This window comes from Danio rerio, chromosome 4 (genome assembly GCF_052040795.2).
Source record: "Danio rerio strain M-AB ecotype USA chromosome 4, GRCz13ab, whole genome shotgun sequence".
NCBI classification, from domain to species: domain Eukaryota; kingdom Metazoa; phylum Chordata; class Actinopteri; order Cypriniformes; family Danionidae; genus Danio; species Danio rerio.
Window position 1 is genome coordinate 50,990,568 of NC_141024.2, and position 71,927 is coordinate 51,062,494.

At 40.1% G+C, this 71,927-nt stretch overlaps 4 protein-coding genes and 1 long non-coding RNA gene across 15 annotated transcripts in view; 3 read left to right on the forward strand and 2 right to left on the reverse strand.

The window, feature by feature from the left end:
- The first annotated feature begins 341 nt into the window (after window positions 1–341).
- LOC137491202 (uncharacterized) lies at window positions 342–33,670 on the forward strand. 2 transcript variants are annotated; one of them, XR_015942554.1, is made up of 4 exons: window positions 342–384; window positions 846–995; window positions 17,542–20,017; window positions 25,756–33,670. XR_015942554.1 is itself a non-coding variant. In XM_087248654.2 (3 exons), exons 2-3 carry the CDS (start codon window positions 911–913, stop codon window positions 19,152–19,154), a joined length of 1,698 nt encoding a protein of 565 aa, XP_087104780.1. In that variant the 5' UTR covers window positions 342–384; window positions 846–910; the 3' UTR covers window positions 19,155–33,670. The 2 variants fall into 2 exon arrangements, 1 of the variants encoding a protein (XP_087104780.1); XM_087248654.2 differs by having other exon boundaries at window positions 17,542–33,670.
- si:ch211-209n20.1 lies at window positions 20,160–58,657 on the reverse strand. Of its 3 annotated transcripts, XM_087248617.2 has the most exons (11): window positions 58,460–58,657; window positions 57,932–58,126; window positions 57,713–57,840; window positions 55,529–55,638; window positions 52,084–52,274; window positions 50,643–50,885; window positions 50,261–50,541; window positions 48,355–48,567; window positions 47,411–47,513; window positions 44,685–45,769; window positions 20,160–36,552 (listed from the first exon to the last, which is right to left on the reverse strand). In XM_087248617.2, exons 2-10 carry the CDS (start codon window positions 58,104–58,106, stop codon window positions 45,276–45,278), a joined length of 1,938 nt encoding a protein of 645 aa, XP_087104743.1. In that variant the 5' UTR covers window positions 58,107–58,126; window positions 58,460–58,657; the 3' UTR covers window positions 20,160–36,552; window positions 44,685–45,275. The 3 variants fall into 3 exon arrangements, with proteins under 3 accessions (XP_087104743.1, XP_088506427.1, XP_087104745.1); XM_088650301.1 differs by lacking the exon at window positions 48,355–48,567; XM_087248619.2 differs by lacking the exons at window positions 20,160–36,552; window positions 44,685–45,769; window positions 47,411–47,513; window positions 48,355–48,567 and having other exon boundaries at window positions 50,252–50,541.
- LOC137490952 (retrovirus-related Pol polyprotein from transposon opus-like) lies at window positions 36,581–44,636 on the reverse strand. Of its 4 annotated transcripts, none has more exons than XR_015942526.1 (2): window positions 37,481–44,636; window positions 36,581–37,404 (listed from the first exon to the last, which is right to left on the reverse strand). XR_015942526.1 is itself a non-coding variant. In XM_088650065.1 (2 exons), the coding sequence occupies exon 2, from the start codon at window positions 41,896–41,898 to the stop codon at window positions 37,834–37,836; it is 4,065 nt and encodes a 1,354-aa protein (XP_088506191.1). In that variant the 5' UTR covers window positions 41,899–44,296; window positions 44,373–44,636; the 3' UTR covers window positions 36,581–37,833. The 4 variants fall into 4 exon arrangements, 2 of the variants coding, with proteins under 2 accessions (XP_088506191.1, XP_088506190.1); XR_015942525.1 differs by having other exon boundaries at window positions 36,581–37,244; window positions 37,339–44,636; XM_088650065.1 differs by having other exon boundaries at window positions 36,581–44,296; window positions 44,373–44,636.
- A 4,775-nt stretch (window positions 58,658–63,432) lies between the features above and the next one.
- On the forward strand, window positions 63,433–68,439 carry LOC147844900 (uncharacterized). Its single transcript, XR_015483852.2, has 3 exons — window positions 63,433–66,825; window positions 66,932–67,764; window positions 67,911–68,439. It is a non-coding gene; the product is annotated as an uncharacterized LOC147844900 (long non-coding RNA).
- Window positions 68,440–69,374: 935 nt separating this feature from the next.
- Window positions 69,375–71,927, forward strand: part of LOC108183675 (NACHT, LRR and PYD domains-containing protein 3) — a 65,516-nt gene continuing 62,963 nt past the window's right edge. For 2 of the 5 annotated variants that reach the window (XM_088650124.1, XM_087248457.2), the window contains exons 1-5: window positions 69,375–69,422; window positions 70,089–70,139; window positions 70,313–70,420; window positions 71,641–71,748; window positions 71,885–71,927. The exon at window positions 71,885–71,927 is cut by the window's right edge and continues 12 nt beyond it. In XM_088650124.1, the coding sequence (XP_088506250.1) occupies window positions 70,096–70,139; window positions 70,313–70,420; window positions 71,641–71,748; window positions 71,885–71,927 (303 nt within the window). In that variant the 5' untranslated portion in view covers window positions 69,375–69,422; window positions 70,089–70,095. Of the gene's footprint in view, window positions 69,423–70,042; window positions 70,140–70,312; window positions 70,421–71,640; window positions 71,749–71,884 lie in introns of those variants that run through there. The other 3 variants (XM_088650127.1, XM_088650126.1, XM_088650125.1) reach the window with 2 other exon arrangements.

Below are 71,927 nucleotides of genomic sequence, written 5' to 3' on the forward strand. Positions count from 1 at the left end.
ACTGCTCCTTGCTCCTTGTTGCAGTTGTAACAATTTTAATTTATTTTATATATGGTTGTTCCGTTTTGTGATGTAAACTTTTTGCAACAATAAATACGAAAAAAAAAAAAACACTTATACTTAGTAGATTAAACAAGTTTTTCAAAATTGTGTAAAAATGTTTGGATTAAAAGTTTTGATCAACTTCAAATACTGAATGTCTGTGTATTTGAAAGAGAGAGAGCAGATATGTTGTGTGAGATGTGAAAAGGAGTGTGAAATTTATCATGTCCTGACTGCAACAGTAAGTGGCAAAAAAGCTGAACAAAAAAGACTTTTATTTTGGCGTGTTGTGTGACATCATAAGGCTGCGCCGCTTCCGCGCTGCGGTTCAACTGGAGGAAGGTTTGTTTCACAACTTTACACAAATATAAACAGATTGATTAAAGTTTCAGGTTTTCCTTTCGATATTATATACCTGCGGTTGACTATTATTTTAATCCTTTATACAACAAAGTACTACTTTAATAACAGTAATCGAGGGCTATTGTTTGAACAACAGAAATGTGTTTTAATGAAGGTTTTATTTATTTACTAGCATAATGTCATTCCAATATAGGTATACAATATTATATATATATATATATATATATATATATATATATATATATATATATATATATATATATATATATAAAAGAAATGGAGGACTAGTTTTTATCAGGTCATTTGTTTGTGGCTATTGTTTCTTGCTCAGACTTACCTGATTTATTTTTGTCAATCACTCTCATATAAAGAAACTGTTGAAGCAAGTGTTAAAGAGAAGTTATTTTGTTTCTGTTCATTGTTTTGTTCATTTTAAACAGAATAAAGTGTCCAAACACAGAGAAAAACTCCTGCTGAAGCGACTGATCTCCACACTGTTATAAAGATGGCGTTTATTAAAGAGGAAAGTGAAGATGTGAAGATTGAAGAAACATTCACAGTCAAACAGGAAGATCCGCAGGAACAAACAAGTTAGTTTTCATTCAGATATATTTTAATAATAAGAATACTAAATTAAATCCATCTTGCAGCCCTGAGTGTGCTGCCTAGTTCTCCTAAATGCACATAAGCACTCATTGAAAGACAAGAATGAGTTTCTTTTGTTACTTGTTCTCATGTCTTTAGTCATTATTCTATGTATTATTAGTCTCCCATTTTCTCTACCTTCTTAAGGTTATTGCTTTCCTTGTTCTCCTACTGTGTGTAAAGCGCCCTTGAGCACTGGCGCTATAAAAACAATACATATAAAAATAGTTTAACTGAGCTGCCGACATTTGACCTACAGTGTTCTCATAGAAGATATCTGCTATTACAGTGATAGTGTTGGCTTGGTACTTTCCATTTGCATATGTCAGGTTGATCACAATTCCCTTTTTTTCCATCGACTTCTTTATGGGTTTAAACTTGTTTCTAGTAGTTGTTACTAGTTCTCACAGATAGTATCAGAATGAGAATTAAATCTTTATTATAATAACTAATTACCAGGGCTATTGTGTTTAAACAGGATTTCCGTGGAGTCTTAAAATGTTTTAAATTCCAAAATCTAAAATTTGGCCCTAAAAAGACTTAAATTTGCTGAAATGTTATGTTGTAGGTCTTAAATCTTTTTTAAACAAGTCTTCATTTTCCTATGTTCATGTTTTGTTACCCAATTTGGTCAAAACCCATACAATCACCAACAATCCATCTCAATAAAACTTTCTCATAATGGTAAAGACTGCTGAGGATATCCACCTGGACAGATTGTTTTGATTGGATTTAGTTTATTATAGTTTTTAAAACTTTTTTAAAAAATTGTTAATTATTTTTTTTTTATTTTAAAGAAAGTTTATTTTGGAAAAAAGTGTGTGGATCCAAGTTGAACTCTCTTGTTTTTACACAATATTTAAGATCTTTTGCTAAGAAATATCTAAAATATTTTAATATTGTTATCATTGATCTATTATTGTATTATTAATTATTTTATATATAAAAAATTTTTTTTTTGATAGGACAAATAACAACCTTTTCTTCTGGGCCATTTGAAAAATTCCTTAGGTAAAAATTTCATTCATAATGGTCTTAAAATGTCATAAAAAGTCTTAAATTTAACTTGGTGACACCTGTAGAAACCCTGATTTAAAGTATGTCAGAAAACGTGAATGACTCTAATTTTAAATATGCTAAATGAAATGGACTCTAAAATAATTAATTATTATAAAACATTGTACAGTATTCGAAACTATATGATGTTGTGGGACGATGTGAGACAAAACAAATTATAGTGGAATAACGTTTAGCATTGCACTGACTACAACTGGCCAACAAACTAGTCTAAAAATGACTTCTGCTGCTTAAGAAATGGATTACAGCATGCTGATGATATGCAAACTTTTGAGTGTGAAGTTCGTCAGTATTGACCATATTCTTCACGTACCAGCAGGCGCCACCATTGGAATCTTTTTGCTTTTTAAAGAATACATTTTTAGATCCTTAAAACAGTGTAATGCTGCTTGTCTTTGATCTTGTGGGGGAAACCGGAGCACCTAGAGAAAACCCACGCAAGCTCGGGGAGAACATGCAAACTCCACACAGAAATGCCAACTGATCCAGCCGAGGCTCGAACCAGCAACCTTCTTGCTGTGAGGCGACAGCACCACCTACTTTGCCGCCTCGTCGCCCGACAACACTGATTTATTTGCATATTTTTTATGCGATATTCCAGTTTTGCAAATAAATTTAATTGGCATTTTTGGATGGAAACATAGCTGTAAGGTTTGGAGCTTACGCTGCTATTCTGAACCAATAATCAGAAACAGAAAGCAGTTGAAGGATGGCGTGTTTGAATCCATTATTTATCTGACTCCATTGTAATTAATCTGACTCCATTAAAGTTGTTATTATCATTGATAAAGAGAAAGAATCTCAAAGCTTAAAGCAGGTAAAGTTGTTTATTAATTTACATGTTTGAATATACAGACAGTAGAATGAAACAAACTAGCATACAGTATAAAGAAATTAGCTGTAACATATGCACTGCTGAGCAACAAAGACAGTGAAACTACTGAGGCTACGCAGCCGTGTGCAGGAGATGCAGAGTAAAAGCCATTCTCCCAGATCAACACTTACCTTTACGTATTATACCCTGAGCAAAGCATTGTTAAAGATGAGTGAAAATCAACCCACATAACCAGCTGAACATGAGAGCACAGTTGAGGAGATAAAGTGGCTTAGAAGAACATTAACATACTCTCCTCAGGCCATGACTCAACAATAGTAAATATATTGTATATTAAAATACAAGCAATCAATGTCTCTGTTGATTTTAGCACTACAATGCTTAAGTCATAAACTGTCAAATGACACCAAACATGATAAAGCTATTTGAAGGAAGATCACAAGCAGAAGAATTGTGTATGGTGAAAAGCACATGGTTACTGCAAGCAAATGGCAGAGATGTGTACTGGAGCTGTGATCAACTCTGCCAAGCCAGGAGGACCTATCCCATGCTTGGAATGTCTCAGAAGTCCTTGATTAGCATAGAAGGAATATATATTTGAAGAATATATAATTTTTTTCTCATCCTGCTTACCCATTACCTACATTTCAGTCACACAAAGAACAAAGTCACGTACGAGAAAGGTTTGTTCTTCTTTAATTAATAACTAGCTTAAATTCACAGACCTTCGACAGAGACATCTACTTTAAGTAGATTAATTGGATTATTACACTTCTAAAAACTATGTTTTAGTACTTCTTACATTCTTATTATTCAACTATTTAAATTGATTTTTCCAAAGTCTTTAATTTTTAAACAACACACATATTGAACAACAAATTAACATGGTACATAGTTACAGACATACACCCCATAAAGAAAAAGGGTGAAAGATAAAAATTAATTAATTAATAAAAATAGATCAAATAAATTCGGAAACTAGTGATAAACTCTCACCAAGGATATAATAACCTCTGAGCGTTCAATGTAGGAGAGGAAAGGCTGCCAAACCTCTAAAACATTTTTGTAGAGTCTCGGATGATGTACTTAAGGTGCTCGAGTTTAGGATGTGATGACAATTCTAATATCCAATGTTTGTGGGATGGTGGGTTTGTTTTTTCCATCTTAGGAGAATCAGACGTCTGGCCAATAAAGAAGAAAAGGCAATGATCTCTATTACATATAGATGAAAATGATCTAAAAATATTGGCCCAAAATTTATGCAACCTAGGGCATCGCCAGAACATCAGATCTGCTGGCTCCAAACCACATCTGGGGCAAGATGAATCTGACCCTTGATACATTTTTGCCAGCTTGCTCCTAGATAGGTGAAGCCTAAGAAGCACCTTAAACTGAAGAAGACCATGTTTAATACATACAGGGGATGAGTGTACCAGTTCTATGGCATATTGCCAGGCTGTATCTGATATTTCTAGTCCCAGTCCGTCTTCCTATTTTAGCTTTATATAATTTAGGTAAGGGGAGGCAGTTCTTTAGACCACTTCATACAACATGGACATCATACCCCTTTGATATGGGTCCATATTTACCAATTCATCTATCCAACATGCTTATGGTTGGTTCAGTGAAGGAGAGAAGTGTTTTTTTTACGAAACTATGGACTTGAAAGTACCTAAAAAAATTGTCTCCAAAACAAGAGCTTCATCAAATACCTTGCACAACAGTGGTGTTAGCTTGGCAGTAAACTTCTTATAAAACTCGGCCGGAAGCCATCAGGGCCTGGTGCTTTTCCGGTTTTCAATTTTTTAATTGCATTTTCAATTTCAGAAGGTGTTATATTTCCTTCTAATGCCAACTGATCTGAATCACAAAGGTATGGCAATTCTAAATAATTGAAAAAGCTCTCAAACCGTCCAATTTCATTTACCTCAGAGCTGCAAAGGGTTTTATAAAAGTGTTTAAATTGATCATTAATTCCCTGTTAATCAGTAATAATACTGCCGTCTTCCTTACTAACTGCTGCTATAAAACCAGCTGCTGAGGATTGTTTCAGTTGGTAACACAATAACCTGGCAGCTCGTTCACCATGTTCATAATGAATCTAGCGTGATCTTATGTGGAGATCCTCTGCATTTTCACTTGTCAGGGAGTCATATTCAGTGGCGTAGCGCAAAATGCAGAGGCCCCCCTGCAGGGATCGCTGACGGGGCCCCCTGATGAAGGGGGGGGGGGTACGTCATACGTCAATTTGCATATCACTGGCGTCATCACGTTCTACCGTTTCTGTTTAACAGCCTATGGTTAATAAAGGGGCATTTATATTTGCACTACACTTTATATAAGCATGTTTATTTAACTAAATGTATTGCTGTTTGAATACAGTATGTCATTATAGATGTGTAGTGAATGTGCAGTAATCTCTCATATGTAATAAACTCAGACAAGTTCAGAAACTGTCACTATTATCTGTGATTGTGAACAAGAAAAGAATAAACGGTCCAATTAAATTGTTAAAATAAAGTAGAAGTACATCGGTTTGACTGTACAAGGGGAATACCTTCACACTGCCTGTGCTAAATCATTTGTCGTCGGTACGCAGAGGGGTGATCGGCTCTCGGGCTGCAGGTGGGAGAGGCTGCTGTACGAGGACTGACTGGGCCGCCTGTCAGTGCTGTGAGGCGGGGGGGCGGCATCACACGCAGCTCGTTGAGAAGAGTAGGGACGGTACACTGTAAAAAATTGCTGTTAAACGGTCAGATTCTACGGTAAAATAATGTTTTTTCACTAAAACAGTAATATTCTGTTAAAAACAGAGCTTTCTGGGTAACATTTTTGTCTTCGAGAAAGTAACCAACTGCAGAAAACTGTGAGCTAACAGATTCGATGTTTTGAAGTCTGTGTTTGAAATCACACTTTGTGTCCTTGTTCACTATTTCATACACTAGTTAACTAATATAGTTCACCTGACAGTTTTAATGAACACTAATGAGTGAATTCAGACACTGATGAACACCTGCTGTTAATAATTACAATTACTGAAGAAAATAAACAAGAAACACAAACAGTGACTTGAGTTACAACATTAAATAAAATCAAATCAAATAAAACACCTTCAGTCTCAGCAGAGGATCATTAAACAACTCCACAAACAACAGCAGACACACTTATTACTGACTGATTTGACTTCCATACTATTCTCATTGAGATCCAACAGAAATTAAGGTGTTTTCTGTGTCACCGTAATAGAGTGAGGGGCTGGTTTAGTTGGGCTCTTCACCCTAGAACTCATTTAAGAAGACTTTCCATCTGCTTGAATATAGAGTTTACAAAACGTTTGTACTATAGCAATAATGTTGGGAAGTCAATAAATAGAGAAATCTATTTATCTGAAATTAGTTCTGATAAATGTTTTGGTATAAATCTGGATGAAGGGCCTCATGCAATAGATTTTATGCTTAGTTGCAGATATTAATTTAATTAATGAGAAGTGGAAACAGAAAAGATACCTCCGTAATTACTTAACAGTTAAGAAATAAAATACAAAAACAGTTCAGTTATGACAACTACACACTCAGACCTAATGAATCTGACCTTGTATCTCAACAATGGTAACATCTCAAATGTTTCATGCTGCAATGCATGCTGGGAGTGGTACGGTACCAATATCCCAGCATGCATTGCGGTATAAATAAATGTTGTATAATGGTCACACAGTTTTCTTTATTTGTGTTTGATTCTGCTGTTGTTTATGTTTAGACTTTCAGTTGCCTGTTTGTGAGTTAAACTGTTAATTTTGTTAGTTGTCACCATTATTGAGGTTCATATGCTGATTATTGATGTCTCTTTGAGTGCGATTTACACCGTAGAGCAGTGTTATTGTCCAAGATATTCTTAAAAACTTCCAGAAATCATTGCCATATATAGACATATAATGTAAAACAATAGATTTAACATTGAATAGCAGCAGTAAATTTTATTATACTAAATGAGAACAGACTCTGCCATTTAATAGCAACATGAACATCACCAGGGGCCTGTTTCAGAAAGGAGGTTAAGTGAAAACTCAGAGTATTTTAACCCTGAAATGAGAGAAACTCTGGGTTTTCCGTTTCAAAATGGCAGGTTTGTTAAACTCGAGAAATCAGGGTAAGTCAAGCCTGTTTCTGAAAAAAAGGTAACTTTAACTCAGAGTCAGTTACTGTGGTAACTTACTCTGTGAATCTAACCTGGTCAGAAGCAGGTTTTATTCTCTAAACTCAGAGTTTCTGTCGGTCTCCTCCCCTTTTTTAAAGATGAAGCGGTATTTCTCGCCTTAGCCTTACGTTTCCACCCACCTATTTTAATGCTCATTTTGGATACGTGCATAAAAACTATTGATAGAAACGTCATGATGCACATAAATTTTTAAAATATGCATAAAAAACGCGCATAACTGAGTAGGATACACTTTTATTCGATAGAAAATTTGTGCATAAACTACGATGGAAACACTTTTACTGAACAAATTACAGCATGTACATTAAAAAAAGATCATGATCATATGATAATGAAAATGTGTGTAAATGAACAAACCAGCAAGCTGAGCACACTGTAACACGTCTTAAATTATTGTTTTAGTCATTCTAAAATGCCTTAACTGTTTCAGTATTAGTGTATATTATTAATTACCTCCGAACGTCTGGAGCGTGTCAAGAGTCTCCGCGTCTCATGGCTTCAGACGCCCCCACGTGTTCATTGTGTTTCAGCATTGTCTTCTGACATCGAGGCGCAAGTACATTAATTAGGCTAAATAAAGAATTAATTGACGCAGCTTCTTCTACCACAGTAAATTCTGCTTTTACTGTTGATATTTGGTGCCAGTTTAATCAGGAAGTGACGATTTTTTCTTTCTCTTTGACTCGTTGGATGGAATTTTATTCGCATCTTTTATGCAATTCCAGTTTTGCACATAAATTTATGTAATATATTTGGATGGAAACACAGCTATTGCCTACATTTTAGTCACACACAGAAGAACTGTACTAGAATGGCTTATGCTTTTTTAATAAATAATTAAATTGAATTCACCTTCGACATGCACTGTAACTAGATTAATGGGATTATTATTCTTTCTAAAAATTATTTTTAGCACTGCTTACCTTCTAAATGTTATATTAACCTCTATCACTTGATCAATAAAAAAGGCAGACACACAAGTGCACTGTTAAATCATTTAAAACTAATAAATGTATAAAAAAAGTTTAGAAAAAAATATATAAACGTCACAAATTACATTACTTATTTTATTATACTTAAATATTTAAATACTTAAAAAGTGAAATTAGGCATTAACTTGAGCAGCTGTTTTTCCACGCTAACTGTCTCTTCTTCACTGATGGTTGCTTCTTTTCAAATATATACGCTCATATTTGCTATAACTTTGCATGAGAACATCAAGTTCAGCTGGAGAAAGAAATGGTGATCTCTTTTATAAGATGTTGCCATAGTCACTCGTAATGTCTGCGCTCCATTGATAATGCCTTTTTAAAGTCACGGTGTGCGCGCTTAACTCTGAGTTGGTCTACTCAAAGTTGATTGACCCAACTCAGATCAGCTGTTCTGAAACCGAAAACTCAGAGTTTTTAATCTCTCGGTAAATCAACTCAGAGTTCAAGTTTAAACTCTGAGTTGTTTGAACCTCCTTACTGAAACAGGCCCCTGATCTTATTTAGGTTTTTGGCTGGCTTGCCACAACAAAGGAGCTTTTCAAACAAAGTTCTTAACAATTGCAGCAGCAAATATATATAAATGTTAAAAATGACAGGGCTAAGAGCCCAACTAAAGCAAACTCTGTTCTCCATGATGGTGACATAAAACTTTAACTTTTTCTCAATAAGAACTTTAGTAGATGTTATACAAAAATACATGTATTAAGTAATAAGTGTAGCTGGTGATGATGTTTGTAGAGTTGTTTAATCATCCGCTGATCATTTAAATGATTTAATCATTTGTTGTTCTTCAGGTTATTTCATTATAAAGCTGTGACTAAAGTTTTGTATGTTCTGTTCTTGTTTTTTCCCTTCAGTATTCTTCATTTGTTCATTGTTAATCCTCAACCATCATTTAATTAGTCCGTTAATTAATGAATTTACTTCAGCTTTGCTCCATGTTTCTTGAACACTCAGTAGTGTGGACACTTCAATAAAAACTGAAGTATATGCTCTGGGGTTTAAAGGGTTAAAGGTGTGAGAGGTAAAAACACAGTGTAAAAATGTCTTTTAACAGTAATATACTGTTAATTTACACTACGGAAATAGACTGTAAAAAAACAGTATATTGCTGGCAACCACAGCTGCCAGTAGATTACTGTTAAATCAAGGAAAAAACTGTATTTTACTGTAAAACCTGAAGCTAATTTCTTCTGTGTGTCACCGTTGTGGAGGAGAGTAGAGCCAGTGTATGAGTTAAAGATGAACAATGAACTGCTGATGTTATTCTGCATGTTTCTCTATTTAAAGATAGCGGCTGTTTAGTGGCTGATGCAGTCAGAATCTCTCTGGTGATTCCAGATTTACATGTATGTGTGCTGTTGTGAAAAATAAGACATTAGAGTTAAACCGAACTTTTCTAATTAACTAAAATAAGTTATCATTATAAGTATGCTTCTGAGCATATATAGCACATTACTTCATAAACTCATTCAGCAGTTGACCAAGTTGAGGCAGTTGCTTTCAGTGAGCAAAATGGGTTCACTTGAGTATTGTGTAAATCAATGTAGTCCATGTATTTTTACAGCAACATACTGTAAAATAACAGTACATTGCTGGCAACTGCAGCTGCCAGTATTTTACTGTTTTTTAACGGGACAATTTTTAACAGTGTACAGTATGGACAAATGACAAGTCTAAAAAAAATCTCCAATAACACAAAAAAAAAGTCGCTAGATTTGTCGCCAAGGGGGTCTGAAAAGTCGCTAAATCTAGTGACAAAGTCGCTAAGTTGGCAACATTGGCGGCAAGCAATCAGAATTAAGTAGTCCACCGCTTGAGAGGTGTTCAGAGAACACAGACGTGTGAACTTTGGTTCCGACCACAGTTGTTCCCAAGAGTTTGATTATTGCGTTCGCCAGTGGATTTTTAATTATTAAATCACGAAGACGCGGGGCCCCCTAATCACGCGGACCCCCCCCCCCACCCCCCTACGCCACTGGTCATATTCCGCTTGCAGAAGGAGTCTTTTCTAATGGAGCTCTTCAGAAGGTGATGTTGAGTGTAGCTGATCAATTGTATTATTTAATTCATAATCTCTGTAAGCCGTTTTGACATTCTTTTATTTGCGCTAGCTTGATATTAAATAATCTGTCCTTTTATAAATGCTTTCAGAGTATACCATACGATGCTCAAACTTATCTCTAGGGATTCAATTATCTCAAGGAAGAAATAAATTTTTGAATCAATAAATTTTACAAAATCATCGTCTGCCAAGAGTCTTGAGTTAAACCGCCATGTACGTTGGGGGATTACATTGCCTGGAAACATAGCTTTAGAGAGACTGGACAATGGTCCGAAATAACAATACTACCATACACTACTGCTGACATTATTGCCCCATTCACAATGAATCTGACCCTTGATACATTTTTGCCAGCTTGCTCCTAGATAGGTGAAGCCTAAGAAGCACCTTAAACTGAAGAAGACCATGTCTAATACATACAGGGAATGAGTGTACCAGTTCTATGGCATATTGTCAGGCTGTATCTGATATTTCTAGTCCCAGTCCGTCTTCCTATTTTAGCTTTATATAGTTTAGGTAAGGGGAGGCAGTTCTTTAGACCACTTCATACAACATGGACATCATACCCCTTTGATATGGGTCCATATTTACCAATTCATCTATCCAACATGCTTATGGTTGGTTCAGTGAAGGAGAGAAGTGTTTTTTTTACGAAACTATGGACTTGAAAGTACCTAAAAAAAATTGTCTCCAAAACAAGAGCTTCATCAAATACCTTGCACAACAGTGGTGTTAGCTTGGCAGTAAACGTCTTATAAAACTCGGCCGGAAGCCATCAGGGCCTAGTGCTTTTCCGGTTTTCAATTTTTTAATTGCATTTTCAATTTCAGAAGGTGTTATATTTCCTTCTAATGCCAACTGATCTGAATCACAAAGGTATGGCAATTCTAAATAATTGAAAAAGCTCTCAATACGTCCAATTTCATTTACCTCAGAGCTGCAAAGGGTTTTATAAAAGTGTTTAAATTGATCATTAATTCCCTGTTAATCAGTAATAATACTGCCGTCTTCCTTACTAACTGCTGCTATAAAACCAGCTGCTGAGGATTGTTTCAGTTGGTAACACAATAACCTGGCAGCTCGTTCACCATGTTCATAATGAATCTAGCGTGATCTTATGTGGAGATCCTCTGCATTTTCACTTGTCAGGGAGTCATATTCAGTGGCGTAGCGCAAAATGCAGAGGCCCCCCTGCAGGGATCGCTGACGGGGCCCCCTGATGAAGGGGGGGGGGGTACGTCATACGTCAATTTGTATATCACTGGCGTCATCACGTTCTACCGTTTCTGTTTAACAGCCTATGGTTAATAAAGGGGCATTTATATTTGCACTACACTTTATATAAGCATGTTTATTTAACTAAATGTATTGCTGTTTGAATACAGTATGTCATTATAGATGTGTAGTGAATGTGCAGTAATCTCTCATATGTAATAAACTCAGACAAGTTCAGAAACTGTCACTATTATCTGTGATTGTGAACAAGAAAAGAATAAACGGTCCAATTAAATTGTTAAAATAAAGTAGAAGTACATCGATTTGACTGTACAAGGGGAATACCTTCACACTGCCTGTGCTAAATCATTTGTCGTCGGTACGCAGAGGGGTGATCGGCTCTCGGGCTGCAGGTGGGAGAGGCTGCTGTACGAGGACTGACTGGGCCGCCTGTCAGTGCTGTGAGGCGGGGGGGGCGGCATCACACGCAGCTCGTTGAGAAGAGTAGGGACGGTACAGTATGGACAAATGACAAGTCTAAAAAAAATCTCCAATAACACAAAAAAAAGTCGCTAGATTTGTCGCCAAGGGGGTCTGAAAAGTCGCTAAATCTAGTGACAAAGTCGCTAAGTTGGCAACATTGGCGGCAAGCAATCAGAATTAAGTAGTCCACCGCTTGAGAGGTGTTCAGAGAACACAGACGTGTGAACTTTGGTTCCGACCACAGTTGTTCCCAAGAGTTTGATTATTGCGTTCGCCGGTGGATTTTTAATTATTAAATCACGAAGACGCGGGGCCCCCTAATCACGCGGACCCCCCCCACCCCCCTACGCCACTGGTCATATTCCGCTTGCAGAAGGAGTCTTTTCTAATGGAGCTCTTCAGAAGGTGATGTTGAGTGTAGCTGATCAATTGTATTATTTAATTCATAATCTCTGTAAGCCGTTTTGACATTCTTTTATTTGCGCTAGCTTGATATTAAATAATCTGTCCTTTTATAAATGCTTTCAGAGTATACCATACGATGCTCAAACTTATCTCTGGTGATTCAATTATCTCAAGGAAGAAATAAATTTGAGAATCAATAAATTTTACAAAATCGTCGTCTGCCAAGAGTCTTGAGTTAAACCGCCATGTACGTTGGGGGATTACATTGCCTGGAAACATAGCTTTAGAGAGACTGGACAATGGTCCGAAAAAACAATACTACCATACACTACTGCTGACATTATTGCCCCATTCACAAGGGGCTTCAGTGTCAACGCTTGACAGAGGGCGTGTCTGAAGTTGGGGCTGACGTGATCGTCATAGCAATAGCCAATGAATTTAGTTAGCAAGAGGCCACATACAGCGATCTGATTGGCTAATGCCTCCATTGCCGCTTGAAAAGTTGAGCAAGTCCCAACTTTTGCAGCGAAAAATGTCTCTGAAGCAGCGCCGACAAATCCACAATGCAGTTCAGCAACGCCTGACGTCACCCATTCAAAGTGAATGGGTAGCTCTGACGCTGATGCCCCTTGTGAATGGAGCGTAAGGGAAGTAACTGCTTGTCCAGGAGAAAATGGTTAATCCTGGAATAGGTTTGATGCACAGGTGAATAGAAGGAAAATTGCTTGGAATATGGATCTTTAATTCTCCAGGGGTCACTTACACCATTTGTCTGAAGGAAGGAGTTAAAACATTGTGCTGGCTGACTTAATGTATTACTCGAAGAGCTTAAGCAAAATTGGGTGCAAAACACAATTTAAATCGCTTCCTAAAATTAAATTGTGTGTGTCGAGACTAAGCAAAATTGAAAATAAAACACTGAAAAATTGTACATTGTCCCAATTAGGAGCATACACATCGGCCAGGACCACAGACATGTTACAAGTTTGGAATATTATGTATCTGCCATTTTTATCCAGCACATTTGACTCAATGACAAACTGTACATTCTTATGTATGAGTACAGCAACGACCCTACTTTTGCTATTGAAGTTTGAATAATATATTTGTGTATAGCCTCCTCTGTTAAGTTTAGAATAGTCATTTTTCAACAGATGTGTCTCCTGTAAATACACAATATCAGATTTGAACTGTTTTTAACTGATTTTAATTGTTTCGTTTTATTGGGTGATTTAGCCTCCGCACATTCCAACTGGTAAAGTTTGTCTTTACTCCACCCATTTTATGGGCTGTTGAAAACATTCATCAGAAGCATCCGAAGCACCCAAAAGGTATCTGTGGGTTTTGTATGTAGGGGGATGTGTGGGGGAGAGTGGGAAGAAAGAAAAAAAAAGGGAAAAAAAGGTGTGATCGCACATACACTTATAAACACGAAACAACACAAGATTGAAACCTTGCGTGTAAACTTGCACACACTTCCAGCTACTCACACTCTTAGCTAGCTGACCATGTGGGACCTCACGTATAAAACAAAACCATTTGAACATTGCTCTTGATATTTTATGACAAAACGACCCCATTACTGACAAAATATAATTACTAGAACTAGAAATAACAACAACCAACATGTGCTATAGCGGTTATTTAAAAGTTAACCGGAGAGCGACATTAACATCTGTATTGTCATTCACAGCCCAGTGTACTGTTGTCTTTATTTCAATGGCTTTCTTCAAAATATCCTCTTTTTCGGAAAAGTAGTGGCATTTAATCACGAAGGCGCATGGCGGTTCCTTGTCATCCACTGGTTTGCTGCTTAGAGTGTGGTGTGCCTGGTCTTGAAGTGGAGTCTTTTTGAGGTTTAGTGTATATTTTAGAAGTATCTTGCATGATTATATGCTGTCATGGCTATTAAAAAAAAAAAAAAAACCTTTCTATAATAAAGGCCATGAAGAAAAAATGGCCATGAATATCAAATCACTTTTATTGTCACATCATCAGCAGCACGTGTGCTATGATGAGTGAAAAGCTTAGGTGCTGGCTCCAGACAGTACAAAATACAGACAGTGCAAATATAACGACAGTGCGAAATACAGATAGTACAAAATAAAACAGCAGACTCCCAAAAAAATAAAAATAAATAATAGCCAGCAGTATAATTGTTGACAGCGAAATGTACAATGAATATGTGTACCCATAGTTGTAGGCAGTATTGTTTTAAGTATGGATTGGTTACAGTGCAGTGCATGCTACATATACATGGTGTGCAGTGAGGGGTATGGAAGAGTCTGTGTGAGGTGAATTAAGTTCTCATCAGCCTGATAGTCTGAGGGAAGAAGCTTTCCTTTAGTCGGCTGGTGCACGACCGGATGCTGCGGAACCATTTGCCTGAGGGTAGCAGAGAGAAAAGTCTATGGCTTGGGTGGCTGGAGTCGCTGATAATTCACTTGGCTTTCCTCATGCACTGCCTGGTGTAGATGTCGTGGTGGGAGGGAAGCTCACCTCCTACTACGCGTCCAACAGTTCACACAATCCTATGTATGCCTTTGCGATTGCTGCTGGTGCTATTTACATACCAGGTGGTGATACAGCCACACAGGATGCTCCCCACAGTGCAGGTGTAGAACGAGCGGAGGATGTGAGGGCTTATTCCAAACCTCCTGAGACGCTTGAGGAAGAAGAGGCGTTGTTGTGCATCAGCGGTCCTTTTGCACATCCTTGGTTTTGCTGATGATGAGTGAGAGGTGGTTTTCCTCACACCACTGCATCAGAGTGTGAACCTACTCTCTGTAGGCCGTCTCATTAATATCTTTGATTTGGCCCACCACTGTTGTGTCATCAGCAAATTTAACATAGATGTTGGAGCTGTGTTTGGCTGTACAGTCATATGTGTACAGGGAGTACAGGAGTGGACTGAGAACACAGCCCTGTGGATCACCAGTGTTGAGGATCAGTGTGGATAAGGTAATGTTGTTCATTCTGACCTCCTGGCGTCTGCTTGACAGGAAGTCCAGGATACATTTGCACAGAGAGCTGTGTAGACCCAGAGCTTGGAGCTTCACCACTAGTTTGGCAGGCACTGTAGTGTTGAATACTGAGCTGTAGTCCACAAACAGCATTCTCACATATGTGCTTTTGTTTTCCAGGTGAGACAGAGCAGTGTGCAAGGTGAAGGCAATTGCAACATCAGTGAAGCGATTATTCCTGTAAGCAAATTGCAGAGGGTCAGTGTGAGCAGGCAGTACAGAGCAGATGTGCTTTTTAAACAGCTTCTCAAAGCACTTGCTGAAGATGGGTGTCAGAGCAACTGGACGCCAGTCATTTAGGCATGTAATTTTAGATTAAGTCGGTTATGGGCACAATAGTAGCTGTCTTAAAGCATGTGGGAACCACAGACCGAGAGAGCGAGAGGTTAACGATGTCCGTGAAAACCCCCGCTAGCTGGTGTGCGCATGCTTTAAGTACACGTCCAGGGATGCCATCTGGGCCGTAGCTTTCCGGATGTTCCGGAAAGATCTCGTTACGTCTGCTACAGAAACAGAGTGTGCTGGCGGTTTTGGTATCGGCCGCGGGAGCGCACAGTGTGTAGGTGCTGTCCTGGGCTTTAAAGCAGGTGTAGAACAAGTTGAGCTCGTCCAGGAGAGATGCAGAAATGTTTACAGTGGCGGGTTTGTTACTTTTAAAGTTTATGATGTAATTAAGTCCCTGCCACATACTCCTCCCCTCTACCTTGTACCTCTGTATTGATGTTTTGCTGCTTTGATAGATTACCTGAGGTTGTAGTTTGCTTGTTTTTGTTCCTCAGCATTTCTGGATTTATAGGCAGAGGTTCACACTGATAGGGCTGTTCGAACTTTGCCATCAATCCATGGTTTTGGGTTGGGGTAGATACGAACAGTTTTTGTTGGGACCATGTCTTCTATACACTTTCTGATGAAGCATGTAACGGTGTCTTGAGTAAACTTTAATGTCGTCATCAGAAGCTGCCCGGAACATCTCCCAGTCCACATGATCAAAACATTCTTGAAGTATGGAACTTGATTGGTCCGTCCAGCTTTGAAATGTCTTGAGGGTGGGTGGTTCCCGTTTCAGTTTCTGTCTGTAAACAGGCAAGAGCAGAACAAAAGAGTCATCTGATTTGCTTAGCGGTGGGCGGGGGAGGGATTTGTTGGCTTCCCGGAACGGAGAATAGCAGTGGTCCAAAATTCGGTCACCATGCATGTTTGTGGGGATATGGTGATAGTATTTTGGAGTGATTTTCCTGAGATTGGCATTGTTAAAGTCCTCTGTAACAATAAATGCTGCCTCTGGGTGTGTGGTTTCCTGCTCGCTTATGCTCCCATTCAGTTCCCTAAGCGCCTGCTCTGTGTTGGCTTGAGGGTGGATGCAAACATCTGTAATTATAACAGCTGTGACCTCTCTTGGTGGCCAGTGTGGTTGGCACCGAAGCATAAGGTATTCCAGATCAAGAGAACAAAATGATCTAACTGGATGTATCTAACTGGACCCCCTCGTTCGAGTTGCAACATAAAAGAGCTTAGACAACAAAAAAATTATATATGCAACTTATTTAATATACACAACTAATAAAACAACAAATCAAGAAACAAACAAATGTCTAGGGGAAAATGAAGAAAATAACTAACTTTAACTACACATATAAATAATGCCAAACAAAACAATAAGGTTGCCAAAATAAAGAGATGGTCTTGATGCAAGGACGGCCAGTAGCCACACTATCCTACAGAAGCTAGCTCACTCTCGCATTTATATGCTTTGAACCAATTGGGGAGCTACCATGGCACCTTAACAGGATCTGCCACATCCAAACTGATACCAGAGTCGTCACACCATTTACACCTTTCAAATCTGTGTCTTATCAATGTGACCAAAATTACTTTTATGATCAATTATGTAAGAAACTCTGAAAACTAGACTGACAGCGTTTCAATTTACAATGACTTCTATGTTAGGCGACTATGACACAATTTACATTGTAAAAGCAGTAGATAAATAAAGATGAATTTAATCTGCTTAAATGTGTACATGTTAATGACTGAACAAAATATGATCCGATTTTATTTTACATTTAACATGCATCAAAATAAGTGTGTGTAGCCAATGTTTCCAGTGTCTTTTTACTTTTCAGCTTTTGATGAGAGATTTTTAGACTTGATGAAAACTAATCTTTTATTTATTTATTTCAGACCTAATTGAAGAGAATGAGAGGAAAGAGGAGGAACATTATGTCAAAATGGAGGAAAAAACTCATTTACAGACTGATGGTATTTTGAAAAGGAGAGACAAGAATTGTTTCACCTGCACTCAGTGTGGAAAGATTTTGGCAAGCAAAAGCAAACTTAAGATTCACATGATAATCCACACTGGAGAGAAACCATTCACGTGCACTCAGTGTGGGAAGAGTTTCCGCCAAGCATCATCACTTAATAAACACATGAGGATCCACACTGGAGAGAAACCATTCACATGCACTCAGTGTGGGAAGAGTTTTAACCGCTCATCAAACCTTGATCAACACATAAGGATCCACACTGGAGAGAAACCAATAACGTGCACTCTATGTGGGAAGAGTTTTCGCCAATCATCATCCCTTTCTAAACACATGAGGACTCACACTGGAGAGAAACCATTTACTTGCACTCAGTGTGGGAAGAGTTTCAGCCAATCATCAAACTTTAATCTACACATGAGGATCCACACTGGAGAGAAACCATTTACGTGCACTCAGTGTGGGAAGAGTTTCCGCCAAGCATCATCACTTAATAAACACATGAGGACCCACACTGGAGAGAAACCATTTACTTGCACTCAGTGTGGGAAGAGTTTCAGCCAATCATCAAACTTTAATCTACACATGAGGATCCACACTGGAGAGAAACCAATAACGTGCACTCAGTGTGGGAAGAGTTTTCACCAATCATCATCCCTTTATAAACACATGAGGATCCACACTGGAGAGAAACCATTCACATGCACTCAGTGTGGGAAGAGTTTCAGCCGATTATCACACCTTAATCGACACATGATGATCCACACTGGAGAGAAACCATTCACATGCACTCAGTGTGGGAAGAGTTTCAGCCGATTATCACACCTTATTCGACACATGATGATCCACACTGGAGAGAAACCATTCACATGCTCTCAGTGTAGAAAGAGTTTCAGCAACTTATCATCGCTTTACAGACACATGAGGATCCACACTGGAGAAAAACCATTCACATGCACTCAGTGTGGGAAAAGTTTTCGCCAATCATCAAATCTTAATCTACACATGATGATCCACACTGGAGAGAAACCATTCAAATGCACTCAGTGTGGGAAGAGTTTCAGCCAATCATCACACCTTAATCAACACATCATGATCCACACTGGAGAGAAACCATTCAAATGCACTCAGTGTGGGAAGAGTTTCATCCAATCATCATCCCTTAATCAACACATGATGATCCACACTGGAGAGAAACCATTCACATGCCCTAAGTGTGGGAAGAGTTTCAGGAAATCATCGTACCTTAATGAACACATGATGATCCACACCGGAGAGAAACCATTCACATGCCCTAAGTGTGAGATGAGTTTCAGCCAATCATCATCCCTTAATAAACACATGAGGATCCACACTGGAGAGAAACCATTTACTTGCACTCAGTGTGGAAAGAGTTTCAGCCGACCGTCATCCCTTAATAAACACATGAAGATCCACACTGGTGTGAGAGCGTATATGTGCTTGAAGTGTAAGAAGACTTTTATTACAGCTGAAGATTTGAAACGGCACCAGAGAATTCACACTGGGTAAAAAAACCTACAAGTGTTCACAGTGCAGTAAGAGGTTTACTCACTCACAAACCCTGAAAACACATGAGAGGATTCACACTGGAGGTAAACCATAGACATGATCAGTGTGTACAGAGTTTCACAAATTTGGGGAAGCTTAAGACATGGGATGGTTTCCGGTATGGCATCAACAGGTGTAGCAGAATAGAAAGAGCGCTCCCATACACACTGGTATTAATCTTTTTTTTACATCATATATGATAACCTAAACCATGTTTAAATAACATGGAGGGGGACAAAAACAAAAAGGCTTGGACAAAACAACCATTGAAACCTAAAAAAAACTAGAAATCAACAGATGAAAAATCAGAGACAGACGGGATAGCTGATAGCCTGTAAGCTAGCATTCCAGCAATACATACAGACATCAAAGTATTCCAGATGGATATTAAATTTGATTTAACCGCCTTCCAAGATTCTCTCGCAAAAGATGTGAAAATGGAACTAAGTAACTTTAAATAAGAAGTCAATCAAAAACCGGATGGCCTGATCACGAACCTAAACGCAACAGCAGAAAAGGTCAACGAAGTGAGGAAGCGAGTTGGAGAATTGGAGAACGTTGCTTAGATAAAAGAAATTCTTGGTCAAACCATACAAATTAAGACATGAAGAAAACTATTAAGAGAAACTGTTATATCTAGAAGCACGCTCCCGTAGAAATAATATTCAGATTTTTTGAATCCCGGAAGGAAGCAAAGGGAATAATATCCAAGACTTGGTGGAAATGTTTATCAAAACGAACTGTCACTTGACGAAATAGATCTTAAAATCCGACAATGTCAACAGAGGCATCAAGAGATCTGAAAGAAAAAGGACTAATAAACAGCAAAGAAGAAACTATTATAGGAATCGTTCGAGGTTACAGAAGTAACCCTTCGTTCCCCGAGGAGGGGAACGGAAGTGCCATAAAGTGGATGAAATCCACGAATGGGAGGATTCGGATCAGAAGCCGCTTGTCTGGAGAGTATTGAACGGGCCAATGAATGAAATTAATTGGCAGCGTAAGCTTGCGCAGGTGTGCGGCATCTGCAATTATCTCAGCATATAAGCACACCTGAAGCTAGCAAACGCCATCCTTTTAAGCTGAAGAGACTTTCAAACAGCTAAGGGACAGTCATTATGGCGACGGAGTATGGCACTTCCGTTCCCCTCCTCGGGGAACGAAGGGTTACTTCTGTAACCTCGAACGTTCCCCTTCGGTTGGGGAACTTCAGTGCCATAAAGTGGATGAAATCCACGAATGGGAGAAGTATGGAAAGCGCCATAATGACTGCACCTTACCAACGCCCCCGATGAGGAGATAGTCAAGCAAGCGTGACGCACTCACATCATGGGAGGCGCGGTCCTCCAACGTGTCCCTGGCCCTAATTTATCCTACTTCAACAGAAGTTTTACGGATTTAGATATATTTTTTAGGAAGTCGTGAGCATCTAGATAATTCTAGGAAATACGACAGTACGTTGGGAAGCGTGCAATCCCGATAGGGAGGACGCTGCGGAGGCCATCCGTTACCCAAGGGGGGGATAGATGGCAGAATTTACATATGGACTAGCCCTAAAAAGGGGGAGTACGCATAGCAAAGAGTGGTTAGCAGAGAGGGAAGACACTGGTCCGCCCAGGGGGGGAACTTAACCGTGGTGGAATAAGCATATGGGATCGCCTAGTGGGGATCACGCATAGCAGGCACCTATACCCAAAACGCGGGCTGACCAGCGGGCAGACCTACAACATAGTGGGCCAGCAAGTGACTCCTCCGCTGAGTCAGTGCTGGGGGCCACGGAGGAATCTGCAGGGCTCACCTGACGGGGAACTTTACTGACAGATAAAAAGGCGCACGCACCTCCGTGTTAGGGAGAATGGCGCAGCAAGCGTGTTTCAACACCCTACCGAGTTGTTTCCTCAATCACCAAAGGGTTACCTAATACCCTTGAGGAAACCGGCTCCACTCGCAGATTGTAAAACCTTGCAAATGTGTTGGGTGTCGCCCAGCCCGCAGCTCTACAGATGTCTGTTAGAGAGGCGCCACGTGCACGCGCCCAAGAGGATGCAACGCTCCGACACGGCTGACCTCGACTCGAATAAGCGAGTGAAATGGCATCCACAATCCAGTGGGATAATCTTTGTTTCGATATGGCACTTCCCTGCTGCCGACCGCCATAACAGACAAAGAGCTGCTCAGATGATCTAAAATTCTGAGTACGGTCCACATAAATGCGCAGAGCGCAAACTGGACAAAGTAAAGAAAGGGCTGGGTCTGCCTCCTCCGGGGGCAGCGCTTGCAGGTTCACTACCTGATCTCTAAAGGGGGTGGTAGGAACCTTGGGCACATAACCGGGTCGGGGTCTCAGGGTGACGTGAGAGTAATCCGGCCTGAATTCCAGGCACGAGTCACTGACCGAAATGCCTCCAGGTCCCCGACCCTCTTGATGGAGGCCAACGCAACCAGCAGAGCTGTCTTCAGGGACAGAAATCTTAGAGAGACTGATTCGAGTGGCTCAAAGGGATCGGATCGCAAACTCGTGAGAACGAGGGCGAGATCCCAAGAGGGCATGAGAGGGGGGCGAGATGGATTAATTCGCCTAGCACCCCTAAGGAACTGGATGACAAGGTTATGCTTTCCCACGGTGCCGCCAGCTACCGCGCTATGATAGCGGAGATGGCGGCCACGTAAACCTTGAGAGTGGAGGGCGACAGCCTGCTGTCCAACTTCTCTTGAAGGAAAGAGAGCACAACACTAATCTGGCAATTTCGGGGGTCTTCTCTGCGAGAGACGCACCATTCAGTGAATAGACTCCACTTCAGGGCGTAGGCGCGCCTCGTGGAGGGGGCTCTAGCCTGAGTGATGGTATTAACCACCGCAGTCGGTAGGTTACATAAGTCTTCCTCGCGTCTAGGGACCACACGTGGAGGTTCCAAAGATCGGGGCGAGGGTGCCAGATGGTGCCCTGTCCCTGAGAGAGTAGGTCCTCTCTCAAAGGGATCCGCCAGGGGAGGGCCGTCGCGAGGAGTGAGAGCTCTGATATCCAGGTCCGGTTGGGCCAAAGGGGCGCAACTAGCAGAACCTGTTCCTCGTCCTCCCTGACCTTGCACAGAAACTGCGCGAGCAGGCTCACTGGGGGAAACGCATACTTGCGCATGCCCCGAGGCCAGCTGTGGGCCAGTGCATCCGTGCCGAGAGAGCCCTGAGTCAGGGAATAAAACAACTGGCAGTGAGCGTTCTCGGGGGAAGTAAACAGATTGATCTGGGCCTCCCCGAATCGCGCCCATATCAGCTGAACAGACTCGGGGTGGAGTCTCCATTCTCCAGGGCGTAACAGCTGTCGTGAGAGCGCATCGGCTGCACGATTGAGCGTGCCTGGAACGTGAATGGCGCGCAGCGATTTCAGCCGCGGGTGACTCCAGAGGAGCAGACGGCGGGCGAGCTGAGACATGCGGCGAGAGCACATACCCCCCATGCGGTTGATATACGCCGCCGCCGCCATACTGTCCGTCCTGACCAGCACGTGTTGCCGCTCCAGCACCGGTAAAAAGCGGTGGAGAGCGAGGAACACTGCCAACAGATCTAGGCGATTGATATGCCAATGCAACTGGGCACCCTTCCACAGGCCCGCAGCCGCATGCCCGCGACACACGGCCCCCCAACCCGTGTTGGAAGCATCTGTTGAAACAACAACATGGCTGGACGCCTGTCCTAGAGGCACACCGGCCTGTAGGAACGAGGGGTCGTTCCAAGGGCTGAGGGCGCGGCGACACAGCGCAGTAACCGAGACCCGGTGTGTGCCCGCGTGCCATGCGCGTCTGGGGACCCGATCGTGAAGCCAGTGCTGAAGTGGTCTCATATGGAGCAACCCGAGCGGCGTGATGGCGGCTGCGGATGCCATATGCCCCAGGAACCTCTGAAAGAACTTCAGTGGGACCACTAGTTTGCTGTCGAGCTCCCTCAGACAGTTCAGCAACAGGCGAGCGCGTTCCTTGGAGAGGTGCGCTACCATGGTGATCGAGTCCAGCTCCATCCCGAGAAAGAAATCCTCTGCACGGGGGCGAGTTTGCTCTTTTCTCGGTTGACCTGAAGCCCTAGTAGGCGGAGATGCCGAAGCACCTTGTCCCTGTGCATAATCAATTGCTCCCGCGAGTGGGCTAAAATCAGCCAGTCGTCGAAATAGAGTATGCGAATGCCCGCGAGCTGAAGGGGCGCTAGGGCACCCTCCGCAAGTTTGGTGAAGACCCGCGGAGACAGAGAGAGCCCGAAGGGGAGGACCTTGTACTGCCACGCTCGACCCTCGAACGCAAACCGCAGAAATTGTCGGTGGCGTGGAAGAATGGAGACATGGAAATACGCGTCCTTCAGGTCTATAGCTCCAAACCAATCCTGAGGACGAACGCATTGGAGAATGCGCATCTGCGTGAGCATTCTGAACGGCAGCCTGTGCAGACAGCGGTTCAAAACGCGCAGATCTAGGATTGGCCGTGACCCATCGCTCTTTTTGGGTACGATGAAGTATGGGCTGTAAAACCCGCTCTCCATCTCGGCTGGAGGAACCGGCTCGATTGTACCCTTCGCCAGGAGGGCAGCAATCTCCTCTCGCAAGACAGGGGCGGACAGGCGGTTGACCCTGGAGAAATACACGCCCGTAAACTTGGGGGGCCGTTTCGCGAACTGAATCGCGTAACCGAGTCTGATTGTGCGTATGAGCCACCGCGAGGGGCTGGCCCGCGTTAACCAGGCAGGCAGAGCCCTCGCTAATGGAGTCATCGCTACAATCGCTGACGTACCAGCGGTGGGGCAGCGCGGAGTGGGTGTGCTGATCCGGGAAGCACGAGGGTCCCGCGGAAGAGCTGGAGGAGAGCGATTCGCTCTGGCTTCGCACCCTGACTCCGGAGAGGGGGCTGGAGGGCTGAGGGAAGGGACCGTCCCCCCAGCGCTCGTGAGCCACTGGCGAAGCACGTAGAGTCTGCGAGCCGGAAGGCAGCGCGTCCCGGACTGGCAGAACTCGTGCAGTCACATCCGGGGAAGGGAAAAAGTGCTCTTTTACTCATGTTTTGGTGGCACTGAAAAGTACCGTTGTTATCGGGGCCCCACCCTCCAGCGGGGAAAGAGCAAGTTTCCTCTTCTCCGGATGGCCTGTCTCAGGGACGCTTCACGGTCTGTTTACCGGACTTAACGGCGCCCTGGGCAGGAGGGGCTGCCTGCTTTCGAGGTGTAGGCCGCGCCCGCTTGGCCAGAGGCGCAGGCGGGGGCAGGGCAGCACTCGTTGGCGGGCGCCCTCGGCGGTGGATGGCTCGGCGGGCGGAGCGGGCTTACGGCCACACCGATAGATGACATTGCCCATCGCAGTCGACTGCCCCGCCACGTAGAGGTGCCGCGCGGAAAAAGATTGACCGCGATAGCGCGCTCCACTGACGGGATCACCTCATACCCCCTGGCAGCTCCGCCGTCAAGGGCGGTGAGGGCGGAGGTACATGCAGCACGGGCAGAGAAAGGTGCCCTCCAAGACTGCGTGAGCCTACTGTGCACTTCCGGGAAGAAGGGGACGAGAGGTTTCGAAGGCTTCGCCTTCTGGTCCTCTAGGTAGCACCCATCTAGTCGGTCCGGCCGCGGAGCTGGGGGATAAACCATCTCCAACCCCACGGCCGAAGCAGCCCGGGAAAGCACGGCTAACATGTCCGCTTCAGGATCCGATTTGACAGCGCTCACCTGCCCGGAGGGGGCGAGCGGGTCCAGATCTTCGTCAGACAGTGAAAGCCCACCCTCCGATGCCGTGGAGGACATCTGATCTCCGGTGTCAGCGAGTGTGAGAGCTACCATCTGGTTAGACGGATCACTCCTACTACCCGAAGCTTGGATGGAGCGCCGTGAGGAGCGAGAGGTCCGCGAGCCCATGGGCGGCGGATTATCTCCCGCTGGAACCCTCAGATCTGCCCGAGCGCCTGCTGCTTTTTTAGAACAGGAGGCAACTGTGGTGGCTCGCTCTCTTGCGAAAGTTAGCCGCGATCTTAGCTGTGCAACGGTCATAGCATCGCAATGACGACATGAACCGCCTGCGAGCACCGCATTAACATGCTGGACCCCCAAACATGCAATGCAGTGATCGTGTCCATCATCCGGAGCCAGGAGACCCCCGCATCCAGAAACGCACAGTCGGAGCGCCATCCTGAAAAGGACGTGCTGCACGACTGTGTTGCTCTTTTAGGAAAGTTTGCAACAATACGCACCGCTCTGGAGGACCGGACCCAAAGAACCGCAGGCAAGGGAGAAACCCAGCTCGACCGTCTGCCACCGCGAAGACCCACTCTGGACCGGGAGACACACTCGTTCGCTCTGAAGTGCTGAACAGCAAGAGGAACCCTCATCGACTCACTCAGAAAGGATCTGAAGCGAAAAGGATGGCGTTTGCTAGCTTCAGGTGTGCTTATATGCTGAGATAATTGCAGATGCCGCACACCTGCGCAAGCTTACGCTGCCAATTAATTTCATTCATTGGCCCGTTCAATACTCTCCAGACAAGCGGCTTCTGATCCGAATCCTCCCATTCGTGGATTTCATCCACTTTATGGCACTGAAGTTCCCCAACCGAAGGGGAACTCTGGGAAAGAGAAACAAAGATCTTGGCAAAGTTTGGAGTGACATCAAAGAAAAGAATTTGAAATTGAATTTTAAAGAGACAACACTAGCTCCATTTGAAAGAAGGGTAAAACCTGACAGATCCTAACAAAGAACTCTGAGAGACTGGTAAAACTTCTTGACTTGATTCAAAGATAATCGACATTTAAATCGTTTGAAGGAAGAATGGTATTTAACCGAACTGACCAACGACACAAGATGAACGATTAAAGCACACCAAGACTCGAGTCATTGAGTAACATACTGGTAGGAAGACATAAAGGGATTCTATTTTATACATTTAAAATTCCTTGCTATAAATAGAAATATTTCACTTGAAAACCTAACCAAAAATACAAGAATATAATATTGCCAGATATGGGTGCTGAATATATTTGTTAACATTTTTTGTGCTATAGGCACAGCAAGGAGGGGCTCTTTAGAGAAGGAAGGCTTTCACGTCACATTCAGAAGTTATTTAAGACTTCAAGGTTTGGAGACCTTTTTCGTAATGTTTTTTTTTTGTGGTTCAGGATATTCATATTTGTGTTTTTTTTTTTTGTTCCGGTCACCGTGATCTTCGCAATAACATCTGATTATAGTATATGCAAAAACAGGAATATAGAGTAATTACTTTGAATATTAATAGGTTACTAAATCCAATTAAAAGAAGCAAACGTGGCTGAAATGAAAAGAGAAAAGCAACAGATAATCTTCTGGCAAGAGACACATCTTTCTGATACAGAACATAAGAAATTAAATAAAATGGGATTTAGGGTTTTCTTTTCCTCATATAATAATGGTCGTATTATGGTATTATGTATTATGGTCGCGTCTGCTAAATGACTAAATGTAAATGTAAACTATCAATCAAAACTAATAATAACCATAGAAGAAATAAGCAACGCTATATCAAAACTTAAAACATCTAAAGTACCAGGCATAGATGGCTTCTCTGCAGAATGGTATAAAATATTCAAAGAACTATTGATGTGAATGCTTTTTGAATGCTTTAATCATACCTTACATGAGGGCGACCCCACCCACCCCCCAGATCCAGGAGAAAAGCTATCATATCTGTGATCCCAAAAGAAGGAAAAGATCCACTAGAGTGTAATTCATATAGACCTATTTCAGTACTAAATATTGACTATAGACTCTATGCATCTGTACTAGCTAAACGATTAGAGGACATTCTTCCAGACCTAATAGATACTGATCAAACAGGTTTAGGTTAAAGGGTCATGAAACCCCCCATTTCAGCAGGATGTTTTCACACCTCTAGTTTGGAAAAAGTTAGGAAAGTGGGGGTGTCTAGCTTTGTTTGGGTTGGAGTGTCGGGGGAGGAAAAATGGGCAGGGTTTGAATAAAAATGGGAGTTGCCATTTGGGCATGCGCTTCTGACCGAGTACAAACAAACACACACGCAGGGGAGACGTGTGTTTAATGACGGTGGGATGTTTGATACCGCACGTCATATAAGAGAAAAAAAGCCTTTGCCTTTCTCTGTAACTCAGATGCACTCAGTGTAAAGTTGAATAAACACGACGTTTATTTAGTAAGCACACTTTATTTCGTTCATTCCCTCCTCGCACACACACGAGACATCTTCAACTGAACTTTTTCCCTCATCAACCCCGCCCCTGCGCGCTTTCTCATTTGTAACCCGGATAACCTTCTTAGAGGTCAACAAAGTAGAGAGATAACAACATGTTAACAGTCTCCCTATACTTTAAACAAAAAAAAAAACAAAATACATAAAAAATATATATTACAGTTCCCATATTAAAAGAAACAAAGTATTATATTTAAATGAAAGTTTTGAATGAACACATTCACCCTTCTTTTTTTTTTTTTTTTTTTTTAAGTGTTCTCAGTCCTTAACTTAGTGCTTTCAATAGCACCATAATCCTTCACTGAGTACTTTAAATAACATAAGGGCTGACGCCCCTTTTTTTGTAAGACAGTCCGCAAGTTGAGTTTTTGTGTCTGACCAAAGTACCTTCTTGATCTTTTTACTCTGCATAAGATCCTTTATGCTGCTTATTTCCAGTCGAAGACGTTTTTCAGAGACCTGTTTTGTTGACTTAAGGGCATCAAACAAAGAATGATTGTCTGTTACACAGATCAACGGCGGTGTATTCAGTTCAGCATTTCCAATGGTAAGTTCAGAAAATAGAGTAGTCAGAAAAATGGCATTATCTATTCCATCTGACAGGGCCAGCGTTTCCCCCGCCAGAGTACTCCTCACTACACGTCTAATTTTCTTAGATTGCCAACAGAGAGGAGAAAACTTCCCTCCTTCTCCCATGAGACCGATCAGTGTACCCCCTTGTGTGCCACCATCAGGGAGATTCCCAAGAGAAGCATCACTAAAAACAACAAAGTTCAGAGCATCACTGTTTCCCAAATGTTGAAACTTGAGACTCACCTTTTCAGATTTAAGCTTTCTAATGACCTTGTTTGTGTCATGAATAGACTGAACTGTAGCATGCTTTATATTTGATGCTAAACTGCTTACATCAAACATAATGTCTGGTCTGGTTTGTTTTGCAACCCACAGTATTTGTCCTATTTTTGACCTTAGCTGCTCTCTTTCAGTCTCATTAAGGGAGGTGTCCCTCTGCACTGCACGTGCTGCTTGCAGTTGAATGGGCTGTAGGTTTTCAATGTACCTATGTTGATGTACATGAACTACACCATTAATAGTAACAAAGTCCATTCCTACATAGCAGAAATGTTCATGCTCCTCACGTCCAACATTTAATGCAGACTTTAGTATAGGTATTACATTAGTTGAGAAGTTCTGTGAGCCTGCCCAAAGAAAATCATCTACATGACATGCGAGTACTCCAGTAACCTTACACTGTTCATCCAACCAGTAGAATACTGCTGGATCTACTTTAGACAATTTACTACCTGTACTCAACATGATTTATTTCACTTTGATGTACCAATACAATGATGCATCTGCAAGGCCATAAACACACTTGTTTAGTTTCCACAAAACATTTTCCTTTCCTACTTCAGGAGGGGGGCGGACATAGATTTCTCTGGACAGCTGCATACCCTGCAAGAAAGCAGATTTGATGTCCATAGAATGAACTTGCCACTTGTTTTGACAGATTACAGCTAATAATAGCCTAAGAGAATCAGAAGCACAGGTTGGAGAATCTTTCTGCAACTCATGAATGTTAAGCTCTTCAAAACCTCTGGCTACAAGTCTAGCTTTGGGCACAATCCCGTTCTGAGTCTCTTTAAGACTACAGACCCATCTGGTAGATACACACTTTTGACCTGCATCCTCAACTTCCTCAAAAACATTGTTTTTGTACCAGTTAAATATTTCCGCCTGTTTAGCAGCATCAAATGAAATATCTTTTGTAATTAGCACATCAGCCTCTCTATCGGTTGATTCAATGTGAAGATTGTCCACACCTGACATATCCACTGACTCCTTTTGCCCATCACTCCCATCATGTTTAATATGTTGCAGATTAAACCAGTTTTTATATTTTCCAGAGGCTTTGCCTGCTCTGCCTAAAACTTTGGCTCTATGTAGACCATCACTATTCTGTTTGTTAAATGTTATGGTCTGTCCTGTCTTTAGCTTTACATCAGCAAAAGAGACAGGATCACCACACACAACATGATCCGTTTCAGCTTGTGTTATTCTAGGATAAGCCACTTCTCCTGTACACAATTCCCTGTCACTGATGTTTTCTTGGTCACTGTCTGTGACTTCACTATCTGAGCTATCTGCTACACTGTTTAAGCTACCCTTTTTGGTTACTTTCTGACTGTTAGCTTGTTCATTTTGCTTATCTCGAGATTCCTGATTCTGTGTATTTGCCTTACAGAGCCTGGATTGATGTACTCTTACAAGAGTCCCACCATGTCTTATAAAAACAACAGCTCCATCTTGACCAATAACCACCCCTGGTCCCTTCCACTCTGGACAATCTGCCCTTTTGTAAAATACCTTGTCACCTGTCACATACATGTCATCTGTGGGCCTAAGCTGCTTATGTAGTGCCCTTCTTATACGTTCAGAAGACTCTGCTTCAGTGAATGCTTTTCTAGAAGCGTGTAGAGCCGAAATGTGTTCCCCTACTTTAGCGCTTACAGTGGTACCCTCTAAAGCAGGTAATTTATCAACTAAAACAGAAGGAAGGTTAGGATTCTGTCCAAAGACTAATTGGTATGGACTGTAGCCATGAACATTCAACATACTGTTCTTGGCCATGAGGGCCCAGTCAAGTGCAGTGTGCCAGTCACATCCGTTTTCTCATTTCACCTTCAGGATGATCTCGGTGAGTGTTTGGTTATGTCTCTCTAGTAGTCCGTTGCTCCAAGGACTGTATCCAGCTGTTGTTCTTATCTCGATGTTAAAGTTTTCAGCCATGTCTCTGATTTCTTGGTTGTTGAATTCTCCACCATTGTCACTGTACAGTTTTTGGGGGGCGCCATGAACACTTATCCAAGTGTGAATGAAGGAATTGACAATTTCAGAAGACTTCTTTGTTTTAACAATACTTCCGGCGCTGAAACGTGTGAAGTGGTCGATGATGTGAAGGTACCATATACTTGGTTCTAACTCGTGCAAATCCACCGCCATGGTCTCGTTATATTCAGAAGCCATGGGCAATCCCACAGCAGGCTTTGGTTTTGTCCTTTTGTACTTTTTGCATATTTCACAGTCATCTACTATTTGTTGTAGAATAGCAAAACACTCTTTGTCCTTATTTCCTGAACTGTGCATGAGCCTCTGTAGCCTGTCTGCCGACGCGTGGCCAAACTGTTTATGGAGTTTCAAAAGGACTTTGTGTTTCTCCTCAGGAGACATGCTTTCTGTCACTGTTAGAACTTTCTCCTCAGTTTGATCTTTTTCATTGTCTTTGTCTCTGATATCGACACAGTAATGTCCAGAACTAGTAAATTCAAGAGGAATGGATTGTTTGAACATCACTGCACTGTCCTTTTCCATGTCCAAAATGGTCCCTGCCGTTTTTAGTGACGTTTTACTCAGCAGGAGGGGAATGTCAACTTTGACGACTTCTGTGTGGATTAGGCATTTTGTCAGTCCTATTTTAGCTGGTAATTTCACATTTTTTGTGGAATATACCAAGTTCCCATCACCAAACCGAAATGGTCTGCAACTACGAGTTTCTGTTTGCATCAGCTGGTTTACTTGGTCTTGAGTGAGATCATCAATATAATTTTCCAGCCATTTCTCCCCACACACAGTACGGGTGCAAGCAGTGTCAATAATCGCTGATCCCAGTGATTCAGTCATGAATATTTCTGCATCTGACATTGAGGCTTTGGTAAATAATGTTATGTTACATTCCTCAATGTTTGCATTTTCAGTTATTTTAACATGTTTAGTTTTCTTGTGTGGACAGTCTTAAGCCCAATGAAATGTAGACTGGCAAATAGCACATCTGGATCTCTTACCGTACTTATCTAGTGGATTAGTCCCTGGTAATGGCTGCTTTGAATGTCCACTTTGCCACATTTCATTACGTTTTTCCCTTCTTTGTGGTCTTTGTTTGGTGAAAAACGCAACATCCTGGTTCACTTGTATCCCGTTTGACAAGCCTGCTGCTTTTCCTCCGAATATCCGTTTTAGAGCCGACTTCATAGATGAAAATGTTAACTCTGTGCAGGCTGTCAGTGCTAGCTGTCTGTTTTGTCGTCGAGACATGCCGTATCCAATAGCTTAAATGCTATTACAGCGTCAGGAAGCGTCATATTATACCTTTTCTATTATATCGCTGTTCAAAATCAATTATGTAGTCCGCCATGGAAACCGAACTGTCCTTAGTTATTCCATCAAAATAAGAATACGCTTCATACGCGCGATCCTTCTCCTCTTTTAAGAACACATCATCCAGCTTAGCCATCAGCGTTGTCATACCTGTATCACTGTCTAAATCCACCGCAGATATTTCCATCGCTGTCTCACGGGCTCTGCCTTCAAGCCCCAATGCAACAGCGAGGGCTTGTTTCTTTTTATCGAGTTCAGTGACCCGCGTCCAGATATTAACTTCATTTTTCCAGCACTCGTACGGTCTTGTTTCGTCAAACTTCGGCGGAACTTTATAACTGGCTGCCATCATTCAACCATCCTCTGCTACCATGTAAAGTTGAATAAACACGACGTTTATTTAGTAAGCACACTTTATTTCGTTCATTCCCTCCTCGCACACACACGAGACATCTTCAACTGAACTTTTTCCCTCATCAACCCCGCCCCTGCGCGCTTTCTCATTTGTAACCCGGATAACCTTCTTAGAGGTCAACAAAGTAGAGAGATAACAACATGTTAACACTCAGGAGGTCAGAAAGCCGTGTGTGTGTAGACTATCCTATCACAAAATGAGGCGAAAATTCAACACGACGGTCGGCAAAAGTTTGCTTAGTGTTCACGTTTAGTGTTTACACACAGAGAGCAGCATTTACAGATCTTTCAATATTGTAGTGATATTAACGTACTGTAAACTAAGTAACTTAGAAATCTTTTTGACTAAGGTCTGTCTTTAAACACTGAAAGAGTACAGCTGACTATAAGAACTATAACTTTGCCATCTGAATGAACAAAGAAAGGGCGCTGATCGCATACACTTAATCTTGAATGATAAACTTGAATGATACTGTAGATTTTGTTAATAATTTCTATACATACAAATGAATCTGTAGACAGGATAATCACCACATGCTGAAGCTGCGTCTTTTTTAAAGGAGACGAGCAGCAAATCCGGATCTCGCCATAGATGAGAAATGCTCTCGAGTAAAAAATGTTCCAAACAAACACATTTCTGCCGCGCGTCGCATCTACGGATCCACGCACGAGTCTAACAGTACTCGCATAGAGAGAAAATGAAAACAAAACCTTCACATTACGAAAGCAACACTGGCGACCCGTATCTCCAAACAATTCTTATTCTTTTCCCACAACTTTTGGCAACACGATGTGTGTTGTCTCTCTGCCGTCTGAACACTGTTTCAGGTACAGTCTAAGAAAGCTAGCATGCATATTAATGATAATCATAATAGAGCGCTGATTGGTTTGAACCAAGCCATACTCATGAATGAATGCAATGCACTCAGAGAAATAATGCGGGACGCCTTGGTACAGATGTCCAGTCCACACGCTGGAATACACGCTATTATGTCATGGCCGTGATGCAGCTTCAAAAATTAGTTTCAAACCGGTAGTACGAATTTGCTCGAAATAACGCAAAAACAACCAATTGTCACTTTTTTGTGAAATATAGGTGTCCTAATAGTGTTTTTAGCAGTGTGGGACACATATACAACTGTCAACAGCTCAAAAAATTTGTTTTGGTGTTTCGTGACTCTAAATGGTTCAGAAGAAAAGTCCCGTTTTAGTTTCATTGTTGTGCTTTTATTTTATATATGTTTGGAGCCTGTTGATCTTTGACACGTAACCCTTAACAAAATTTTCTACAGCAACATTTTATCAACGATTGAGCCCAGATTGTATTTGGTCACCTTTGACACTTGTATTTCTTTTTTGTTTCCATTTTTCTTTAAAAATGTCTGTTTGTCAGTTTGCTTGTTTTTTTGATGCGGTTTTGTTTGTTTTGATCTAAACTGTTTTGAAAAAATAAAAAAAATTAAAGTCAGCTCATGTATCATCATCATCCTGACGCAAACTCACAGCGTTCAGCGTGTAGTTTTGCTGCTGTTAGATAAAAAATAACAGCTGGTATTCATGTTCAAACACTCTAAAAATAATTCTATAGGCCGGTCTGTCTTTATAAATAATGTCTTACATTTTACAATGAATTCTGTCCAAAATAAATTGACCTTTTTTCTCTTTTGCTAAAATAAATTCTTATTGTATTTGACTGCGTACTGTCTTGTTTTAATTAGCCTTAATTGCCTTATTCTTTTCAAAGAGCAGCTTTCATACAGAGCCTGTTATTTTAGTGTTTTTTCCAGGAAATTGTGGATATTTGTAGATTCCTTCTTTCTTGTCCTCGGCTGATTACATGGAAAAACGAAAATGACAGGGAAAAATTTGGAAGTTGATCATTGACTTGTTTTTTCCTGTCATTTTCCTTTTCTTATTTATTTAAACTATCACATCACTTTTCAGGTGAAGGGGAAACAGTGTTGTACTTATCTGAAAAAGCTTTAAGTTTTAATTAATGTTGTATATTTTTACTTTTAAATGATTGCATGTTTTTAAATGGAATATATAGTCCCACTCATTCAGCCTATTACAACCAAGTCTCTATTTGCAGAGCAGTGTTTGTGCTTTTCAGTGCAGAAAGAGTACTTCAGGGTGAGAAGAGCAGTGATGGTTGTCCAGAGAGAGAGGAGAGAACATGGCCACAGGTGGAAACTTGGAGTTGGACTTGTTAGAAGTGAGTGAGTATGGGTGATGGAAAGATGTTGTTTCACATCCAGCCCTTTCCTGACAAAAGATCTCCTCTTTGAGCAATAATCATAGAATAACTCCTCATCACTCAAAATGTATTTTGTAGCAATGAAGAGAATGATGTCTCTATCATTAAGGACATACAGCCTTTTGGTGAAAGGGTCTTTTGGTGAAAACACCATCGCTCTTGTCAAGGACGGGCCTGACAGTCAGCCCTTTCCAGTGTTGAGACAAAATCATTTTATGCACAAAACTGCTGTTGATAAAGTCCAACCTAACAACAGGCTTCCACTGCTTCTGAACCACTGCAGCATGTGGGATGTTTGACATCCACCCTTGTTTGTCCATCCAGTGGTTTATTTTGGACTCTGATGGCTACTGTCCAGCAAAGTATTCCAGAAACACAAAACACATCAGTATTCGTCTATTTTCACTCAATTTCACTGTTTGCGTCATTAATCATATTGACATCAGACATGAATACAGAGCCACAAGATACACAATATTATTGTAGATCATAAGTGAGCTGCTCTGGTGGAGAAGGTAAAGTCGAGGGCAAAGGATGCATGATCGAGATGCATGAACTATTGGTTTCCTAGCTGATCTTCTTCTCAGATTTTAAAGTTTATTGTTTTAGTTCCTGACAATTATCATCGTCTTGTTTCGTGGAATTCCATAAGTTCTCAGGTTCTGATATTATGGAGAGACTTAGCCATCCTTACATTCTAATAAATTGTAACTGTTTTAATAAAACTGTTGTAATAAAAAGTGTTTTTTGGGCATTTATCAAGCGTATTACAATAATTCCTGAATGATTTTTATGGACTAAAGTAATGAGGAAAGCTTTGATCACTAGAATAAATAATATTTTAAACTACATTCACATGAAATACTGTGCTTTAAAAAAAATGCAACCTTTTATATTTATTTTTTCTCAAATAATCGCAGCATTGGTAAACTTTTTTCTAAATTTTGAGTGCTTCAACTATAGTGAAATAAATATATAATTAGTAATAATACAAACCCAAATCAGAAAGAGTTGGGACAGTATGGAAATCGCAAATAATAATACAAAAAAAGATTTCCAAAAAATTTGCATTTCATTGCAGACAATACAAAAAAAATATTTAACGTGTTCCTCGTGTTTTTTTAATGATTATTTTAAATAAATGTGTTCCAATTTTGGTTGTTGCAACATATTTCAAGAAAAGTTGGAACAGTAAACATTTACCACTTTGTAATGTTGACATTCCTTTTCACAACCCTTAGACGACGTTTTGGGAATGAAGACAACAAGTGATGAAGTGTTTCAGGTGTAATTTTTCCCATTCTTTTTCCCAAACAAGTCTTAAGGTAGACAATAGTACAGGGTCTTGACAATGCGCCACACATTCTCTATCAGAGATAGGTCGGGACTGCAGGCAGGCCAGTCAATTACCTGTATCCTCTTCCTCCGCTGACAGGACTTTATAATGTGTGCAGAATTTGGTTTTGCATTGTCTTACTGAAATATGCATAAGCCTCCCTGAAAAAAGGCAGTGTATTGTGCTCCAAAATCTCTGTCTCAGCTCAACTTTTCAGCAGTAATAGTGCCATCACATCTGATATTTAGGAAAATCATGCAATGTAAATTTGGCATTAGGCGACAAGCAAACCAGATGTCAGACATAATATAACAGGATATTTCTATTGTCAGGATGATCAGAAATTTAACTACAGTCTTCTAGACTCCTCTAATGAAGAACACACACACACACACACACACATACATAAAGATTGATTATCAACTTATAGGATGTCCTGCAATCTAATAGGCATCTTGACAGAATGGCACAATAAACATCTTTTTACTGGCAGCTAATACATAGAAAGTCTTTCTCATTTAATATAGAATAGAAGACAGCAGAATTCACATGTACTGACAGCTGTTTAAGTAACATCAAACGTCCAGTTCCACATGAGAGGTCTCCATGACCTCTAGAATAGACCTGAAGATTTTAAAGAAGCAAATAACTTGGCATACAGATAAAGCAATATCATTCATATCACACATATGATTCTAGTTTTACTCTAAAGAGGGAAGACAAGTCATTATATAATCTATGCACCTGAACAATTCTCCATTGCAAAGGTATTAATAATCATATCACAGAAAGGATATTTTCTAATCCTGGTGTGGTCATCATCCAGATACCCACTCCTTCGATGAGCACAGACGACCCTTTAACCTTTAATCATATCATTATCACTTATTATCATGTTTTTCATGCATGTGTGGCCGGGGCCCGTACTGTACTGAATATAACCAAATAGAGGTTCACTTTACTACCCACAACTTCAGGTTTTCTCCAAACAAATGGAAATAAAGCAGAGATGTGTACAAACAATCTTTTATTAGACACTTAAAGAGTTTTCTTTAAAATGTAATCATATAAAACAGATAATCAATTACAATAAGTCACAAAACAATACAATGGTTTGTATAATGGTTGTCAGTGGCCACTGCTCTCACACTCAATATTACACAGGATATACCATTGGGAAAGATCAAAAGGAAAAAGAGGAAAATGCCACACTCCAGTGCAACGAAACCTTCAAAACAAAACACTCATTAATAAAGAGAAACTAACCCGCACTCAAAACAAACCACCCGCATAACAAACAAAGCCAAAATAACACAACCCTCCCCATATAAGGTAATCCTTACTGTTAGTATTGAAATGTAGGTTGAACAATAACAGCCCTTAGCAATTTACACAAACAAAATACAAACCCACCAAATAGTTAAATCACAACACTGCACACATACACGCACACTCACAACCGCGCCAACGTCGAAAGAATTTAGCGCACCCTCGCACAATAAGGGCGCGCTCACACCCACACACACACAATCCTACACACACACACACACACACACACACACACTGCCTTGACGCAACCGAGTCACACACAATCAGGTGCCGAGAAGGAAAGTGAAATCGCCCCTCCGTAGCACAAACGGGTCGCCAGACAGCAGCAAAACAGCAACGGGCTCTCTATAAAACAACCAGTCAATATTCATTCGCATGTTAACGTTTTAAAATCATGTTTCTAGATAAAACATTTACAGACTCTCAAATAGAAACTTACCCGCAGCCCAGTCAACTGGCTCTTAACGCAAATGGTGAGCAATCCACCAATCATACATGGATGTAGCTAAAAGAATTATTTATTATTAATTAACAGCTCTAAAACTCGCCAGAAATAGCCAGAGACATAAACAGAGACATACCGTTACTTGCTGATGCGATTGCACTTCCGCAGGCCAAAGACACAGAATTACAGGTTTTTCTAAACACTGCAGGCTTACTGCTCAACGCTCAATGCTTAACGCACATCAAAAGTTTGCACGCACTCAACACACTGCCACTATTCCATGCCAGGGAGATAACGGAAGCAAAACCTCCACACTTTTAAAGGGGTGGCGAGCTTAATTTCTAACTCCATTCACCTAAGCATAGTGAGGAAACCCCTCCCCCTTGGGGATCCCCCACTACACGCATACGAGTGGGAAACCCCTCCCCTTTGGGGATCGCCCCATTACATTTACCCCTGGCTTTTCTATCATCGTCCCGATGATACTACTTACAACCATGGACGGAAAGGACTATTCTGAGCCTGACTAGGTTGCAATGAGACATCCACCCCCTCTCTATTTAGATGTACATGTTGAACGACTACTGCAGCCCTTGGCAAATGATGCGGGTTTGAATGTTTTCCGGCAGTGGCCCTAGTAGTTCGTCGCCTATCGCCCTCTGTTGTTTCCCTTGGGGGATTAATAGCAGGGAGAGGAGTCTCTGCACTCACCAACCTTTCCTGCTCCAATGGTGGCTCTACCTCGACTACACCTGAGGCAAAAGGGTTAACCCCTATAAGGACTACGTCCAAATCATCTACCTCATCCACTGCCACTGAGGAGTCTAAAACCTTATCCCAATTATCTTCTGACACTCCCATTTCTGGTTCAACCACGTGCCGCGAGCCTCCTGTATTAGGTACTAACCTTAAATGGGACCTATGCACCTGCTTCACCCGAGAGGGATTATCAGCCTCTACTATGGTGTATACACCACCCTTACCTATCGGGGATTGGACCACTTTGTAAACAGTGCTGGACCAATGATTTTGAATTTTATGACGACCACGAACACCTTGGTCAAGCAAATAAACTTCTTGGCCTTCTTGCAATGCAGACTCCTTTCCTACCTGACCATGGCGTTTCCTACGAAGTTCTGCGGCTCTATTCAGCCGAGCCCTCACTCTGCTATACGTTTCTTTTAGGGTCTCTCTATGCTCATCCACCCAATCTTTTACCTGCCCACTGACAGGTGCATCCACAGCTGTGAGCAAGAAATCAACTGGAAGTCTAGGAACCTGCCCAAACATCAAGAAATACGGCGACTCACCAGTAGTCTGGTGAGGCGTTGTATTATAGGCAAAACATACCTGTGCGATATGGCAAGTCCATGACGTCTTTTGTTCCACAGACAATGTACGTAATAAGTCATGAAGGGTTCGATTAAAACGCTCGCACTGCCCATTTCCCTGAGGGTGATATGGAACAGTGCGAGTCTTCTGAACCCCATACAACTGACAAAGCTGAGAGACCACTGCACCCTCAAAATTTCGACCTTGATCTGAGTGAATCTGCGCAGGTACCCCAAACCTATAAAACCACTCGTGGATCAAGATGTTAGCTACTGTGATTGCTTTCTGATCCCGTGTGGGCACAGCTTGAGTGTATTTTGAAAACACATCTGTAATCACCAGGACATGTTCTCGCCCATCACTAGCCCGCTCCAATGTAGTAAAATCAACTGCCAAGATTTGATTTGGTCTTGATGCCAGCAAATGGCCCATAGGTGCACGGGCTAGTGGCTGGTTTAACTTTGAGACTGCACACTGACTACATTCCTGGCACCTCTTTCGAACATCAGCCTCCATCCCAGGCCAATAACATCTGTTGCGTATCAGCTCATAGGTACGCTCTCTACCTTGATGACCATGAGAGCCATGCAATTGCTGAAAAACCTCTGCCTGCAAAACCTCAGGGAGCAGCAACTGATCTATTTCCTCCCCCCCACCAGGCAGTTTTAGATGACGATATAGCAACCCATCTCTCTTAAATAACCTGCTCCACTGACGTAGCAGTTCCCGACATCTATTGGACATAGCCTGACGTTGCTCTTTAGTTGGATACACTTTAGAAGAGAAAAAGTTGAGCACTGGGCCAATAACTGAATCCCGCTCCTGCTCCCGTTGCAAATCTACAGTTGAAGTGGTAGGGAAAACAGAGATGGTGTTTTGTGCCAATACTACCGGTTCCTTATGCAGAAGTTCTACCAACACTGCAGGCAAAGTGGTGCCACAATCGTTCTGTGAAGATGGTAGCGCTGTATACTGACGGGACAAGGCATCTGCATTACCGTTAACACGGCCTGGACGATATCGGATATCAAAATCAAAAGCTGCAAGCTGAGAAGCCCAGCGCTGCTCTAAAGCACCCAACTTGGCTGTCCTAAGATAACTCAAGGGATTGTTATCTGTGTACACTACACACTTCTGTCCTAAGAGGTAGTCCCTAAACTTTTCGGTTAGCGCCCATTTTAATGCCAATAGCTCCAATTTCATGGAGCTATAGTTTTGCATATTTCTTTCTGTGGGACGAAGCCCCCGGCTAGCATAAGCAACTGGCCTCAGCTTCCCATCCTTCTCCTGACTCAGCACAGCCCCTAACCCAGAATGACTCGCATCAATTTCCAACACAAACGGGAGAGAGAAATCTGCATAAGTCAGTACAGGAGCAGTCACCAGTCGCTGCTTCAAATTTTGAAAGCCCAGTTCACAATCCTCGGTCCAACAACTTTCAATTGACTTTCCTGAACCCCTCTTCTTCTTTGTCCCCACCAAATCTGCAACAAGGCGATGTAACGGGGCTGCTAACCGTGCAAATCCCTCTACAAAGCGTCTGTAATAACTTGTAAAGCCTAAAAAGGACCTCAACTCAGTCACATTAGTTGGACGCTTCCACTCTGCCACCACACTAATCTTGGCTGGGTCAGTTGATACCCCCTCCTTAGACACTACATGCCCCAAGTAACTTACTTTTTGTTGGAAAAAGCAACATTTCTCTAGTTTGGCCTTAAGACCCTCTCGCTGCAGTCGAACAAAAACCATTTCCAGCCTCTCCAAGTGTTGTGCAATAGTGGACGAAAAAATTATGATGTCGTCTAAATAGAGTAACAAAGTCTGGAACCTTTGGTCCCCAAACATGCGCTCCATAAGGCGTTGAAAGGTACTAGGGGCATTGCACAACCCAAAGGGCATTCGATTAAATTCAAATAGCCCAAAGGGCGTGCAAAAAGCGGTCTTACACTTATCTCCCTCTGCCACTGGTACTTGATTATAGCCACTGGCAAGATCCAATGTGGAAAACCATTGGGCTCCACTCAGGGCATCCAGTGATTCTTCAATTCGTGGCAGAGGGAAAGCATCCTTCCGCGTCTTACCATTCAACTGCCTATAGTCAACACAAAGACGAATCTGCCCATCTTTTTTCCGCACAATCACAATTGGAGAGGCATACGGGCTAGAGCTCTCTCTAATCACCTGATTCTGCAACAACTGGTGAATATGCTCCTTAACTGCCTCATAATCAGAAGGGGGCAAGCGTCGATATCTCTGCCGTATTGGCTCACTATCAAGCAAAGGAATCTGATGAGTTATGAGCTCAGTACAACCCAAATCACCCTCATGAGCTGAAAAAACAGATCTATATTTACTCAGCAGAGATTTAACCTGAGCCTGCTGATCCAAAGACAGCTGAGGCAGATCCAAAGTATGGATGGCCTCCTCCACTGTGTCCCCTCTCACCATTTGCAATGCAGTTGTTGCTTGAAGATGGGCCTGTTCCTCTGGTGGAGTCATAACATCTAGCTGTGGAACAGTCTGAACTTTACACAATGTCCCTACTACTACATGCGGCTGCAACAGGGAATCCTGTTCCCCCACATTAACTATGGGTACAAAAGCCACACCCCGAACAATTGGTACTAAAGATACAGAGGCCAGTAGACCAGCCGGAAGTGAATTCTCCATCCCTAGTGGCTCAAAAAGCAATAAAGGTGAAGGGCCTATGGGTAAGGAAAATGTGACAGGCACAAAACGCAACGAATCAGCAGGGATTCGCACTGCTTCTCGACCCCCAACCCTAGCCAATCTTTCTGTAATCTCACAATTGTCAGTTTCAGTCTCCCTACAATACTGCAAAGCAGAATACCATGCAGGAACCTCCCGCACAGTAGGGAGATCAAAAAGACTGGAACCATGCTGACTAAACAACTCCCTAAAACACTCCTGAATGACATTCATGCCCAACAGCCCAGGAAACCCACCTGGTAAGGAATTGGGCAGGTCTTTCACCACAAGTACCCCCTTATTCTGGATGTTCTTCCCAAGAACAACAAAATCTAACTCCAGGTAACCCAAATAAGGTATTTCTAAACCATTTGCAGCACGTAGCTGGAGCCATCCACAGCGTTGTAACTTCTCTTTGCCCCAAGGCTCAAAATGTTGGAAAAAAAATCCCTCTGAAATAGTTGTCACCATGGACCCAGTGTCCAGTAAACATGGAACCTCTACCCCACCCATAGTAATAGTGACAGAAGGACAATTACCTACTAACTTACAAAGTGCTTGCTTCCCTTTCAACTCAGAGGGCTGTGAGCCAGTGGCTACCCCTCCTGAAGTGTGGCTCAACAATTCAGGGGGTTGAAGTTTTCCGACGGCCTACTAGCACCCACTGCATTACTCTGCTGTGACACCACCCTCGGCTGTTCAGTGGATCTACGAAAATCCACTATACAATTCCGGGCAATATGCCCTGGTTGGTTACAGCGTCTGCAGATAATAGGGTTCACCCGCCTAGATGGATTACCTGCATGCTGGGACTGCAGCTGCTGCAGGCCTTGAGTGAGCCGATTAAGTTGCTCTTGTTGGGCCTTTAACATCTCCTTTAATTCAGCTATCTCTGTTGAATTACCTCGACTGCTTGATGGTGGACCATGTCCTTGAACCCTATACTGGGTAGCAAGGGAGGGGACAGAATGACTTCGTTCACGCGTATCAGGACGAAATCCCTCATCAACCCACCTAATTGCCTCCTTCCTTACATCCAGAATAGTGGACTGTGGATGGAGCCGAACATAACGCTTAAGCTCACGACATAGACTATTGTCAACAACGTGTTCTACAAATTGATCCCTAAGTAAGATAGCAGAATTAGGGACACCACCCGGAGCACATTGTACAACCTTCTCCATCAAAGCGAACAGGGCATGTGAAAAATCTTGCAAGGACTCGCCTTCTTCCTGTTTACGAGAAAAAAACTGCTCCTGGAGGGAGATATAAGAGTATGCACATCCATATAACTCTCTTAACACTGAAAACACCTTTTCTGGATCCTCTCTCTCAACCCTTGGTCTAAATTTAATTTCACTTCTAGCAGACCCACCCAGATGATCAAGGATAAAAAGGGCTTCTTCCCTTGCTGGTAAATTTCTGGCCCGTAAATTACTCTTCATCTCCTCTATCCACTCAAACACATCCTCATCTCCCCTTCCACTAAACGTGGAACATCGTCGCTCTCTAGGAATAAGAATAATACGCTCTGCTATGGGTCTAGAAGCATCTGACACACCAGAGGCATGGGCATTGGTATCAACAACAGAACTAGCACTCACCGAAGGCCTGGCTGCAGAGTTAGCTTGATGCTGTAACTGTTCATTCTCCGATTGCAGGGACTGAACCTGCCTGCGCAGCTCATCCAACTCACTCTCCATCATTAAGGTAAAGAAAAAAAACAAAACAAAAAAAAAAAAATACAGAAAACAAAACAAATACTCACTAATAACCTGAACAGCGGTGAGTCTTGGAAGGCTTCCTTTAAATCACTGCCCGGTGCTGTTTTGCTGCTGTAAAACAACCACACTCACACAAAAGCATTCACAATAAACAACAAAATGAAACGAAATAATAAAAAAAGGTCTCAACAAACACACAAAGTGCCCAAGGATTGAGTACACACCCCTGCTTGTAAAGGAACCCTGCCGACTACGCCAAATGTGGCCGGGGCCCGTACTGTACTGAATATAACCAAATAGAGGTTCACTTTACTACCCACAACTTCAGGTTTTCTCCAAACAAATGGAAATAAAGCAGAGATGTGTACAAACAATCTTTTATTAGACACTTAAAGAGTTTTCTTTAAAATGTAATCATATAAAACAGATAATCAATTACAATAAGTCACAAAACAATACAATGGTTTGTATAATGGTTGTCAGTGGCCACTGCTCTCACACTCAATATTACACAGGATATACCATTGGGAAAGATCAAAAGGAAAAAGAGGAAAATGCCACACTCCAGTGCAACGAAACCTTCAAAACAAAACACTCATTAATAAAGAGAAACTAACCCGCACTCAAAACAAACCACCCGCATAACAAACAAAGCCAAAATAACACAACCCTCCCCATATAAGGTAATCCTTACTGTTAGTATTGAAATGTAGGTTGAACAATAACAGCCCTTAGCAATTTACACAAACAAAATACAAACCCACCAAATAGTTAAATCACAACACTGCACACATACACGCACACTCACAACCGCGCCAACGTCGAAAGAATTTAGCGCACCCTCGCACAATAAGGGCGCGCTCACACCCACACACACACAATCCTACACACACACACACACACACACACACACACACTGCCTTGACGCAACCGAGTCACACACAATCAGGTGCCGAGAAGGAAAGTGAAATCGCCCCTCCGTAGCACAAACGGGTCGCCAGACAGCAGCAAAACAGCAACGGGCTCTCTATAAAACAACCAGTCAATATTCATTCGCATGTTAACGTTTTAAAATCATGTTTCTAGATAAAACATTTACAGACTCTCAAATAGAAACTTACCCGCAGCCCAGTCAACTGGCTCTTAACGCAAATGGTGAGCAATCCACCAATCATACATGGATGTAGCTAAAAGAATTATTTATTATTAATTAACAGCTCTAAAACTCGCCAGAAATAGCCAGAGACATAAACAGAGACATACCGTTACTTGCTGATGCGATTGCACTTCCGCAGGCCAAAGACACAGAATTACAGGTTTTTCTAAACACTGCAGGCTTACTGCTCAACGCTCAATGCTTAACGCACATCAAAAGTTTGCACGCACTCAACACACTGCCACTATTCCATGCCAGGGAGATAACGGAAGCAAAACCTCCACACTTTTAAAGGGGTGGCGAGCTTAATTTCTAACTCCATTCACCTAAGCATAGTGAGGAAACCCCTCCCCCTTGGGGATCCCCCACTACACGCATACGAGTGGGAAACCCCTCCCCTTTGGGGATCGCCCCATTACACATGAAAGGGCTTTAGCAATCAACCTATAAAGTGTTGATTATTGTGAAACTGCACAGAAATAGAGAAGTAGTATTGCAAAGAACAGCAAATCGCGTGCCCAGAATGAAGAAGTACTGCAAAACTAAGGTGACATCTGCCTTAGAGGTCAACCGTCAAGAGAAGATGCACAGAAGACAAGGATGATAGAGTACTGTGGTATAAAAAGGAAACATCTCTGAAAGAGAGTTTAGAGTTTAACCTCTCATGCGCAGTGTTACTTTTGGTTTCTGTCCTGCTTGAGCAAATAAAACTTATAATTTTTAACAGATTGACTCCAAACCCATTTTTGAACATGCTCTGGACCCTTTGAAGTCCAACAATCTGTAATTTAATTTTATGTTTGGATTACAATAAAAATAGCAAAGAGCCTAAAACTGATCCTTGAGGCACTGCATGCTTTACTGGCCTGACACTTGACAGTTCTTTTACATTTACAAACTGGTAATGATTAGTATGATGGTCATGACTTAAGCAACCTTAAAGCCCATCTCTAGACACCTGTATAGGTGCAGTTTTTGTGTATTTGTGTAGCATTACAACTGACTGAACCTCAACAACAACATCGTTTACCTTTGCCACCTGACCCTGCAGCAAGGAGCAAAAGAAGGGGGCAAAGAAGCCCTGAAGAACTGTTCTGCATATTCTGTAATTGCTGCATCTGCTCTCTGTGCTGCTGCATCATCATAGCCATCGACTTCTCGTGTCTCCTGTTGGAGTTTTCTAGCAGCTCTCTAAACTCTCTAGCTCTGTTACTCTCAGCTTCTGACGCCTGTCTCTTGAACTCCTTCATCTCCTTGCTCATCATGTCTGCCTTCTCCTGAAAGCCCTTGTCCAGCAGAGCCGCCTGCTCCCTTAGTTTGCTGTCCAGGGCACGCTGTGCCTCCTCCCGCTGCTGCTTCATCTCCTCCTCCATCTTCTCCTTCATCTGCTTTATCCGCTCTTCATTACTCTTTTTCTCTGCCTCCATCTTCTCCATCAGTTGCCGTTGTGTCTCCTCTTTAGCTTTGATTTCCTGTTGCAGCAGAACTGCTTTCTCCATTTCCTCTGGCCATTGACATAAAGTGGAGGACAAAAATATATGGTAATAACAGACTGTTTTACTTTAAGGAAAATATTTTGGGCAGTTTATTTGAATGAAAAAATGACATAATGACAGTTGTACCAGGCTAGGTCTCAATAAATAGTCATCAATCATAATTTCAGTAAGTTAGAATATAATAATCTGAAAAGATTCTTAAAGTTAAATTTTGCAACACAAAGGCAGCATGAAACCCTTTATGCTAGGCCATGATCCATTACTATTTATTTCCATTTTGATTGTTATTTTATGAAATAAATGTATATTTTGCTTAATCCCTCATTTAAGCGCTTGGTTTGCCAGCGCTCGCAGATCATTAACACAAAATCAGTGAAGTTTGATTCAGATGCTGCTGTGGTGTCAGGCAGTAAGGTACTGATTCTACACCAGTTGAATCACACATGCACAGTATTATACATCTCATCTGGAAAAAAATAAAATAAAAAAACGTTCCTGATTTAGTACTGCTGATCTGTAAGCAACGGTATCTGATTCTACCTGAAAACAAGATTTGAGTGATATCCATTACAGTGCAGTGGTCTAAATGATTAATATTTAGCATTGTTTTTCTGTGTTAGGTTAAATATTCTTGAAAATATATTAGATTATTTATGAAAAATAATGTTTAACTTCACAAACCATTATTGTTGCTAGTATTAATGATAATTAATTTAAAAGCATGACTGCATAAACTTTAATGTAATGCTTTTCAAAAAACTTTAAGCTATTTTTTAAAAGAAAAATTTACAAATATTTCAGAAATCATGTGTATTTGGTACAATATTATTGTTATGGTACTTGGAGAAGCACAAGAGACATTTTGTATTTTACATTTTTGTTAAAGGATATGCTAAAAATACTTTTGAGAAATATAGAACACATCTCTTTAGGTTTATTAACTTGCTAAAAGATGAAAATTTACTAGCATGTGCGTTATCATCAGCTCATCAATTCTCAAATCGGACACATCTAAATGAAACCAGATTTTGATTCTGTTCTGTTTATCTGACCTGGCTCCAACTGATTGTACCAAAAATGAGATTAGAGAAGCACCAGAGTAATTCTTGACTGCAGTGAGAGCCACTCTAGTAGTTGGCATGGGCAGATCTGATGTTCAGCTCACAGTCATCATCATCATCATCAGTTCTCTTTTCACAGCTGATCACTCAGTGTACTGTTCTAGTAACTGAATAGCTAGAAATATTGGTTTATTTCAAGGAGTCAGAAGGGGTATCAGGCATGTTTTAAAGTAAGTCATTTGTGCTTACTGGAAATGCAAACCATTTCAAGTGATTCAGTTCGATTTGGTGAACTGGTTCACTTAGGACAGAGATGCTCAACCTTGTTCCAGGAGATCTACCTTCCTGCAGAGTTCAGCTGCAATTTTAATCAAACACACCTGTCATTAATTACCAAGTGCTCCTTCATGTCCTACTTAGTGGATTTTGTTGTGTTTGATCAGGTTTGGATCTGGTTATAAAGAAGGATTCATTTGTGAATCTGCCATCACTAGGTCTGAGTAATTGATCAGGCCATGTTCATGCTGGTGGTTAACTGATCCTTTAAGAAAAGGTAAATGTAAGATTTGAAAAGGTTAAAACTCTCACCTTTAATCTTTTTCTCCTTCTCAGTCAGTTTTTTGTCAGCCTGCAGAATGGCTTTAGAATCCACTGATTTCTGCTTCAGAAACTTGTCTAAGACCATTTCAGCCTGTTGACACACACAAAACATCTGCTTTCTAATCCAAACACCACCCCTTAACTAACTCACACAAACTGTGCACATCCTTACAGGTAAAGACATTTTAGATGGACCATTAATGAGCCTTTTTAAATGACAAGCAAACACAAAAATCAAATACACTTAAATGTTTGTTGAACTTTAATTGAAGTGCTGTTCATAATACTGTCATAAAACCTTTATATAAATAAGACTAAATAATGTGCATGAGATTTTATGCATGCTTATGACAACTGTTATTAAATGTCATTTGCTCTGTTATGACATTTTAACAGTGTATTTAATATTTAATTTCATTTTAATGAAAAATTCAGCTTGTACAGCTGTAAAAGAAAATAAAACATATAAATGATGTTAATATAACATTCATGACATTTAATAGGGCCTCATCATATTCATAGTTATGTTATATTTATGACAAGTTGTGTGATCTTGGTAACAAAAAGTTGTTATGACAATGACAAAAACCGGTTGTTTTGTATTTGTTTGTGTCATAACAAGTTGTCATGAACAAAGTCATCTTTGCATCTAAAATGCCATAACTGAGCAAATAAAATGTAATAACAGTTGTCATAATCATGCATAAGATCTCATTTACCTTCATGAAATGTGTCATACACTATCATGACTAAAAAGGTTTTATGTCTTATAAAGCCCCCATTCAAGTAAAGCGTTATATTTAGCTAGTAATGACTCACTGTTACAGCGTTAGTATAACCAAACCTTTAATTAATAAACACCCACATCGCAAAAGTCTATAATAAGGAGAAAAGATGATAAATAATCCTGATGCTGCATAATATGGACAGACCTGGACTTCATTTTTAGCCTGGCTTTTGTACGTCTTCACAATGTCCTCCAGATCTTTGCAGAAGACATCATAGCCACCAGGTTTAGCATAGAAACCTTGCTTGTGTTTTTCAGTCATTGTAGCTGAAAGTGACAGCAGGAGATCCTCACATTTCTTCACTGAAGCTTGCTCATTTTGACACAGATATTCATTAAAGAGCTTATTGATTTTCCCCTAAATACACACAAACAATATTTTTGTTATTTTAGCACAGTACAGTGGCCAAACATCTGACAGTCTTAACGCATATGGCACACTTCAGCAGATTTGAAGTTGTCCTCTGATTGGTTTAAATATACAGTATTTTTAGGAGTTGGATTGTTGGACGAACCAACATTATGGAAGATTTGAATGCTGTACGGCAGTGGAACCAGAGAGAGAACTAGGCCTGTAGCTTATGTTTGTTTTGCTTTCAGTTAAGTGAACCACTGCTGCCTGTTTAATTTATGTTTACTTATTTAATCAAATCCACTGGTTCATTTCACTGTGGCGACCCCTGAAAAAAAATGGAATAAGGAAAATGAATGAATGAATAAAAGCATTAGATTTTTGTCGCTTTTCCGTCTCCTCCTTCACAATGGCCAGGGAGCCATCAGCAGGGCCAGACGGAATCTGCGGACGTTTTTTGCTATTTCTGTGGAGAATTTTGGTAAAAATCTGCAGATTTCTGCGTAATTATTTTGGGAGTATCCAGCGGAGTATCATAACTTAAACCTTAATATATGAAATAAAAAGTAATAAATTACTGAATAAATTCAGATTTACACATTTACTCAAGTAAATAAACAGAATTAATAATGGTTATATATAAAGCTAGAAATCTGCGGAATTATGCGCGCGCAGATTCTGTGTGGGCCTAGCCATTAGTTACATTATGGCCAGATTGCACTCAGTAGTGGAGGATTTTACTGTCAGCAATCTTTGGTGCAGTGTTTTCAGATGAACAAGGAGCTACATTTTACAGACGGAATTGTATCATATTCTTTTAAACCACTGCCTCCTACAAAGGCAGGGCAAAAATGAGACAAACACTGATAGCCCTGACCTTAAAGCATTCCTAATCTGAGCATACTGATGAAAGTATTTTGTTATTCAATTGTTGAGTGTTTTTACCTTTCAATTTTTATTAGTATTTCACAGTGTTGCAATAAAAAAATGAATTTATTACAAATACTGCCTAGCAAAGCTTCAATTTATAGAGTTTTAAGACTTTCAGCAGGAACACACTACAAAATAGACCTCTGATTAAGTTGTAGGTAATTTGAAATGACTATGAATTAGGCCTAACCTGAGAGTAAAAAATCAAGATTCAGATTAAAGGACACACCATGAAACAACACTCATTAATCCATTACTTGTTGTTGTGAGCATAACTTTGGTGATGATGAGGATTTAATAATTTAACTAATCAATGGGTTATTGAAAGTATGCAAGGTTCACTGCATAAATCCTGCAAATACGCCAACCCAGGCTCCTTATTGATGTGTACCGCTGTATACATTTCTGGCTAACATGAAATACGTCCCAGGAGGTATGTTTTTTTGCAGTTTTTGTTTTCACGAATCCACCAGAGGCTGCTGTGTACCTTTTTCAGATCTTAAATTTACTGTTTGCCTGCTTTTCTTGTGTAAATTCACGAGAGGAAAAACCTTCAAATATTGTGATACTATTATACAATTAAAAGTGAGAAAACTATTTACTATAGGGCCTTTTATAATTACTTTTAACTCAAAATGACAACAAAACCATTTCCGCTTTTATAAAACAAGGATCATTCCTTGACCATTCAAAGCAGCCAAAGGTCAGTCTATGCAAGACTAGTTTGTTGGTGAGCCAGGGCATATTGTTTGGTTAAGATCTAGCCTACCTCAAGAACCTTCAGGTGCTTCCCATCAGTGTCCTTGAATGATCGAGCCATGAAGGCTTGCGTAGCCTTGCTGCTGAGGCGTTGGTGCTCTGAGGAGACTTGCTCCAGCTCCAGGGGGAAGGAGCACTTAACCTTCTCCATTCCTCTCTGGTACACCTCCAGACCCTCCTGCGTTGCGGCCACATTCTCAATCTGGGCCATGGCAATCACTGCGTTCTCCAGACAAGGCACAGCCCCACTGGAGATTGTGTTCACGTACATCTTTGTTAGATTACCCAGAACTTTCAAAGAAGAAAAGAAATCAAGAACAATGATATGGAAAAGGCACTGAACAAGAGATCACTGTAAACAGGCAAACTCTTCAAATTCCCTTTAAAATCACCTCTGCCAGTGACCGTGTGTCCATCTTTCAATCGCTTCACTTCGCTCTTGTCAAAGACAAACTTACAGAAACGTTTGGTGACCTCCAGGAACTCAGTGGAAAGGTCAGCAGGACTCAAGCTCTCCAGAGTGGACATTTTCTCTGGAGCTGTTGGAAATGGGAAAGTGAAGCATGTCCTGGTGGGAAAGAATTTTTGAATGCACTCCCTGGGAAGGTTGAAGCTTGTTATTTTTTTCGAAGTGCCTAGAACAGATAAACACAAGAGTTTTATCAGTTCTAAAGAATAATGAGGGTCTGTGTATGTTTTGATCATTTATTTTTCAAAATGAAATTAAGCAGAAACAAGAAAATTGCCTCTTTTTTTCAGAACAAACTAAAATCTACATATTTAGATTTTCGTTGTTTGTTTTTTTTCACAGTAGAATAAAGCTGAAAATGCATGCAGAAGTTTTATAAATCTCAATTTTTGTTTGCATGTGCCATTTTAAGTAATTCAGCATATGTTTATTTTTAGGATGGTTTCTAAGTTAAGTTTTATAGAAGCCCCTGGGTTTAATTTTGCTTGAGCAAATAGTAGCGTAGCCTAAATAACATCATACATTTACCGGCAGTCCATATGAGGTTGATCTGCTGCAAATAGTCAAGCATGCTATTTTTCATTTATAACACTGCAACTGACATTGCAGACCGACTGTCTTTAAAATGTTAATTAATTCATTTAAAAAACTTAAAACGGCTGCATAGCAGAATTTAACGGGAAGCAAATTGTATATGTACAAGTGTGCTTCAGAGCAGTTTAAAAGTGAAGGCAAACCAAGGGTTATGTGCTGTGCCAATGTGTTATTACGCTTTGTCCAACATTTATTACTTTAACAAAATTAGGCCAAGCCTACTAAGAAAAACAATGTGTCTAAAAAGCTGTAGCCTTATAATTTGCTGTTACTGCTAAAATAAATTTGATATTTTTCCTTATTTGCCAGCTTAATACTTCTAACCACTGAACTATTAAACGGCTCTGCACTGGTGTTTCGAAAAAAGCCAAAACTTTTCTAATATTTTGTTTTGACATTCAACCACACATCCAAAAACCCAATCAAGAGTTGTTGTTTTTTGTTTCTAAATACTGCAAAGCTGCATTCTATACTATATGCAGTAGCAGATGATTGGTGTTTATCTCTCTGTTTTGTTGTTTTTCTTTGTTTTGTGCAGTATAAGTTGATTTTTTTCCCACTGGCTACATTTTCATGTTATATTGTTTTGTGTGAACACATGACTTATTGAAGTTTTCAATAGATGTGTTTTTGGCTTCTTTATTTTGTATACAAATTTAAACAGTACATTCAAAATTTGGCAGCTACAGTCTTATCCAGTATGTGGTATCAGAGTAATGTTGATCTGTTAACAAAGTTGTAAGAGCTCATGAGATTCAGCAGTATATTACCAGGTTTCAGCTTCAGAGCAAACTCTAGATATTCATCCTCTGTGGCATCTTTGCCATCAATCTTTCGCTCGAGGGTGAAGTCCCTCACAGACCAGATGAAACTAGGAAAGAATTTTACAAACTCAGTGGAATCATCAACATCTTCATCTGACGATTTGACCTTGATGCACTCTGTTAGTTCAGTAACATATCTGGCAGATTGTTCAGGTAGAAACATAAAGTGACTGTCCAACCACTCGATAAGCATTCATTAGGGCTGCCCTCAACTAAAGATGTTGTGTCACTCATATAGTGTTGAATGAGGAAAACATGTAATGGTCAATACAACGTCTAATTTTCCAGAAAGAAAAGTAAGAATTCCAGAAAAACTATCAGCCGTATTGTGATCTCATTCTCTTCAAGTGTGCATGCACAGTATCTTGGGCAAACTGAAAAAAATAGTTATCTTTTTTTAATTTAAATGTAAATAAAATTTAAGAGACAGTTAAATTTTATTGGTGATTCTAAATATGAAAATCAATTGTAAGCTGGCCAAACCATTTGGAAGAATTTGTTGTTTTTCCTATTCCCCACACATCTGAAATCTTGACTACTTTGTAAGATGGCACATCAGATTATCTTGTGGGGCCAGGAGTAACTGCTCTCAGTCAGGGCAGTTAATATTCTGGGCACCAGAATGTGGGAGCAAATATCCTGTCAAGAAAGAGGCTCAATGTTCCAAACTTAGCAATTTTGTTGCTAGATTTAGCAACTTTTCATACTATCCTAGCAACTTTTTTATTTTTTTCAAAAAGCACCTAGCAACAAATTTAGCAATTTTTAACATTAATTTGGCTACTTTTAGCAATTTTTAAAAAGTGACTCAAAAGAGCAGTGGCTGCAGGCTTCAGTCACTAGAGTAAATTGCTAGCTCAGATTGTTTTTCATAACTGTTAATTTACTGATGTTTGTTAACATGTATAAGTGTTGGTAATTTAGGTAGCAATAAATTCCATTAGTGCTATAATTGTTTTCACTTTCACAAACTTGTTAATTTCACAACTTATAAAAAGTAAGTACACAAGCTGCAATTGTTAAAAAAATGTAACTGTTTATTATCAGTTATATTTAAAACTAAAAAATTCTTATCAAAAAGTGTTTGTATTACTTTTACGAATAATCAACTCTACGTTTTCATACAAATCTAAATGGACATATTTCAAATAATGTTTTTGCTGAGATGGCCAGTCAATTTGAGAAAACAGTAATTGTTTTGTATACTACATAAAGATGTTGGTTTGAGTTGCGATTATGCAATTATGTCATCATGCAAAGTAATATGTCAATAAGAACCTACTCACTCTGGTCCCCCAGGCTCTGTGATTGGTTGGGGAAATTCCAAATTGCACCAAAAAACAAACGATTACAATTGGCTTAAGTCTGGCAATGAAAATTTGGGACATTGCAATCTGCAGAACCTGAAAACTTAAAAAGAAAAGAAAAAAGAACCTATTCATTGTGCATCTGGATGTAATGTTTTAATATAATATAATACATGGCGCCTCAGAGAGTAGAGACAGTCTCCAGGAGTTACCTATGTGTGTGCGCTTAGAGATGTGTGTGTATGTGGTCCTTTACTGACTCAGTAGGTGCAGAGAATAATGTCAAACAGCCATGTGTGTATGGTTTATCGTCGCAAAATGCGCCTAAAAGTCCTACATGACAACAATAGTTTGATTATGGCGTTTACATGTCGGTACTGCACAGCAATATTGCCACTAAAATAGGAATACCCCACATGTCTCAGTTCAAATTGTATTCACGACGATTTTGACTTGCTTATGAGATAAGCATATCTAACGTGCTATTTGGATGCAGCAACTTTTGAACTCCCATGAAAAAAGTGTTTTTGTCACACTCACCCAAGCAAACGAGTGATGCGCAACACTGAGGCAGCCCTGATTGCCAGCTGTGTGCAAAGCACTTGGGCCCCGTTTAAACTAATGCATTTTAGTTTGAAAACGCATACGTTTTGCTACGGTTACGCCATCCGTCCACACTACGCCGGAGTTTTCGAGCGCCGAAAATGGAGCGTTTTAAAAATGCTGAAGAGGCCGTTTTTATCCGAAAAAGGTGCAGCTCCGTCTTAGTGTGGATGGTGGAAACGGAGACATCTGAAAACGGAGGCGGGGCTGCCGACATCCGCCTGTATGATTGGGGCTTTTGCTCAATATTAAGTAGCCTACACACAGTTAAAGTTCTGCATCCTCTCCTTGTAAGTTCAGACTTTGCAAGTTTGATATGGAAAACAGACTCCCAAGAACATGTCAGGTACATTTTCAACGGGAACACTGTACTTTATCACCTCATTCACATCATCCTGGCTACATTGTTTCTAAACAATAAAATAAAAACATGAAGGAACTGCTGTTTTCATTTTGATATTAACAACTTAAAAGACAGCAGAAATGTGGGGGCGTTGTGCAGCATCTATGAGCGTCATCTTCACTGTGTGGATATTTATAACAAAACGAAGCCTAACATTGCTGCCTCCTTTCATTTTCATTAAAAATACAAAACATACCCTCTCTTTTTCTGAATATCAGTTTTAATAATCAATAATGGCCATTACAAAAGTATAACATACAATAAGTTTATACATTATAGGAAATAAAGGCAAGCAATTACTCAATATACACAGTGTACGTGCTTGGATTAATTATTAATTTATCTCTGCGATCAGCCAAAACACGTTACCTGAGAACAAGTATCCTAATAGATTCAAAAGACCAAAGTCGGGGAATATGTTGTTGGATATAGACAACAAGATGAATTAAATATCACGTTTAGCAAATATAGTGAGATTAGATCCAGCAGGAGATCCTTGATGAACACTCCAACTAGCAGAGCTCTCATCTGGGTAGACAGGCTGCAGCGCTTGCCAGAGAGTGTATGTGTGATCACATGATGTGCGTTTTGGTGTAGACGAAGAGCTGTTCAGAAACGCTAGGTGAAAAGCTAGTGTGGACAAGGATCGTTTTCATTCCAAAACGCCGTTTTAAAACAAAAATGCACTAGTGTAAACGGGGCCTTGATGTGCAGTTAAAATCCAAATCTGCCTCAAATCTTCAATGCTAATTTCACTCTCACTCTTCATCATAACATCACAACTCACAAGACAACTGTTCACCTCGACAAGATATCTCGTCGTGATTTAGTCTCATGAGATCTTGTAGCCCAAGATCTCGTCACACCCCCAGTAACTAAAGCTACAGCTCATAAAATACTTTTTACATCTGAAATTTTCAGTAAAGAAAGTAAATGTAAAGACAATGTGTTTCCTCATAATAACCTTTACTCACATAGGAAAATAAAAATGTAACAAAAAAAAAAAAAGACTAAAAGTAAACTACAAAGTAGTGTTGTATTTGTGTTTCCTTGTGTAGACATGTGTTAAGAAGGATACTGGAGCTCCTCTATGGCCCTGTTGTCGATCGTTCCACTGCTGTTGTAAACCAAAGTGCTGCTCAGGAGCACAGCCAGACAGAAGATGTTGGTGTCATGCTTCGAGTCACCCTGAGAAAGAGAAGCAAATTCTTGAACATAGAATAATCTGGAAATACTCTATAGCATTTTTTTTTTTACTTTACTTATTAACTTTAACATTAATTGCAGTAAAATTCTTCACACCACAACACCCTGACAGCATCTGACTCCTCGCTGGATCCATTTTCAAATCGACACATCTGTTTCACACCATTAATATAGATCCAGACCGGACTAAAATTACTGAGCTGGAAATACAGAGGCAAAATTAATGTGGGTCATATGGCCAGCAGAGATTAGAAGTAACGAAGTACAAATACTTTGTTACTGTACTTCAGTAGATTTTTCAGGTATCAGTACTTTACCCCACCATTTGTTTTTTGACAACGTTTTACTTTTACTCCTTACATTTTTACACATATCTGTGCTTTCCACTCACTACAATTTTAAACCACGTTCGTAACTTTCATTTTCATGTGTTTAGTGGTGCAATCATGATTAGATCATGACAATTTAGTTCATATTAATAAATCAATAGGATGTAACACTCTCACATTTACACACACTAATACACTAGGCCAATTTAGTTTATCTATTCACCCATACAATAAATCTGTAGAATTTGAATTTTATTTAAGATCTATTCCCCATGTCTTTTTACTGATATTTACCTAGTGAAACTAAAACTTGTAGTAGTAATGGGTACTTATATATATATATATATATATATATATATATATATATATATATATATATATATATATATATATATATACATACATGTTTTCAGGCCATATTCATATACTTTTACTTGAGTACAAAAGTCTAGTCAGTACTTTAACTTTTATCAGAGTCGTTTTAAACATGAGTATCTGTACTTCTACTTGGGTAAAGTATGTGTGTGTACCTTTGCCATCTCAGCTGGCCAGACAGCAAAAACTTTTGGCCCAGATAGTTCAAAATCTTTTTTTACTTATCCAGACCAGCACTGGGCCAACTCCGGAAGTGATCAATTAATTTGGTTAGCTGTGTTCAATTAGGGTTAAAGCTGAACTATGCATAGCTGTGTCCCTTCAGGAACTGAGTTTGACACCTCTGCCTTAAGCTATAAACACACAAAAAGGTTGAAAGTACTGCTATGTACATTTAAACAAGTACTGTGCCAAATAAAATATCACCTGGGAATCTAATGTTAGAGCTTACACAAAAGCCTTTAGTTAACTGTAAACATTCAAAAAGTATAAATAAATAAAATAAATTTAAACATTTGAGTATTTTTGATAAAATGTTCCTTAACGCTGAGTGAAGTTTATTTATAAAATAATCTTGAGAGGATAACTGGCTTATGATTGACCACAGCTGGTCCCGCATTAGCTATCACATAATTTACCAATCAGATGAATCCAAACACACATAAACAGCTGAATTTTCCTTACCTTAGCCGTCTTCATCTCGAAGAATCCCCCTGTACACTCTAATTTCTTTTCCTCTTCCCTAGCATAATACAGGGGAGTTCTCAAGACCTTCCTGAGCTTAGACTCCCCTCACCTGATGAAACAGGTGGGAGCCCTGGGCTCAAAAATCTTAAAAGCTTGGTGCTCTCTCCTATAACAGCATGCCAAACATGCATTTACTTATCAATAATCAGCTAAGTGTGAACTCTTGAAACTACTTAATGTGCTTACATAATGTTTAGCAAGCTTAAAATGTTGCTTCACAATAAGAATCTGAATAATTACCACCTAAAACTAATGCAGCAGAAGTTAATTTTAAAAACCAAAATAATTCAAATGAAATCCAAATTCACTAAAAATAAAGTCACATATTCTATTTACCAATAAAATCTCTATATTTTAGATCTTGTTGTTTTTTTACTAAGAAGAATGAGGGGTTAGTGACACAATTGGGAATAGGATGCAATAAATGTCTTGTGTCATTTGTAAATTTATAATACAGTTTTTATCAAACCAACTGGATACAACTAGACTATTATTATTAAACTACTTGACTATTATACATCTATTTGTTCTTAACTCATGCTGGGTTCTGGTACTAACTGCTCCAATACTGTTCTTAGATAGTAGTAATTCAGGGGTTACTTTACCTTTTCCACATCTCCGAGTCCCTCAGTGTCCAGCAGCACGAGAGTGGTTCCTGTTTTAGTGGGATGGGGCACACACCACATCCAGATGCCCTTTGTCTTGGATTCAATAGTGCCGCCCAGAGCAAATCCTAAAGGATAACACATGTCAGAAACTCACACAATGGCTTACAGGTAGCTTTGATCTGCTTGACATGTGGACGCTGTTTGTGTATGTCTAACCTGTTTGTTTCCCAGCCAGGTGGTTCATCAGGTAGGACTTCCCGGTGCGGTAGAGACCCACCACGGCCACCACCACCACCGGCTGCTGGATCTGCTGCAAGACCTGCAGTGCCGCCGGCTGCACACACAGCTTCCCATCTGAGTCTGTGTTGATCAGGCACACTGGTTTGTCCATGCTTACTGAAAACACTGGAGCTGTTCAACCCATAAACACACGTAACTGAAGAGATCTGAGGAGCTGCAGTGTGCCAGAAGTCAAACACCTCAGTAATGCCACTGCAGTCAGCAGTCACAAATTACCAAGATCATGAGCATTTCCTTTATAACTTCACAGCTGATTGTGTGTGTGAAAGAGTTTCTCAACACACATAAACACGTTGAGAAGAAAAGCCCCAGAAAATACTTGCATTACACATATAATAATCTATAGATAAACTGAGGTTAACAGCAAACACTAGATATTGGACTCTCCATTTTAAAGAGCAGTACAAAATGTAGTAATACACTGAAAGAATGTATATTTCTTACCCTTTTGCTTAAGTTATCCGTCTAGCTTCGAGATGAGTTGCTTGCAAGCAAAAACTTCCAATATTGTAGCTTATTTTTAATACACAACTTTAATGCCTATTGGTCTAGATTGAGTTAAGGATTTTACTTAGATATCTTTGCTTTTTCTTTCCTGTTCTTCCTCCTCCTGTAAGCATTTGAGCAGCAGACTAACTCTGACTTTCACTTTTGAAATCAGCAGCTGCATACTGTAAAGCACATGACAGCAGATACAAAAGACTGGATTATCTGCATGCCAAACAATCACATAACAAGTCAAATACATCATCTTGGTTTTGGTGCCATTACTGCACAGATTGAAATCTTTTTTTTTTTGTTAAACTTGGGTATGATACACAGTGTACATTATGAACAGCGAATGTGAAATAGCATAACCCTAGAATTATCAAAATTTTTACTGTTCACCTCAGACCATTTTTTCCCCCAAATTAATCGACTGGAAAATTCCTTCTTATCTTGAGGAATTTCGTCTACTCAAAATTCCTATATGTGCCTGACACTGTCAAGGAGAAAAGTTAAGTTCTAGGGAAATCTTTTATTCGTAAACTGTATTGTGTAATTGAAGAGTTCAGGTGCCATTATTTTATTCCACCTGGATGCTATGAGGATAAACAAGAGACCAAGACCAAGCTGTCATTCATTTATATGGTGAGAATGAATGAATGACAGCTTCTAAAATTGCCTGAAAGGCATCCCTTTTTTGCCCAGTAGGCCTACCTTGTGTCAGGGTTCTGCCACTTTGGTCTTGTAAATTCTTGTTTTGGTGGCAGAGCTCTGACACTACTCCATGTCTGGTTCTGTTTCTTTCTCTGTGTGCGCGCGCGCGCCGTCGTGGGTGTACGCAGAGTGTGCGCGCTGCCACTTGATGTGGCCGCGCATGCTCTGCGTCCCTCAGACGCGCGCTCTTGTACTAGTGTTTGTGTTTGTTCTGTCAGCAGCTCGCTGCTTTATTCTCGGCGCCTCCGTCTAGTTGGTTTCAGTTTTGGTTGGCGCTGAGATGAAGCATGTGCGTTGCTTATGTGTGAGCGCACGGTAAGGTGTTTATCTATCATGTGCTCGTGTCTTGCGTCTCTTGTCAAAGCACGTGGCTCGGTGTTTACATTGTGGTCACGTGCTTTTGTCGTGTGCTTCAGTGTTGTGTTTGTTGTCATGAACATGCGGTTAATGAGTTCTCTCATTGGCTGCATGTTCTTGTTGTGTTATGTGAGCGCATGGCTTGTATTGTCTCTCTGTGTCATGCGCTCTATTGTCTTGTCCCACCCTCCTTGTTAACCCATTATTAGTTAATTGTGTTCACCTGTTTGTGTGTTAATTTTCTACAGTTTATATACCCCTCACTTTTGCTGTCCTGTGCCAGTTCGTCATCACTTGTTGTTTGAACCCTTGTCTTGTCTTGTCTTGTCTTGTCTTGTCTTGTCATGTTTCCAGTCCTGTTCCTGACCATCCAGCCCAGTGAAGTTTGTGGTAACGCTTTCTTTTACAACCCGCAAAGTACCGCGTAAGTACAGTGAAATTACAGTGTACTTTTCTGTACGTACTGTGTAAGTATAATGAACGTATGTGTAGGTATGAGGGAACAAACCGTAATGCTTGGGTAAAAAGGGGGTAACAACCAGATGTTCATCACGAAAATTACCGCGTAAGTACAGTGAAATAACGGTGTACTTTTCTGTACCTATAGTGTAAGTATAAATAACGTTTACGTAAGTATAAGGGAACAAACTGTAATGCTCGGGTAATAAGGGGGTAACAACCAGATATTTAGCATAAAAGGTACCGCGTAAGTACAGTGAAATAACGGTGTACTTTTCTTTAAATTGCAAATGAACAAACCATAATGTTTGCGTAAAAGGGGAGTAACAATAAGATATCCATCACGCAAAGAAGTATATTAAGTTTACGATGTACATTTCTTCAAGTATTGTATACATATAAAGAATTATGCAAGGATGGTGACAACCTATTGCTATCTGCGAATGTACTGTATATGCACCTGCGTGAGTACATTAGTACTCTTATTCAGTGCTTGGGTTTTATATGGGGTGTTTAATGAATAAAAGGTTTACAACCTGTGAAATTATGAACCCTTATTGTATACTGTATGTATTTTAAATCTGCAATTTAATATAAAATATATTTCCATACACTACTTACCTTATGTTTACTCGTCGATCTCACCAAAGCCATCAATGTCTCCATAACTCACTATCAACAAATAACTTTGCATGACATAGGCCTACCGTCAGGGTTCAAAGCAGATTAAAACAGGCTCGCATCTTTACTGCTGTTGCACAGGGGGGCTAACTGTTGCATTTCAGTAAATGTATAGCTGATGCTTTATAGAAAAATCTAGTAATTTGGTCTTTAATTAATAAAAACTGCTGCTGTAGTTTACTCTGTTCTTAGTGTTCAAGTATACACTAGTATGTTAAAGTTCAGCTTCTTCCCTCTTTGTTCCCTGTAGTTAAAGGGTAAATACAGTATTTGTTCCCTCCTTGTTCCCTGTACTTACAGGGTAAATACCACATTTGAGGGTTGTAAATTAAAGTGAAACTTTGTTCCTCCCTTGTTACCTCCTTGTTACCTGTACTTACAGGGTAAATACCACATTTGAGGGTTGTAAATTAAAGTGAAGCTTTGTTCCTCTCTTGTTACCTCCTTGTTACCTGTACTTACAGGGTAAATACCACATTTGAGGGTTGTAAATTAAAGTGAAGCTTTGTTCCTCTCTTGTTACCTCCTTGTTACCTGTACTTACAGGGTAAATACCACATTTGAGGGTTGTACATTAAAGTGAAGCTTTGTTCCTCTCTTGTTACCTCCTTGTTACCTGTACTTACAGGGTAAATACCACATTTGAGGGTTGTAAATTAAAGTGAAGCTTTGTTTCTCTCTTGTTACCTGTAGTTAAAGGGTAAATACAACATTTGTTCCCCCCTTGTTCCCTTTAGTTTACAATGTAAAATCTTCAAGGCAGTGAAATAAATATACAAACACACAATATATTTCTTCTTTACTTTGTAACCTTTATTTTAATAAATAAGCATTTTAAAAGACTTCATATTAATCAAACATTGTCTTGTCTATCATTGCCTATACTCATTCATTTTCTCTTCGGCTTTGTCCTTTTGTTAATCTGGGGTCGCCACAGTGGAATAAACCACCATCTTATCCAGCATATGTTTTACGCAGTGGATGCCCTTCCAGCTGCAACCCATCTCTGGGAAACATCCATACACACCCACTCACACGCATTCACTACGGACAATTTAGTCTACCCAATTCACCTGTACCGCATGTCTTTAGACTGTGAGGGAAACCGGAGCACCCGGAGGAAACCCACGCGAACGCAGGGAGAACTCCATGCAGAAACCTTCTTGATGTGAGGAAACAGCACTACCTACTGTGCCACCGTGTTGCCACCCAGCTGCAACCCATCACTGGGAAACATCCATACATACTCATTCACACACATACACTACGGACAATTTTACCTTACCCAATGTCACCACATATTTTTGGACTTGTGGGAGCACCCGGAGGAAACCCACGCTAACATGGGGAGAACATGCAAACTCCACACAGAAATGCCAACTGACCCAGCCGAGGCTCGAACCAGCGACCTTCTTGCTGTGAGGCGATTGTGCTACCCACTGCGCCTGCCTATACTCAAACAGCAAAATAACACATTATTTCCTTCCCCCTTTTTTTCTGGCATCTCTTGCTTGGCTTCCTCTTCTGCTCTTCTCAGCTTCCACTGAGGACTCTGATGGTGAGTGGCTGATGAAATCCCATGGGTCTTGCTGCTCTGCATTTATATAAAATATATGAACAGACAGAAAGGCTTTTAGTAAGCTATAGACATGTTTATTTTCCTGTTTAATGTGTGTGTAGTGGTTGTCCAACAATTTCACACACTAAACATTTACAGATACCATACAGACACTATACATTACTATCAAACAAAAGTACTATGATCAGATCATATGGGAGATTGTGATCATTTATAGTGATAATAATTAAAGCGCAGAGGGGAAAAGGCTTAAATATATGTGCAGGCAGTATAGACTTTGAAGTAAAGATTATTTGCAGTTCAGTGTACATATTTAAATTCTGTGTCACTCATTAAATGGTAAGTAAATGTAACGTTTGGGTTAACTACCCCTAAGGTTAGTTTTTGATTAAAGTACATGTCTTAACCCATCATTAGTCCTAAATAAAGTGAAAGATAACATAATATGGTTGATGTACTGTTATGGACCCTTTTTACATTTCAGCACAGTGAATGGGAAAGTACAACACATTTTTTTTACAATCTTCTTTGCTCAAATAAAATGAAAACTTTACGATGGTGTTGTCTCGACAATTAGAAAAATAAAAAAATAGTGTGAAACTGATAACGCCAGCAAGAAGAGAGAATAACTTCTAATTTACTCATGACCATAGACACTGTTTGAAACACCTCGCACATGTAATCATATTATATAATGCATACGTAAACACAAATAAATGTTATTTTATAAAAAAATCATATAAAAAACTCAAGGATTTTAGATCCTGATGATCGTTAAACGCGTCATAACAGTGTTGTGAAAAGGGTGTAATTGTTAAAAATAGGTACAAACATCAGATATAAACAAAAACCTAAACAAACACTTCTATGTACATAACGTCATAAAAATACTTGTTTTATTTACCTCGCGCTGCCGTCCTTGTACTGCCGTGAACAGGAAAATCTGGGAATGGAGGACGGAGAGTTGAATCGATTCGTCTTCAACAAACCGATCAGTGTGACATCAAAACATCGCGAGAACAACAGACAGCTCCATGTGCATTTGAATCCATCTCGCGATATTGTATCACTTCAGGTACGCGCCTACTGATTTGTTGATTCAAACGAGTTGTGAATCAAGAAGCCTCTAAAGATCCGAATCAAACTGCAGCAGCACGCCACGAGGTTTTGCTCAGACTGTTGGGACGTTTGGAATTGCTCCGTCTTGTCACCATGTAACACATGTGAGTAAATCGTTGTCAGTAAATAAGGCTATTGTTACGATTAGAAATTGTGCATTAACCAGATTATATTTATTTTGTTTCATTTGTTTTTAGCGTAACATTAACGTTAGTTCATGGCCGAATCTAAACGGCCAGCAGCGAATATTTACCAATGTTTACTGTCGTTTACTTTGCACATCTTAGAAATGTTGCCAAAGTTCCTCTGGATTTAGTTTCTTCATGTCATTCCAGAAAGACTGGATGATGAGCAGGTCAGATCTCTGTGGCTGTTGTCATACTGACTGTGCAGACGATTTTCTCCCTTTATACGTTAATTACAGCAAAGTTAATGACAAAATTAATGTTTGGAAATGTAAATTGATATATTCTGTAGCATGCCAGTTTGATATATCAATACCCCCCCCCCCCCCCCCCCCCCCCAATTACTATTAACGTTTGCCTAGGACTTTAGCACAGTAGCCTACTATTTAAGCCTTTTCCCCTCTGCGCTTTAATTATTATCACTATAAATGATCACAATCTCCCATATGATCTGATCATAGTACTTTTGTTTGATAGTAATGTATAGTGTCTGTATGGTATCTGTAAATGTTTAGTGTGTGAAATTGTTGGACAACCACTACACACACATTAAACAGGAAAATAAACATGTCTATAGCTTACTAAAAGCCTTTCTGTCTGTTCATATATTTTATATAAATGCAGAGCAGCAAGACCCATGGGATTTCATCAGCCACTCACCATCAGAGTCCTCAGTGGAAGCTGAGAAGAGCAGAAGAGGAAGCCAAGCAAGAGATGCCAGAAAAAAAGGGGGAAGGAAATAATGTGTTATTTTGCTGTTTGAGTATAGGCAGGCGCAGTGGGTAGCACAATCGCCTCACAGCAAGAAGGTCGCTGGTTCGAGCCTCGGCTGGGTCAGTTGGCATTTCTGTGTGGAGTTTGCATGTTCTCCCCATGTTAGCGTGGGTTTCCTCCGGGTGCTCCCACAAGTCCAAAAATATGTGGTGACATTGGGTAAGGTAAAATTGTCCGTAGTGTATGTGTGTGAATGAGTATGTATGGATGTTTCCCAGTGATGGGTTGCAGCTGGGTGGCAACACGGTGGCACAGTAGGTAGTGCTGTTTCCTCACATCAAGAAGGTTTCTGCATGGAGTTCTCCCTGCGTTCTCGTGGGTTTCCTCCGGGTGCTCCGGTTTCCCTCACAGTCTAAAGACATGCGGTACAGGTGAATTGGGTAGACTAAATTGTCTGTAGTGAATGCGTGTGAGTGGGTGTGTATGGATGTTTCCCAGAGATGGGTTGCAGCTGGAAGGGCATCCACTGCGTAAAACATATGCTGGATAAGATGGTGGTTTATTCCACTGTGGCGACCCCAGATTAACAAAAGGACAAAGCCGAAGAGAAAATGAATGAGTATAGGCAATGATAGACAAGACAATGTTTGATTAATATGGAGTGTTTTAAAATGCTTATTTATTAAAATAAAGATTACAAAGTAAAGAAGAAATATATTGTGTGTTTGTATGTTTATTTTACTGCCTTCAAAATTTTACATTGTAAACTAAAGGGAACAAGGGGGGGAACAAATGTTGTATTTACCCTTTAACTACAGGTAACTAGAGAGGAACAAAGCTTCACTTTAATTTACAACCCTCAAATGTGGTATTTACCCTGTAAGTACAGGTAACAAGGGAGGAACAATGCTTCACTTTAAGTTACAACCCTCAAATGTGGTATTTACCCTTTAACTACAGGTAACAAGGGAGGAACAAAGCTTCACTTTAATTTACAACCCTCAAATGTGGTATTTACCCTGTAAGTACAGGTAACAAGGGAGGAACAATGCTTCACTTTAATTTACAACCCTCAAATGTGGTATTTACCCTGTAAGTACAGGTAACAAGGGAGGAACAATGCTTCACTTTAATTTACAACCCTCAAATGTGGTATTTACCCTGTAAGTACAGGTAACAAGGGAGGAACAATGCTTCACTTTAATTTACAACCCTCAAATGTGGTATTTACCCTGTAAGTACAGGAAACAAGGAGGGAACAAATACTGTATTTACCCTTTAACTACAGGGAACAAAGAGGGAAGAAGCTGAACTTCAACACACTATTGTATACTTGAACACTAAGAACAGAGTAAACTACAGCAGCAATTTTTATTGATTGAAGACCAAAATACTACATTTTTCTATAAAGCATCAGCTATACGTTCACTGAAATGCAACAGTTAGCCCCCCTGTGCAACAGCAGTAAAGATGCGAGCCTGTTTTAATCTGCTTTGAACCCTGACGGTAGACCTATGTCATGCAAAGTTATTTGTTGATAGTGAGTTATGGAGACATTGATGGCTTTGGTGAGATCGACGAGTAAACATAAGGTAAGTAGTGTATGGAAATATATTTTATATTGAATTGCAGATTTAAAATACATACAGTATACAATAAGGGTTCATAATTTCACAGGTTGTAAACCTTTTATTCATTAAACACCCCATATAAAACCCAAGCACTGAATAAGAGTACTAATGTACTCATGCAGTTGCATGTACAGTACATTTGCAGATAGCAATAGGTTGTCACCATCCTTGCATAATTCTTTATATGTATACAATACTTGAAGAAAAGTGCATCGTAAACGTAATATACTTCTTTGCATGATAAATATCTTGCTGTTACTCCCCTATTACGCAAACATTATGGTTTGTTCTTTTGCAATTTAAAGATAAGTACAACGTTATTTCACTGTACTTACGCGGTACTTTTCATGCTGAATATCTGGTTGTTACCCCCTTATTACCCAAGCATTACAGTTTGTTCCCTTATACCTACGTAAATGTTATTTATACTTACACTATACGTACAGAAAAGTACACCGTTATTTCACTGTATTTACGTGGTAATTTTCGTGATGAACATCTGGTTGTTACCCCCTTTTTACCCAAGCATTACGGTTTGTTCCCTTATACCTACACATACGTTCATTATACTTAGACAGTACGTACAGAAAAGTACACTGTAATTTCACTGTACTTACGCGGTACTTTGCGGGTTGTAAAAGAAAGCGTTACCCACTAAAGTTGTAGCTGCCACAGTAGAAAATGCGAGCAATATGGATGTTGCACTGAAGAATCTTAAGCTTTTAATAGTGGGGTGCTTTGCTTACACCCTAAACCTGGCCGCACAGAAGGTTTACAGCATCAGTGCTATTACAAAGTGGTGTTCCAGACTTCGAGCTGTTGTAGTGTGGCTGAGAAGGTCCTCCATGGCAAAGAATGTATTGCGGGAAAAGCAACAACTTCTCAGTAAGTAGTACTTTCTCATTAAGTAATTCTCAGAAAGTAATGTTTGTTTTAAACATATTCTTCTTCCTCAGTAGATTGTAATTAAAATTTTGTATTCGTGTTTCAGATCTGCCACAACATAACATGATTCTGATCTGCCACAACATAACATGATTCTGGATTTCAAAACACGCTGGAACTCCCTATTCTTGATGGTGGAAAGATTTTTAGAGCAGTACCATCCAGGCAGCATCACTTGACCAACGACTCAGGAAGACAATGGAGAAAGACAAGTGATAGAAAAAAAAAGATCAGTTCATGGTTATGAAACAATGAACAGTAAAAGTAGTTTTTAGTAAAATAGTGATAACAGTAAAAATAGCCTTCGGGCTAATTCTGGTGCATTGGCAGAAATGCTAATAAATGTACACGTCCCTGCCAAATAAACAAATAAATTATTCTTATCTTAATATTTTATTTTGTGCCTCAGACTGGAAAGACTCACAAATGATGACTTTCAGAAAGCAGAGGATTTTATTAAAAACATGAAGCTTTTGTACACCTTAACCCTCTGTGTATCCAGTGAGAAGTCTCCCACATGTGGCCAAAATCTTCCCATACTGGCTAAGCTGGAGGAGCATTTTAAATTGGCTGAAGAGGAGACTATGTTCATCAGTTTGAAAGTGAAAGTCTGGGAAGATCTGGAGAAACGATATCAGTTATTTTTCATTTTCATTAAGTGCTTATGCTTATAAAAAAGAAAGGCATATCAAATAATTTAACTATAAAACATTAATTAGTTTGTCATCTATGCTATGTTACAGTTTCTACAACAAAGTATTGCTGTTATTATGTGCGACATCATTTCTCCAGCTTCTAATGGAGCACAACTTTGAGGAAGAATCTGAAGATAGATTGGATGACAATCAGGAGGATGAGTCACTGAATACAGAGGAACATGTAAGTAGTATTGAAATGCTTATATATATATATATATATATATATATATATATATATATATATATATATATATATATATATATATATATATTTATATATAAAATAAATACATTTTGAAACAAGTTAAGTTTGTCTCTTTTTGCCAGTCTCCATATCACAAGATATGTGCCAAGAAGTCAGCCCTGGAAGAGCTGTTTGAGAATGAGGACTGAGAATTACTTAAGGCAACATCAAGAAGTGATCCCGTCACCGTAGCTGAACAGGCCCATAATGAGATTACAATCTACCAAGGTCTACCTTCAATCTCATCAGGACAAGACCCTGTAGCTTAGTGGTGGGGAAAGAGGGACAGTCTTCCCATATTGTCTGCTCTTTCAAACACATACCTTTGTGTGCAGGCCTCATCTACACCTTCTGAGAGGGGTTTTTTCCTGTGCAGGCCATGCAATAAGTCAGGAAAGGTGTCGTATTTTGCCAGAAAAGGCAAATAGCGTGATATTTCTGCAAAAAAAACTACCAAAAATTGAAGCAGTTAAGTTATTGTTGCTGGGTTAGGTGGCATATTTGTTGTTGTGTTTTGCATTTACTTATGTATTTATACATACTTTAAACTTTTAATTTAATGTTCAATTTTAAACATTCAACTTTTTGTTGAATAAAATTGTGTTTTTCTTGAGTCATCCTCATCCACCATCATTTTGTGGCTTTTGTGAGGTAGAGGGGGTTGTTGTTGTTGCGCGCGTACTGTACAGCGGGGGTGGGGGGTGGGGTTGAGCGTGCGTACTCAAGAGCGGTGTTGTTGCGCGCCTACTGAAGGGCGGGACGGAGGGTGTGTCGCGTCACGGGGGCACTTTTGATCATTTTGGAAGGGCACTTTCTATCCAAGACTAAAAAGGGCATGTGCACTGCACAGGTTGAGCCCTATGTGTGCACGTGCCTGATAGTGAGTATAGACTATTAAAATAAGAGTTTGAAAACACCTTCAGAAATAGACAGATAATACATGTACATTCAAATTATGTGTTGCAAAGAATAAGTAAATGACAAACTACAACATTTTAACTGAATGTAATACTGTTTAATGGTTTTCTTGATTTTTCCTCTGTTTCAACATTATTCATTTGTGTGAGCTGTTTTTCTTCACTGTGATCTTCAGTTATTTTGTTCAGTTAGTTCCAGTTTTGCCTTTGGTACTGAGTAATCTATTGTATAAACACACTCATTGAATATTAATGCATCCTATAGAAAATAGTAATAATAATAATAATAATAAAATAACAGAGAGATCTGTATGAGGTGTACTCATTTATATAGAAATCTGTAATCTTATTTATAGGTTTAACATTTTTCAAACTATTCTTCAGAAACCTCTCAGATTTCATCTTAAATACCTTCTCTAAATTCTTAAATACTTCCTTTAACACACTCGTGCTCAGAGAAACTGCACAGGTATCTTCAGCTCCAGTGGTTTGTGTGTTGACTTCAGAACACACATACAGTCTGAAGAATCTCATGAATATTCATGTCAGTGTCACTCTGTGGAGCCAATAATATTTCAGGATATACCTGTAGATCACATAGGTGTGTTTTATTGAAGTGAAGGAGTCAAAGAGCTCAGAATGTGTTCCTGCTGCACAAGAGCGTCTGTACTTCTGCATGTGAGTTTAACACTTCTACATTACGCTGGTTTGTGGAGATGATGAAGGGTTTATATGTGTGAGTGTGATTTAAATGTCTGATCCTGAAGATCAAATCCTCAAACACAGATTAAACACTGAGTCAAACACGCTCATTTAAACACTGTCTAAAAGCTTTATTTTTAATCCCTTTAAAGTGTTTGTTCTCTTCTATATCAGACTGACTCAATAGTGTCCAATAATTCAGCATTAAATATAACTCTAAACATTCAGAACCACGACCTTCAGTTGAACAGGAAGAAAAGCTGCTGAAAAACAACAAGCTGACGATCCTTAAACAACACTGCATTTAACCTTTGACCGTCAGAGTAACTCATTAACCGAATAGCCTCTTTAGTAGAGAGACATTTTAATACTCACTAAATCAACAATTGGCTGAACCTGAACTTCTCTTGATAAACTCTATATAACATGCATTTACCTTAAATCAAATGTGAAACAGCTGAGATGTCAGATCAGGGTTAAACCAACTACATTCATGTTAAGGACTATATATATATATATATATATATATATATATATATATATATATATATATATATATATATATATATATATATATGTATGTATGTATGTATGTATGATTGTTTCCTGAAAGCTCTGCTAATGTCTGCATTGGTGTTTTAGCTGCAGTATGGCAGAGGAGCGAGTAAAGGACTCTCTCTCAGAGAAACACAGGTATTGACTTTGTTTTTACACCATTATTTCAACATGGCAACAGACAGATCTTCAGTCAACTATTAGTCTGTGCTGAATTAAACTGAACAAACTCATATTTGTCTGATAATCTCTTGTAAATGAGACTGAAGTTTGTCCTGCAGTTTATTCCTCTGGTGTGTTTGTGTGTTCAGTGTGAGATCAGGATCACGTGTGTCCAGCTCTGTGTCTCTGAAGAGTGACCACTCAAAAGATGGTCGTCCTCCAAACTTCAGAGAGAAAACACCATCATCAGTCAAAAGGTATTTAGTGTTTTACATTATTGGTCACACATGGACTGTATTGAACATGTTATTGTGAACCAACAATCCAGAAAATAGAGTCATTAGTAAATGAATCAGTTGTTTGGATGAATCAAATGACTCAATGACTTTTGGTGAATTAAGACATTTACAGACACCTAGTGATGGTTTTAGTTTCTTATTCAGAGTATCTTTTAGACAGGCAAGGGGACAAAACAGAAGCAATCAATCATAATCAAGAGTAATCCACAAAGAGTAATCCAATATCCAGACAGCTAACAATAAACACAGAAGATTAAAACACAAACCAGCGAAACATGCTCTGAATGTACATGAACGAGTAACACACCGCTAATCCACAAGAGTACTCCAGTAAACAGAGCTGATGGCTGATTTTGGAGCGCTGCTTCATGAAGCTTCAATACCTTTACATTTATTTTGTTGTAAATCAGTGGATCAGAGCATTTGACAGATCTATTGACAGCTCAGTTTCGCCAGTTCTAGAAAATGTTTGGTCGTCCCACACATCTTCTATTAAAGGATTGTGGGGCCACTGTGCTCTTAGAAACCTTTATTGCAGCAGAAATGTTTCTGTACCCTTGGCCAGATCTGTGCCTTGCCACAATTCAGTCTCTGAGCTCTTCAGGCAGTTCCTCTGACCTCATGATTCTCATTGGCTCTGAGATGCATTGTGAGCTGTAAGCTCTTATATATACAGGTGTGTGGCTTTAATCAAGTCCAATCAGTGTAATCAAACACAGCTGGACTCAACTGACGGTGAAGAACCATCTCAAGGAGGATCAGAAGAAATGGACAGCAGCTGAGCTCACAGCAAAGAGTCTGAACCATGTGATATTTCAGCTTTTCTTTATTAATAAATCTTCAAAAACGTCTACAGTTCAGTGTTATTCTGTCAGTATGGGCTGCTGTGTGGACATTAATGAGGAAACAATGAACTTAAATGATTTTAGCAAATGGCTGCAATAGAACAAAGAGTGGGTCTGAATACTTTCTGTACGCACTGTAAGTCTAATCTGTTTAACAGACCTGATCAGCCTGACCTTGAGCTAAGAGTTACTTTGTGCTAGTTTTGTGCCGGGTGTGAAATGTTTTTTTTTTTTTTTTTCCAGTGATTTTGTTTTCTCTCAGTTTTAATACACCTTTAAAGGAGACTGAAGTATCTCCTGCAGTTTATTCCACTGGTGTGTTTGTGTGTTCAGTGTGAGATCAGGATCACGTGTGTCCAGCTCTGTGTCTCTGAAGAGTGACTGCTCAAAAGGTGGTCCTTCTCCAGACCTCAGAGAGAAAACACCATCATCTGCCAGAAGGTATATTGTGTTTCACATTATTGATCACACATGGATTGTTTCAGGCATATTATTGTGAACCAACAATTCAGTAAAGATAATTGTTTCTGAATAAATCAGTTTTGTGAATGACTCAATGACTTTGACTCATTTACAGACACCTAGTGGCAGATTTAGTTTCTTATTCAGACAATCTCCAG

Excerpts from the sequence above, each read along its gene's own strand:
- LOC137491202 (XM_087248654.2), top strand. The coding sequence starts at position 911 with ATGGCGTTTATTAAAGAGGAAAGTGAAGATGTGAAGATTGAAGAAACA. Across the intron at positions 996-17,541 it reads AGATCCGCAGGAACAAACAA|ACCTAATTGAAGAGAATGAG; the intron begins GTTAGTTTTCAT and ends TATTTATTTCAG.
- LOC137490952 (XM_088650065.1), bottom strand. The coding sequence starts at position 41,898 with ATGGGTGGGGTAGAGGTTCCATGTTTACTGGACACTGGGTCCATGGTG.
- si:ch211-209n20.1 (XM_087248617.2), bottom strand. The coding sequence starts at position 58,106 with ATGGACAAACCAGTGTGCCTGATCAACACAGACTCAGATGGGAAGCTG. Across the intron at positions 50,886-52,083 it reads TGCTCTGAAGCTGAAACCTG|GCACTTCGAAAAAAATAACA; the intron begins GTAATATACTGC and ends TATCTGTTCTAG. Across the intron at positions 45,770-47,410 it reads GAAGGAGAAAAAGATTAAAG|AGGAAATGGAGAAAGCAGTT; the intron begins GTGAGAGTTTTA and ends GTCAATGGCCAG.